Consider the following 72089-nt stretch of genomic DNA (forward strand, 5'->3'; position numbering starts at 1 on the left):
ATAAATACTAGAATTATAACAAACAAAGACAAAATAAAGGTTATTCACCTCTATAGAGATAAACAACTAAGAATTAAAAAAGACACAATTAATATTAACATTTTTCTATTAGACTTGTATTCATATCTTTTAATAATGCGATTTAAATTTTAAAATATACTTTTTTATAGTTCAAAATTCAAAATCATTTCTTAGTTCTTTTTAAAAGTTCTATACGAAATTATATGTTTGATTTCAAGGTGCTTAAGTTTTTTATATTAATAGTGATAAAGTTCTATCTCCTCTTCCTGCTAGATGAGAGTTTCCTTTTCCATGTGATGGGACTTCTAGGAGTTCTCCTAATCTTGTTAGTTGTGGTGGAGCATTTTCTATGGGAGTATGAGAGAGTTTATTGGTGGTTTATCTGCTTTCCTTGATGTTCAGACTGATTTGGTTTTTGAGTATTATGGAGTTATACATGTTATTAAGCAAACAATGGGTCTTACTAGTTTATGACTTAAATGTAATTTTGCCTTGGTTTGTGCTGTCTGCTAGGACTAATGTTCATTTGATACTTTGTAATAGTTGGAACACTTGTCTTAACTATTGGGGAAAATCAGGTTTAGGGTTTCTCGCATTTTTCATGAAAGGAATGCATGTGCTGATAAGCTTGTTAACTTAGGCTTTATTTATAGAGAGTATTTTTATTGGTATAATAGGCTTCCATCTAGTCTTTTCTTAGAGTTATTTATTAATAAGTATAAATTACTTATGTACCGTTTTTGTTAATATATGAGTTTTGATCTAGTTTCCCATATTTTTTTGTATTTCCTTTTTCTTTTTAATAATATTTTTTTCATGTGATGACAAATGATTATTATTATTATTTGATGTGTCAGTCTAACTGAGATGTCAACATTCATAGTAATATCTAACATGAAATTTTTATAAAAAAAAAATTAGCTAACCAATTTTATGGTTTCATTTAAAATATGAATCACTAAGTTAGTACTAATTTTTCATTTGACTCCTAGGTGGTCTATTTTTGCTTTTTAATCCATGCTTAATTGTCTTTTTTTATTTATTTTATTATTGTAAACGTATACTTTTAATAAAAAAAATCATTCAATTTTTTATAATTATTTTTATTGTTACTTTTTACTTGAAAAATATAAATTCTTCCCTTTTTTCTAAAAAAAATCTATATTGAATTGATTAAATTGTTACAAACTTTCTTTCAATAAAAAAAGCAACAAATTTAAAATATGTTGTCCATTAATAAAATATTTGAGCTATTCTCCTTCATTCTTAATCTTAGCTCCTATTAAATTCTTTAAATGTTTACTAAATTTTTTAAATTATTGTATACCAAGAATTCATCATGAATATATACATATATATCCAATTATTTGAATATAAAATGTAAGTATTCTGATACGTCCAATAGTTTCACATCGTTTAGGAATCAAGTCTATAGGAACAGTTTATATACATATTTTCTCCTTTAACCTACTGAGACATCTTTTAAAGATAAAATTGTAATGAAAGTTTGAGCTCCAAAATGAATAATAAAAATATTAGATGTGATGATTGACCATGTAATGTTATATTAACGAACTTGAGGTTGAAACATTGACATAGGATCAAAAACTTTTACCTTAGCCCTCGACTGACGAGCTTGTTTCGATAAGTCCAATAATAGTTTCGTAATGCTTAAAAGTTGATGTTAAGAACAATTTATACACACTTTCCTTCTTTAATCTATTGTGACTGAATTCTAAGTTTCAAAACGGATAATACATCTAAGTAGATTATTGATCCTACTAATATTATCTCAACAAATTTAAAGTTAGAACAATAAAATTGTGAGATTTTCAAATATATAAAAAAAAGTAGATTACTAAAAATGTAAAAAAAGTTATTTACTTAAAACATAAAATATTAAAAGTGCAATTGAGTTTTTTTAAAAGAAAATATATCAATCAAGTTTCATATGATTTGCCATATTAAACACATTAGGCAATCATATTTGGTCCGATGGCATTTTGAATCTAAAACTTTTCTTTATGTGCCTAAACTTTTGTTTGTAAACCAATTTAACTCTTTACTTATTATCCTCGAATTGAAGATTATAGCATCTAGGTGATGGGTAGGTTTATAGTGTACCCTTTTTCTTCTTTAAAGTATCTAAAGTAAATTCATTCATCTCATGTGACATGATATATTCATGCGCTGATATGACAAGTTTTAGATTGTTCTCATGGAACATTTTCTTAGGAAGAGTTTAATAGTAACATATGAAACACAGTTTAAATTCTTTAAATATGCTATAGTGTACCGAAATAAAAAATATAATTAAAACAAACAAAAACCACTCGAAAATATCAAGTCTTTATTTATTAATTAATTAAAGAATATCATTAGCGCAATCAAAAAATAAAAACCTAAGAAATATAATGATAATAATAATAATCTATGCATCTGTACTCTTGAAAAGTTAGTTGAAATCATTTCTATAAAACTAAGTGTATAAGTTTATCATCTTTTTAAATTAATAAACATATTTTTTAATAAATCATTTTTTAAATAGCCACTTTTAAAGTAGATGTTTCTTCTTAAAATAAATATAAAAAATTAGTCATTCTGATCCATATTATAAAAAATAATTAAAAGTAATTAAAAGTCAGTTTTATAATATTATTATTTTTTCTTATTTTTCAATGATAAATATTATTCCAAAAATTCTTTTTATATATCTTTTCATCTTATTTTATAAGAAGAAAAAATATAACAAACCTTTCTTATTCTAATCAAATAGTTACACTTTTTGAATTTCACCCATTTCTCTTTTCATCTAACCTAATAAATTCACACCTAAATCATTTAGAAATTATTGTAAGGATTTTTAGTATAGTAGGGGAAAATAATAATTATGTTATTAGAATTACAAAGAAACAGATAACAATGAAAAACAGAATTCTAAAATTGATACAGACGAGAAGGAATGAGGATGAATACATGTGTTGTTTTTATTAATAAATAATCAATGAGAAGATAATTTTAAAAGTTATTAATGATTAAGGTAAATTTGGTATAGTTATATTATTGTTTTAAAAATTCAACAACATAAATTGAATTAATTATTTTTATTAGTATGTGTTATATGTGATTACATTATAAATGTTATATACTAAGATTGGAAAAATAATTTAAATAAACATATATTAGACCAACATATAAAAAAATAAAAATGTGCCTTTTTTATTAAATAAGCATTTTCTAAAATAATAAATATCAACTAATCACCCAATATCTTTAATGTAATTAATCCTAGATAACACTCATAGAATTGCCCTTAGTTTCGATTAAAGATGCATTCTAAAAATTATTAAAAAAAAACTTTAAAATAATACAAGCTACACCCTAATATTTTTTTCTCCAATGTTTTTTTTTTCTTTTTAGCTTAAGTCTGCGTCTGATTCAATAGTCACATTACGCTTGTATATTTTTTTTCTCGAGTAATTAAGATCAAACGCACTATTAATGACCAAAATAATTTAATCTCAATCTTCCTTATAAGACTGAGTGATTGGTATCAACTATTTTTACTTCCCATGTTTTAACCTAATATGCTTTACAAATAAATCATCTAATTTTATTTATCTAATCTTCTTTAATATCTTTTCAAACAAACAATTTCTATTAATTTTTACCAGTAATACTATTTTATTTATTAGTAAAAAAAATAAAATAAATAAAAGACATTCTAGAGATGTCTCAATCCTATTACAATGAAGCAGATTATGTATATACATAACCCACAGAAAATCATAATATCATCAAAAACTTGTCTTCATACAAAATCTGACTTGTCAGTCATTAAGAAGTCCTTATTTACATAACCCCACACCTTTACAATTAAAACATTGTTATGGCTTCAATTGTCAATATTACACACAATAATAAAAAAACAAACAAAAGAGAATAAACCAAAACAGCTTCAAATTAGTTTATCATAATCCAACTAGGATGTATATTGTTGGTAATAGAAATCAAAGGCTGCAAATTACCATGTCCTAAATCCTCTATAAATCTCTTTCCCAACCATCACCACAACAAAACTCATTTTAATTATTTACAATTAAAATACATTGCGTACAACTTTATCTTAATAAACTTGGATCAACAAAACCAAACAAACCACATTAAGGTTGTTAAGCAAATGTAAAGATTCAATCGTTAATTAAAAGAAGTATTTTAGATGACAATCAAATCCAAAATTTTACTTGGGTCAAATAAAAACTTCTTTCACATTCACCCACCGAAAATCATAATACCATCAAAACCTATCTACATACAAAATCTGACCTGTCAGTCATTAAAAAGTCCTTGTTTACATCAACCCCACACCTTTACAATTTAAATATTGTCATGGCCTCAATTACCAAATATTACACAGAATCAAACCAAAAAACAAAAGAGAATAAACCGAAAATAATTTCAAATTAGTTTATCATAATCCAACTAGGATGTATATTGTTGGTAATAGAAACCAAAGGCTGCAAATTACCATGTCCTGAATCCTCTATAAATCTCTTTCTCAATCATCAACACAACAAAACTCATTTTAATCATTTACAAGTAAAATACATTGCGTACAACTTTATCTTAATAAGATTGGATCAACAAAACCAAACAAACCACATTAAGGTTGTTAGACAAATGTAAAGATTCAACTGTCAATTAAAAGAATAATTAAAAGAGGGTATTTTAGATGACAACCAAGTCCAAATTTTTACTTGGATCAAATAAAAACTTCTTCCAATTCACCCCTATTTAGAAATGACTTTATTCATATAATCTCAAATATCTCATATTATTGCAACTCATTATAGAGAACCAAGAGATGACTTCAAAACAATTGAACTAAGATTTTCCATATCTGGTATTTTAATTAAGATGAAAGATATGAAATTATTCGAATGTGGTATTTAAGATAATTATGTTATACAAATGTTCCTTTACTTACCATATTCATCCTAGTTTATATTTTACTTAATAAAACTCTCTACGCGATAATTTAACGAGTAATGTGTCCGTGTAAAAGTCGTATTTAATTCAATCACGAGAGGTATATCATGGAGAATGAAGGAGAATTAAGATTCATCCAAATAAATTTCTCCACAAATATTTATAAAAAAATTAATTAATTAAATTTTATAATCAAATTATACACTTATCATTTTAAGAAGTTAATATCACCTACATTTTTTTTGTAAAGTTAACATACATAAAATTAAACTTTAATTTATCAAAACAGAAAACAAATAAAATGTTACTTGTCTAAGTTATATAAAATATTACACTACTTAAAATCTTTCGATCAGATTATAATTTTTTTTAAATTCACAAAAATTATTATTATATAAATTATATATACAAAATTTTATAATAGTCTAAAATTATTTGATACACTTTTTATATAAATCAAAATTAATGCAATGTATATTTATAAAATATAAATTCTTTTATCATCATTACTAAATTTAACAAAATTTTGACGTAAATAATTCTGATGATATAAGATTATATAATTTAAAATTATTGATGATGTAATATTTAGTACAATTTTGATAACTTTGTTAAATTAAAATTAGACTTAGCCACCTATTTCATGACTGCAACTGATCATCGAATTTCTTTTCGTGAGAACAAGATCGTTAATGATGGAGAATTATTTATATAATTATTATTATTCCAAATATTGACGTTCCCAAATTAAATATATGTCAGAAATTTATATACTATTTTCAACAAGTTAAACATATAAGGTGTCTACTGTCTTAATGACTTCTTTTATTACTGGTTGCAATGTAATTTTATTATTTTATATATATATATATATATATATATATATATATATATATATATATATATGCTTATAGTTTGGTTTTGAAAGATTTAGAACAATCAGAACCATATATAAACAATACAAATTAAATGCACACACAATATTTTGCACCAACACTAACCAATAGAAAAAGTTATATTCCAACCATTTAAATTGTTAGGAAATTATAAGTTATGATTGAGACTTTTGCTATTTATGAAAAAATAAAGATATGGCTGCAACATAAAATTTCCATAAATCTTTGAAAATATTCTATCACAGCTACTTTGATTGCTACGTATGTTTGGTATGGCAGCAATGTGGGTCACTAGCACAAGTTAGTTGCAACAAATGATTGTCGTTGCAAAAACATCATTAATTAAAGTTATAATTGATGTTTGGAAACCTTAACCATCGCTACAACAATGTCAAAAGATAACTAACTATGCTATACATTCACTTAATATCATAACTTTCTTTGTTACAACTTTGTTGTCATAGCATCAACCATCTTTTCATTCAACATCTCACTTCTCTAATACATTTCCCTTTTTTCATATACAACTATTTATCTAAAAGAATTACTATTGTAACTTCTCACAATAATTGTTTATCCATTCTCTCAATTAATTACTAAACTTTTCTTTCTTTCTTTTGTTAATATTTTTTCTCCATATTCCTCTATCTATCGAGACTCACATGGTCGATTCAAGAATAAGTCAGTTTAAAACTTTGTTTTAAGTTCTTTTAAAAAAATAGTATTGATATACCTTTTTTTAATAACAGATTTATAAAAAAAAAATTATTAGCATTCCTAATTTAATTTTAATCAAGATTTTTTCCTTGATAAATGGGATTCTCGTCCTACTAAAGGAACATTTTTTTTTTTATTTTTAATGTTTTTTTATTTTTTTTTCTCTTAACTAAAATAAGTATCAACTTTTGCTATACCAAATTCATATATATTATTAATTTAAGTCTCATACAAATTTATTATAAACCAAAAAATATGTTGGTGTGTCGAGAATCAAACTATCACACAAATAGAAGAAAATAATTTTTTTTATCATTTTGTGATAGAAAGTAAAGTATAATTTATCATATAGTTAGATAAAAAATTAAAATGAATAAAGTTTGAAGTATTTTTAATTTAAATATTTTTATTTAGATGAAAAAATTAAAATTTAATTTTTCTGGAGTAGAGTATTTCTATTATTATTAAAAAACAAGAAATTATTTTAATAATAAAAGTATTTAATTTTTTAACATTTTAGTTGGTGATATTTTTCTTTCAATTTTAGTTAATACTATTTATCGATTAAAATTGGTTAAGTTATTTTTTAGCTAAAAATAATAAAGAATTTTATTTATTTATATCTATTGAGTTTTTTTTTATGTTAGGATTACTTTTTGACGTTATTAGTGAGAATATTTTTTTATTAACTTTTTATCGATAAAGAATTGACTATAAGTTTTTCTAATTGACTTTACAAGAAAATTGACTATTTACACACACAAAAATAACACTAGTGACGTGGATGACAAATCTTTGCAAAACATAGACAAAAAATCCCAACAAACACCAACCGGAAAAATAAATCATGAAACACCAATTGAAAAGTAAACCTAGGTGACTTTAATAAAAAAATTAAGTATTGCTTAAAAATATATTTTTGTTATTAACCAATTAATTCAGAAATAACATTGTCTTAAAAAAAATTAAGATGTTGACTATAAATAATTATAAGTCACGCCTAGGTGTTCATCTTTCAATCTTCTGCCTTTGTGAATCATTCACTACACAACCGAACACCACAACCTAGTTTTATCAAAAAATAAAGTTTTATAAAAAAACAGAATAAAAGCACTTCTTAAGGCCGAATATGCGAATTCTCCATCTCTAGACAACCTCCAATCTGGACTATTTGAACATAAATTTGAGGAATTAATTAAAACTATTTTTATATAAATATTTTTGTTATTAATTGTCACGGACTCTATTATTTCAATAATTTTATTACCATTAAACTAAAATTTAAATTAAAAACAAAAATTAAATTCTCGTATAAAAATGAAAAATACATTTAATCCTAGAATAAATGAATTTTATAAAATCAAACAAAAAAATATAAAATATTCTTTAAAAAAATATTCAGATGAATCACCTTTCTAGATGATATTAAACTTGTAGAATGGTATGCTCACGGTTCAAAGTGTTCACTATTTTTTCAACATCTTAAATATTTTCTTCAGAACAAAAGGAATAAATAAAGGAGAAGAATCTTGATTAATAAACAACAACCTACGGATGCAAAATGAATCAAAACAACTAAAGTTCTAATACCAGTTCGTATTAACACACAAAGAAAGACAAAGATATTAAGAGAAGAATATTATTTTCTATAAATGTTCTTGATCAGCACAATGATTACAAAATTCAAAGCACACATGTCCAAAGAGGAAATGACAAATCATAAAGATTACCAACAACGAATCTCACACTTGCGTTAATAAAAAACTCTTTTCTAAAAAAAACATTACACATAACGTTAAAAAAAATTAATTACTATATTATTTTATAAGTTAAAAAAATATTAAAATTTATTTATTTTTATTATAAATTAATTTAAAATTAGTACCGAGTATTAGTTATAAAAATTTTAGATTAAATTATAAATTAATCACTGATTAGTATGATCTAATATTAGATATATATGCTAATTTATAAATTAATTTATAAATTTTTATTAATAATATAAATTACTTTATATACCAATTTTTTATAAAATAGTATTTATCTTAATCAATATAGTTATTAATTATTTTTAATCTCTAAAATTAGTAATAATTTAATAAAAAAAATATTTAAATATTATAATTTTTTTTATATGTCTGTTATATGTTTATTACTTAATTTTGCACTCTAAGCTATTGTTTTTTATATAATACAAATTCTTATGGTTGATTTAATAATATTTTTACCGTAAGATTGTTTCACTAATTAATCATCTTTTAATATTATAAAATTTGTTTCTGTCTTTTATATCTTATTTTAGTATTAGAAATATTATATAAACTAATTACACATTTTATTACATGTGAATTTTGTTATAGGTTTTTTATGTTGATTTTTTTTCCTTGATTTTTGTTAATTTGTTGAATATTTTTCTACAAAACTTTACTACAAACATTATTACAAATTTCAAAATATGATTATTAAATTTTGTTTGAAAATCATAGAAAATTTTGATTTTCTTAATTGGTCTTATTTTTAGTATATGTAGAATTTTCAATACAGTCTCTTAGGTTGAGAACTTGTCTCTTAGGTTGAGAACATCAAGTGTGAGAATTAAGAATAACTCAATAATGGGTAACATCATAATATAGATTTTGAATGACTATGATATCATATTAAGATATTGAAATTTAAGCCTAATTTGAGCCTATAGAGTGAGATTTGTCTCATTTATATATATTCTAAAATTGTTTTATTTATAATTTATGTAGCACAGACACAAACACTGATACAACACGAATACAGAAATACGTATAATCTCTAAAATGTAGGACACAGGGAAACAAATCTATATATTATATCATTATGGATTATATAAATTGACAATAAATATTTATGTACACAAGTATGTTTCAAATTTTTTTGGAACATAAAGATATTTTTTGATGGCTGTTCAAAATGATTTGTTTCTTATTATTATAATCATAATAAACATTTATAAAATAAGTATGAGTTTTAAAAAAATTAATGTATTTCTTTTTTTTTTAAATTGTGTTAGAACCGTGTTAGAATTCTTAGAAATTTAACAAATATTTTTTGAATTAAACACTGCACAACCAATATTTATTGAATTAGACACTCCACGGATATGTATTTTACGAATGTCGTATAAGTGTTGTGTTCCATACATGTATCCGACACGGACACACCATTTAAAAAAAGTGTTTGAGTCTCAATTTATAGTGGGTGTATCTCCAACACATGGATGACGCTATATATCATATATTAATATATGTCATTCAACCAGTAACTCTATACTTCATTTATTCTCATTGACTCAGTATCGTAAGTATCGTAATTAAACGTTAATAAACTATAGTAAAAGATAAGAGTTTTTTCTTCTTTCAAATTAAGTGGAGTTAGTTTTGATGGTTTATGGTTTATTGGTGGTGATCTTTTGCTTATAATTAGTTTTTTCGCGCGTGGTTTGCTGTATTTAAATTGATGGATTTGTACTTTTGTAACTTTTGTTCTTATTGGTTAAGATTGATTAAATTTTAAATATAAATTTGAAATAGAATATTCATATATATGCCATATTTTGTTATATTTTTTATAACTTCATTTTAGATTTAATTAAATTTAAAATATCTCATAGATTTGAATGTTTTTAAGTAATTTTTTATTAAAAATATTTATTGTATTGAGTATTTAAATTTGTTATTTTTTAATTATCTTTGTCATTAGATTTTATTGTTAATTAAGTGTGGTTGAAATGTCAATTTTTTTTTTCATAAGTAATGCCAATGTAAAGTAACATAGGGTCACCTTAATTAATAGCAAAATCTAATGATAAAAACTTAACTAAAAAATATAAAATTTTGGATACTCAATAAAATAATTTTTTAATAAAAAATTCAATTAAAAAAATGAAATTTAATTAATTCTTTATTCTATATATATAAAATTTAAATTATATTTTTTTATCGCCTAAAAGCCAGAGTGCGTAGTATAAGTAATTGTAGTTGGGATAAATCATTTAGTGATCACGTTAATTTTCTGTACTCTTGTTTTCTTTTTCAAATTTGATTAACGTGATATTTGAGAGGGTTCTGGAACATTAATGTTGGCTTGCTATTTTTGTATATTGAGTAAATGATGGATACAAGTTAAAAGAACTTTTGAAGATTTTTTATCATAAATATAGTTTTTTCCTAGTTGGAAAACTCTTCTAATTTTGTATTCAAATAGATTCTATAATTCTACATTGTAAGTACAGTATGAAAGGAATTGCGCACTGTTTTTTGTGTGTGAAGGATATCAGAACTTAATCTTGTTTATATTTAGATTGTGTGTAAAGAACAACCTTAACTATTTCGATCACTTGTAACTATTTTTATTAGTGTAATGCACAAAATGTCATGATATAAAAAATAAATCACTGATATTGTCCTTTGCACATCTCAAAATTGAACTATAATTATAAAATTTTAGGATATATCCAAATAAATTAGCTTTATGACATGTAAATTTTCAGAACATTTAACTCAAAATTCCAATTGATGCAAGGTCTCATCATGAAATGTTCCAGCATGCAAGCAACAACCCAAAATTAAGCAAAATTGATGATAATGTGCCCTTATCCAAGTGTTGGAGAGGTGAACTCAAAAAAATTGTCCCTACATTAATACTAACTTACTATTAAGAATACTATTAAGAAGTGGACTTTAAGTTTAACTCAACCCCATAAAACCAGCTCATGGGGTTGAGGTTTGCACCCACTTATATATAACGAAATGTTTTAATCTCTAGTCGATGTGCGATCTCCAACACACCTTACTCACGTCAAGAGTGACAGCTTGTGTATGACATAACATATTATGGGTGCTAGGATAGACTAGAAATAACTCTGATATCATATTAAGAAGTGAACTTTAAATCTAACTCAATCCCATAAAATCGGCTCATAGAGTTGAGGTTTACATTCATTTATATATAATGAAATGTTAAAATGTCATAATTTCTAGTCGACGTGGAATCTTCAACAGTATGATACCATGAAAAGTATCTAACAAAAGTCTTCAAGTTGGTTCAACCTCTCATGTTATCCTATAAGTTTGAAACCTTATTTCTCATTTTCACATGCATGTGATTCAATAAACGCCTCAACTTTGCATCTAAATTTATTTATGGATAAATGACATGAAAGTTAGATTTAATGTGATGGTAGATAAGTTCAATTCAACTAAGATAGTTTGTATACAAATGTAAGCAAATTTAATATAGAATCATAAATTATATCTCAAAAACCATCAAGAACTACTGTATTCCTAAACTACATTACCTAATCAACCAACAAAAGTGTTGTTAAGGAATGAGACCAAAGAACTAAAAACATTTTCAATTGATTGAACGTAGAAAAACCTATAATCTTCACATATGGATCCGAAAAAAAAAAGATTTAGAGTAAGAGAAACATAACCTAAAAGAAATTTTGATTGGGCATAATTAATTTATTTGAAGTCATTTACGAATAGGAATTTTTTTGAGAAAAGGATAAAGGATAATTTCAAAAGATTAAAGAGAAGAAAATTTATAATAAATTATTAGAATTTTATTTATATACTTAAATATAAGTTACTTTTTTTTAAATTAACTGGAAATCAAATACTACACTATCAATTTTATTATCGATGAAAAGCATATAATACAAACTCCAAAAACTAATTAAGGTTTATATATAACACCCAAAAAGTATGTTTAAAATATAGTAGCCACTAAATCTTTATTTAGAAAATATATATGTATATTTGGCGAATTATATCTTTTATGAAAATCTATTTTTCCTTTCTTAATAACTTGTTGATACAATTTTACTCAATTGGGATCATATATTTCTCGGAGTAAATAATTATCAAGTTATTATTAGAAAAGATCTCTATTAGTTTATTAATATTTAGTGTTTAACAAATATTGCAGACATATCATATGAAATTACAAGAAAATAATTAAGTAAAAATTAATTTTAAAAACAAAATAATTAATTACTATATTAATTAAATAAGTTAAAAAAATTATTGATATCTAAAATAGTTTTTATTATTAATAAATATTATAAATTAGTATTTAATTAACTTAACTAACAATATTTTAACTACCACCAACTGCTTTAAGTTTTATAATTAGTAATTTGATACTAATTTAAAAATTATTATTTTTATTAATAATAGAAATTACTTTAAATATTAATAATTTATAAAATAGTATATAATTTAATTAATATATTAATTATTATTTTTATTTATTTTTTAATAATTTGTTAGTAATGTGATTATATGTCTCATAGTTATGAATTTCACAAACATAGTTGAATGATGTGATATTTTTTAAGGTGAATTTGATGAGATAATTTTGTTGAACTAACATATAAATGTGAAACAGCTATTATTTCCACAAAATTAGAGTCAAAATACGTAATTGGTGGATGTCATACTAGTGAGCAAATAGTGTCTTATCTTTTTGAAACGTATTTGGCCATTTTCACTGTTGTGTACATGAATTTTGTGGAGTGTGAACACAATTAAAAGATAAAGATTTGGGAGAAGTACACGTTAAGGTGTACCCAGGCGCAGAGGATCACGGACATATCATTTTCTTTTTGGAGGACATTGACCAAAACCCCAGTCAAACGCAGACGCTGCTTTGCAATTCATGATCTGATGACACGTGGCACTCCTTATGTCATTCTCCCGTGCCTGTGACTCTGCCTGTGCTGTGCCTATTCAACAAGTCCTATTAAAGATGATTCATGTGCTTTAACTACTTAAAGCTGCTACACAAAAGGTCATTTTTGAACTTTCACTACCTAATAATATTATCTTCAATTTAAATAACATTACTTAATTAATTAAATCATTGTCATTATCACTAATCATTGTAACTAAATTCAAATCCTTAATTATTATTCTTGCACTTCACCCACTTCTACTCGATCAAAAATCATTCATGTATTTTATCACTTAAAACGGACATAGAATTTAGGAAAATACTTTAAAAATGTGAAAGTTAAACTTAATATTAATAAATATCAAATGAAAATATTTCACATAGCCATGTGCAGTTTAGTTTATTGCACTTTGAGTGATTTAAACCTTATATATTTGATTTCTTACCTGAGCCACTTTATTAAAATTGAAAGTAGATAAAAATGAAATAAAAAAAAAGAGAATTGTCTGACAGAGTGATTACATGTGATCTTAAAGTGAAAGGCTGAATAAGTTAAAATAGTAAAATGAATAAAGAGGTTAGAATGAGGAGGTACAGGAACACGTTAAGGTGCAGAGCAGAAGGGAAATATGTCCGTACGTTTTGGTATGTTGTGGAGTGTTGTGTTGTGTTGTGTGTGTGTGTTGTGTTTATGATTTGGGTGAGGGTGGGAAGCGAAGCTAGTGAGAGAGTGGGGCAACAACAATGGTGCTTGGTGGGTGGTGCAGCAGCTGCGTACGTTGTTGTGATCAGAAGACATAAAGCAAAGGGAAAAAGGAAGAAGGGCCATCCATGAAGATTGAAATGTCTCCTCCTCAATTTTTGTGTTTCTGTTGATTTCATATTTCATTTGTACCCAATGTCACCTACTCCACCTACTCTTAACTTACCTTATTTTCTTTCTCCTCTTCATATTTCTAATGCTTTCATTGAATTCAGATATAAGAAGAATTTGTATGAGAGAGAAAAAAAAAACTCAAACTAAGATCATTTGTATTAAAGGGATGATAATGAAAAATAAATAGAAAAATTATGAAAGTTTGAGTAATGTAATGGATGTTATTTAAAATTTAATTGATAATTTCTTTTTACAATTTTATCTTTGTGGTTAAAATTAATTTAAAATAAAATATCATTACTTATTTGTAGATGAAATTATGTGGGATTAAAACATCATTTTCACTAATATTAGTGAACTCAATTAAAACAAATACGAATTATTTAATATTGTGCATACTTGCAAAATTGTTGAAAATATTTTTTTATAAAATTAAATAAAATTAGTTGTGAAATATTTAAGTGAAATTGTAAATTTTGTAAAACTTAATAAAATAAATTGAAATTTATGTCAAAATCCAGTGTCTGATTAATATTTAACATAGAAGTGTACAATACAATATGATGAAAAAATAAAGTTAAATTACAATAATTAGACAAGGAAAAAACAACAATCATAATAACAACAATCATTTGAAAGAGTTCTAGAACTCATCGAATCTTGTTGGAGCAGGTAAATTCTTTAATGAACCCTCTCAAAATCTTTGTTGACTAACATTGATGTTCAAAGTATTTAATCCTTGTTGCAACTCTTGAATACCACCCAAAATTTGTGAAAGCATTTGAGCATCTTGAGAGAGTAAGGGTTCATATGCAATGTCTTTAACATGGTCGTCGGGTATTAATGGGTCTTGGTCATCTTGTTCATCATCCCTTGCCATGTAGGTAGACACCATTGACTAGAAATATATTCAACTTGTTCAAGGTTTTTTGACCGAAATAGTGTGACCACCCTAGTTCCACGAATGCATCATGGATAAGTCCACATCATAGTGAGCCATGATCCGTGTTATCAGAATGTCGTATGGAAGAAGCATGTTGTTATCCATGCATTTGATCATGTGTTGCATGTTGTAATGAAACCAATTAATCAATACATTATTTTTCAATCCATAATATTAAAATGTCTTCATACAATAATTTAGGAAAATTGTTGGCTCGTGGACTCAATATGTGCACGAACACATATTGTAGTAATTTGTCATTAATATTCAAACTACCTACATTTTTTACATTTCAACCGTGCATCATTGGTTTAAACATGAAACTCAATGTTATATCACGATTAGTTGAACTCCTCGAGGATGTTTAAACATGACAATTTTTTACCTTGTTACTTTAAATTAGCCAAAGTTAATAGATTTGAATGTGTGATTTTAATCTTCTTATTATTAACCTTAGTATAAGGTATGTGATCTTCAAGTTCGAATAAAATACTTTAATTAGATCCTCAAAGTATGGATCTTTCAGCATGAGAAATTGTTCCAAACCTTTGAAAGTGTGAATGATGGTAAAAGTAAAGCCTTAATTGTGAATAGAATGAGAAATTCATGATCTTAGGTGTCAAAACTATCTTCGTGTAAAACTCCTTCCTATACTCAATCGTCTAATTATGCTTGTTGAAAAAACGTGTTTGATTGAAGACGTTTTCAATACATGAGAGATTTCTAGCAGGAACTCCATTAGCAATTGTCAGAGCTTTTCCTTTACATTTGTTTGACACTTCTTTATCTTTGAGTTGATGAAAATGAAGTTATTGCTACAAAACTTAAGAATATGAATACATTCGTCAATGCACATTTCATAATATTACATAACGACATTATAAATAAGGTAGTAAGTATATAAATAAGAATATTTAATAATATAAAATAAAACATATCACATTCATGTTTGAGTACATGTGACATGGTGATGTCATAATATTACATAGCCAAAAAGTGAAAGAAAATATAACATTCTCAAAACATGGTACAAATGAAGATTTCAACTATTGTCACTCATAATATTTGTAACTTATTTAGACGACAATGTGGAGGCATGCCTAGAAGATGCTTTGCATAGGACATGTTAATGCACAGGAAGTCATAACATTATTCCATAATTTGCTCATCATGTATGTTCATGTCAACTAACATGTCCTAAATGTCGGTTTCCAAGTATTGGAATGTTGAGTTACAACTCATAAGGCTAACCTATTTATTAAGAAGTTCATTTCATCATTCAATTACCAAAACTTGTCATTTAGAGAATTGCACTAGTCATTTAGATGTCATAGCAATTCATTTAGATGTGACCTATCTTTTAGCAATGGAAGACAATTTTTCACTTAAGGCATTTCCTGTCCCAATTACATCAACAAACACATCCACCTCAGTCGTAAGCTTGTCAAAGTGCACACATCCTTGACATCAACCATCGGGATTTTTATTTTTGAACTCCGTGATGATGACATACCTCTAGAAAGTTTGAAGCTCTACCAGATTCATTCACGAGTTTTTAATGGAGTTTTCAAACACTAAACCACAGTGGTCAAAAGATTTTCCACCTTGTTTTGGAATCTCTACATGCATGACCACTATGTTAACCTCGAATCTCCATGCATAGTGTAAAAGTGAAGGATACTTTGATCTTTTTCATGCACGTGCAATTGACTTTCTCTCTATTCCTTTATACAAGAGTAAGAGTAATGCATTCTCTTGACCTCTTTCTCGTACATCCACTTTCTCACTTTCTCATTAATCAACAAATACAAATACTTGTCCATCCTTCAAATTCATTCGTGTGAAGAGTTCTCATATTTTGTCATTGAGCTGAAAAGAATAATGGATATAAGAATTAAACTAAAAAAATAAATTTGTTTTTAAAAACATTAAATTTACTTGTACTAATATTTTATGATGTAATTTTTTTGAAATTCTATCTAATATAAAAACTTGTTTGAGTTCGTATTTTAAAAATTAATTTTCAAATAATTTTTTAAAATTTTCAAAGAAATATTTATGATATACTCATATACTAACATGTATTTATTTTCAAACTGATAACTGAGCAATAGACAAATACTGGATTTTTTATAAACATTTTTTTAATTTATTTATATGTTACTTTAAAGAGATTATTTGAACAAAGAAAAAAAAAAGAAATTCAGTAACCTAAAACAGTTAAACCTTTAATTATGTTGGGAGCAAGCATAAACTAAATACATAAATACATAGACCTAATAAGTGTCCATAAAATATTTAAAAGTTTGTGCCTGGTTTAGTTAAGGAATGGAAATGATTTTGAGGAAATAAAAACTGGTTGGTATTATTCATAAAAGTGGAGAAATTTCACACAGAGAAGAGGTACCAGCACAGCCGCAGCCTTTGTCAATAATCTAATGACGGAAATTCTGTGGATTTGGAATAATTCTTCACATATTCTTTATCACACTTAGAAAAAAATCAGTCAAAATTGGACTAAGTTATTAGGATACACATTATCCAATCATTTTGGAATAAATAATGTATCATTTATATAATTGAGTGTTAAACAATTTTTTAGTTGTAAGAGATTGGATTGTTTTCCTTTTCGTTCTTTTTTACTTTAATTTTATTATTTTAGTTTCTATATTTCTTTTTTTTTTCTTTGATTCTTGTGTCCCTACACAGCAATACCATGATTAGTATAAATTAGAAAATAGGGTTCAGATTTCTCAATTAATAAAGATTAAAATAAAAGAAACTCAATTAAAAGAAAAACTTACATAAAAAAAGTTTAAAATTTTATAGGAATTGAAACAAAGATTAAGGACTAAAATTAAATATATCAGACATTTATTTATTTCATTTCTGGTGACAATTAACAAAAGAAAATCTCAATCTCTCTTTTCTCAGCCATACACCCCACCAATCAGGGGATATACTTAAGACTTATTCTCAGAATTAAAAGCCAAAAACGTGGGCATAAAGGTATGAAGTTGAATATTTTGGTCAACATATATTATGCTAATATTACTACTCCAATTTTACAAATTATATAAGAGAAAGGTTGATAATTCTGTATTAAATTATAATTGAAAAAACAATATTTTTTTTATTAAAGGGTATGTTAACCTCTCATTAAGAAATTAAACAATATTAAACTATAACTGAAAAAATAAATTAGTTTTTGTTAAAATATGAACCCATATAAAAAAATAGAATAATTTTTACAGTTATAAAGTGATGCTTTATACTGTACAATTATTGTACAATTGTGAAAATAATATTTTACAATAAATAAATACAGTTGTAAAAGAAGAAACCTTATGCAGAGAGAATTTGTTTTGATCTCAGAAGATCTCTCACAAGCATCCAGAAACAATAGTTTCATGTGACGGAATGGTCCAAAATGGTGCAATGTGCAAAAAGGCTGTCACCCTACGTCTACCAAATATAACTGCACATTTGAATTCAATTCTTTTATCACTCATTGGACCCACCTCTTGATTAGTACTATTGGTAAATCCCATTGCCCCAATCTTCACATTCTATAACCCAAACACTCTTTTTTAAATTCAGTCGTAGTTGCTTACTTGGGAGCATGTCTATGCCAAAAATCAACCCAGATATAAAGTAGTTCCCACATTTCATGCTTACAAATTCAATACCTTGTACCACTTTTCGTCTACTATTCTTTTGGCCTTGCTTACCTTATCCCAATCTTATTACTTCACTTTAATGATTCACTTAATCATATCTACTTCGATAACGGCAAGATCATAATTGGCTTCTATTGTGGATGATGTAGAATATATGCATTTTTTACATAAGGTTAGTCAGATGTTGAAACCATGCTTAAGATCTTAATCAAGTTAAAGCGTGACTAAGAATTAGAGTATAATATATAATAAGTTGGGTGATCAATGAGTAGTGTCTTATTCGGCCTCCTACTTGATTTTTAACATAAACTTTTCTCTGTTGAAGTCACAACTTCTTTGGCCCACCAAGCCTGCTTCCCCATGTGATCCTCCAAAGGATCTATGACTAATCTTCTTTTCCTTTCTTTTTCCATTAATCATATGTAATTATGATTCATCAATTTACTTACATGCTGCAGGCCCTGCCTACGATCTTCCCTCTTCTTACTCTTCTCTTCAGATGCTTCTCACCCCCTTTCACTTTATTGCATTCATGCTTTCTCTGTCACTTCCTTTCATCCATTAGTGCCATAAATTCTCCTTCTGCCTGCTTTCTACTATTCTATAACCTTGCCAATCATTTCAAATTTCTCACTTCACTTTTTAAAATAATTTCTAGTGGTAGCTGGTGATGTAATACATTCAGTCACCACTTTGTAAGTCACTGTTCTCAGATACTACATGGCACTGCATCCTTAATGAGTGATGATTACTTTTGGAAACTTTCAAATTTCTAAAATTATAGTTTTCTTTCACGGTTTTGTTTTTGACAGTGATCCTGTTTGAAATAATGTCAGGTATTAAACGTTTTACATATTTAAAACACTGGTTTGGTTTATTAAGTTATACTAGATTCGAGTTTCTTGTTGATAGACTGTGAAGACTAAAATTAATGTTTTTTTTTCTTGGAAATCTAAATCCAAGTTTACCATGGTTTTTAGAACTAAAAAAATCCGCAAACACTTCTTTACGTGAAATTTAATTGATAAATACATGTGTCGCAAAGAAAGTTGTGGAGAAGAGATGAAAAGCTTGGATAAATATAGCATCATATCATTATGTCACCCAGGTAAAAAACAGTACGAGGGCAATTTTCAATTGTGGGATTTTCACTTTGTCAACTGTTCAACCATTTTCATTCATACAATGATTGTCCAAGACATCATCCACATTCCACAGCGTAGGTGTAGATATAGACTAATTATTCGAAAATCAAACCAACCTGGAAAGCACAACACCATATTCACCTATAGATTTTCTTTTGTCCAAATACACAAGATTTTACTGTATACACATATTCTTTTACACGGTTTGAATCTTCATTTTCCAGAAGCCTGGTGAAAAAATTGCTTTTATAAGTTTTCAATTCCGAACCTTTGGATTTGCGCCAAGGAACCTTATTCTCTGGACAGCTAGTCTAAAATTAGGAGCGTCTACACTGTTAATACTAATATTTTTATTGTAAGTTTGTTTAGTATTACTACAGATGGATTTCTGATTGTGACGTATACCAAATTAGCAACTATTTTTCCTTAACCGTGCTAAAAGAATTCCATGGGGCTCGAGACGTGGTGACAAGTAATAGATGCTACCGATTGTGTCACAAGGCATTGTCTCGTATTGAGAGAGACCAACACCCCAACTCGGCTAAACGTCTTTTTTTGTCCATGATTCGCGTAAATGTTAACTAAGCCACGTTTGGCGGAAGAATGCAGCTTTGGTGCTTATTGGGTACTGGCAGATCCAGTTTTCAAAAGGAGAACAAAGAAAAGGCTACAAGTTCTCACTAGCCTTTCACCAATGACCAAGAGACGAAAAATGCGACTGCTAGCTTCTCTCACATGGCCTTTTTCCTTCCCTTTGAGAATGACTCAACCTCCAATGATTCCACATTGTGATGGAGACATGGGAGTTGAATGGACATGCTTCATGCTTTATGGCCTTAACTCTCATATCGCCAAGGCATTTTGTAGAAAGTAAGGAAGCTTGTCCATATGTTGCGGATGGTGTGGTGTCTTTCGTTCACTTGCAGAAATACAAGCAAATAATGCCACCGATCCCGAAAAAGAAAGACCAAGTACAACTCAACCATTGAACATGCCACTATAAAGGTTTTTCTTCAAACAAGGCCACCAACCACCCCACCAAAAAAACATGCTGAATATGATGGATAATGGACCATTGTGGATCACTAGCACAACGCTACTCTTTGTGGAATAAATGCAAATTCTCAACTATGACGACAAGTACTATCTTGTTACATGATACCAGTATGTGAGAAATATACGCCAATATAAATGGGTAAACATTACTGTATAAAGCCAGTGGGAAAAAAGTACTGCATGTTTTTATAAGGAAAACAGATTTGGCATTATGGCGAATGAGTCCAATTTCAAAAAGCGACCGATTTTTGAAAGACAGACAGTCAACACATCTGATTAAGCATCTAATTCGAACACACTTTATTTGGAAGCAAAGGCGATTATTGAGCACAAGTATGAATCATAGAAACGGTTTTTCTTTTTCTTATTCAAATCATTTCATAGCTGGCGACGAAGGACCACCATACTCCTTACAAATGATTGACTAAAGCAATCATGAACTAGGTCCTATCAAGAGAAAAAAATAAGTTACTATTTTGGTTGCAACTGCATGATTTTTTTACGTGCCATGATGTATAGAAGATCTAGTTTGACCGGACAAGGAAAGCGCATCACAAGTTTGACGGAAAATCATAAATGGGGTACAAAAGCTCTGAGGCTCTAAAGACAACATATATTAAACAAATATGGTTTATGGAAAACTCTTAGCTCTAAAGACAAAAACCTTCGTAATAATATATACAGAGTGCAAAAGTGCGGTAGAGTTGTAGCCTCTTGTGAAATGTGTCAAGGAATCTTGTTCAGTCGAGTTTCCTTCTGACTAGTCCTTTGAAAAAGTCAAAGCTGTAACACAGTAGGAAATCATTTTGAATTTCAATTGATAATAAGATCAGGTCATGCAATCACGTAATTTCAAACGTCCATTTCATTAATAAATGTGTCCGGTGAAATTTATCACTGTTTTTGATAACTATGCGTGCTTCAAATTTCAAAAGTTCCTAGGCCTAAACTGTTGATTTTTTTTTCTCCAGAAGCATTTTGGTCATAACTAAATCATGCAGATGGCAGAAAAAGGTATTTTGTTCCATTACCTATTACCATCAGGGTGGAGCTCACACATTTGATTGTCATCACCGACAGCCAATAAATATCCCGAAGATGTCAAACCCTACGCATAAATTAATAGAAAAATTACTTTACAGCAATAATGACAACCGAGTTAAACCATCAATATTACCACTGAAAATGGTTCACAGAAACTATCCATTTATTTTCACAGAACAAATTTTACATCAAGTGTTCTCTATGAACGGTTGGTCAGGAGGGAATAGTTTTCATCTGCCAAACCTGAATAGTTACCACATGCTCGATCACTTTGTCCCCATTCTTTTCTTGTACAACAACTCTCTGTCCACTGCACACAACATTTTTGAATATATAAATAACTGCACACCCATAAATACAACAATATGTTTAAAAGCATAAACAAAATGATGAATACAACAATATGTTTAAACTTCATTTCAGCTGCTAACTAAAATGAATAAATGAATTTAGTTGTTAGTTTTCTCTAAAGCATAAACTTTAACACAAACACCGGACTCAAGATTGATAAAGATATTTCAACACAATTAAAGTAAACAAATATAAGACACCAAGACATATATAATCTAAAAATGATAATCAAGATTTGTATGCTATATTAAACATCCTACGATAATTGCCTTCACAAAAACATAGCGAGATACATTATTATTTTATATTTTATAATACACTCTATGTCGACTTTTCTGATTTTCTTTTTCAAAAAAATATAAATATTTTATTTTTTTCTGATACTAATGTTCTCGAAGTTTCCATCCTGAAGTATGCGTTGGCTGATGCGTTCAAGCTGATAGAAAATAATATAAGTGGACCCTGGGAGAATCAAACACATGTCATATTAGTGTTAGGGAAGTGCTGATGCAGTGCCTTGTGTCTCAAACAAGAAGAGTGTTTCTGCTTCAAGATCGGCATTATGACAAAACGTTAGGAATTCAGATTCACTCCTTCATGATTAACATTGCTACAAAGTATCAAGGGTAAAAGGAAGTACTACTTAAGTTTATGATGGTGATTAATTGCTAGTTCTAGTGATTTGAATTTCAAAGTGAAAAGATAAGAATAAAATGATGATAAAGAGGGCAAATGAAGACATTTTATTTTCTCTTTTTTTGGTGGGGGGGACAGGTAGAAAATAAGAATTGAAGACCAAAAATGATGAAAAGCAGGAAATAGCATGAATGCAGAGGTCCCTCATAGTTCTATTGTGTAAAAAATAGTACTCTTGGACAAAGAATCATCAGAACTTCTATTTAAAGCTAAGGTACAGTGGAGTCAATGGAACTCTTCCATATATATATTAATGATAAGAACTTTCGACAAATTATGCAGCCACACACGATGGAAACTACTAATTCACTGAATGCTAGGTTAGTCACTAAACTTTCTAGAAAAAATAGTCTCCAGAGTAACAATGATTCTCTGATTTTACCAAGGCATAGAAACAGGGAATTCAATCACCTAGTTCTTAGCATATTTTGCAACCCTAATCATGATCCCTAACTTGTCCTTCAACTTTATCCATGCTAACAGGCATCACATTATTTGTGCCTTATAATTCAAGGCATTACCAAAAAAAAAAAAGATTCAAAGGCAATTACAAGAAAACCAACCAATTCTCTTAAGTCTTGCAATGAATCCTTGCCAATAAAATAAAATAAATAAAACTACAGGTGAGAATTTTAAAACTAAGTCACCTGTGCAACCATGTCTTAATATAGAGCTCCTCTAGGGTCTGAAATCCTGCATTTAACAAGATTTGTGAAGCTGAAAATTACCTAACTAGTAATCAACATATTCGGTAATGTAGAATAATGGGTGCTTAAAATACAGTAAGTTGAGGAAAACTCTAAAGTCAGGAAACAAAGTAATTGCATTATTTTAACTCAAAAAAACACTGTTTTGGATGTTTATTTTATGTTAAATTTTTTAATAAATGCTTATTTTTTCTTCCGTAGATGTATGTGAGACTATATTGGTCATCCATATATCGGAAACATTAAATTGATCCTTCAATTAAAAGTGCCATTAGTTTTGACAACAGATCTTCACTGATAATGTTTTCTGAGTGTCTATCTCCCTTTTCATAGACATTCCTCGGAGACAGTCACATGAAAATCTAGGATGGAAGGATCCACTCCCACTAGTTTTGTTCTTCTAGGAACCAATTTGATGTCACTTCAATAACGAATGTGATGGCATAAGTTACATTGAATTTGATGCATTTGTAAATGAACAACAAACTTGAGGAAACTGTAGGATCATGTCAGGCCTCACTCTCTAAGTCGTGAGTACAATCCATTAAAAGAAACAGTAAATCTTCAAAAAGGGAAAAAAAATATCCAGACAAAAGAAAAATAGAGGCTCATGGAGTTTTGCACTTGCAATTGTAAACCAGCAAATCATTTTCAATTATATACATAACTGTTGCATCCTATTCCCTATAGTTATATTACTCTTCTCTCTCTTGCCTGTTTCTCTGCTTTCCCAAAATATAAATTTCCATAATTTTCTTCCCTTCATATTATATGTAGCTTGATTAATTTAGATATAAAAAGGATAGGCTTACAAGTATCTTCCATTGTGATTGGTACACAAGGGTGAGAAGCATAATTCAAGAAGTTGATTCAGATTGGTTAAAAGATTTTATTAATCCATGGGTTTTCCAGAGAAAGAGCACGATAGAGGAATGAACACAGGTACAAGATGTTTACACAACCAGAATTGAGGTATGATGTCAGAATTTAGATATGAAACCTATCAAACAAATTACTTAACTAGTACAGTACCTTGATTCACAAATAAACCATAAAATTCCTCAAATTTGTTAAAAAAGGCGGCTAGAATATCTTCTCTTTGAAATTGGTAACCTCCTGTAGACAACTCTCTTAGAACTGTATTTAAGGATGTTGTTGGCTTCTCATTGTTGACATTCAAGCCTATTCCTGTGAAAGCATGAGATTTGTTATGATCATCCTCATGAGCATAAACTTGAAAATCATTTTATTCTTACCAAAATGACATTAAGGAAAGTCAAATTCTCCACAGAAAACAGATAGACAAATTCAACTATTTAAGTACACAGAACAGAAGTGCAATCAGTCGATACTGAATGGCATTACTACTCAAGAATAATTTATTACCTGCACTAACGTTGAACTTCTTTGATTTATATGTCGAGGTGCAAAGAATGCCTCCAACTTTAGAGCCATTTAAGTAAAGATCATTTGGCCACTTGATTTTAGCATCTATGCTTGGTAACCCCTGGAATGGAAAGCGTTGGAATAAAACATACTTAAGGGCCCACAATGCCAAAACAATTGGAGAACATATTAACATTGTGACAAATCATGCATGTTGATTTGGAATACTGCCAAACACAAAGTAAACAACAGCATTCTTACTGCTGTTATTCTCGGAATCACATAAAGCAACAACAGGCATCAGTCTCCCCAAAAGAATTACAATTTTAAGTTTATTTAGTCAATAACATCTGCACATTTGTTTGTGTAAACAGAAAATAAATCTACTTAAATTTGTTAACCTTGCTACAATTTTCCCTAATCAAATTCACTGGCAAGCTAGGTGTCAAGTCAGTTCTTCAAAACAAAGCACTTACGTTTTTGTAACAGATATCCTTGACTGCCTCTGTGATAGCCAGGGAAACCACATACTGAACTAAAGGAACGACTCGTCCATCCTCCATTTGCAAAGTAAAAGAAAACATAAGGCAACCCGATGGAGATTCCCAGACATTCTTAGACCGACCTGAGAATTTAAGTGCTCAGGGCAGCTTGGACTTTAACTAAAATGGAAGTTGAAAAGGACAGATAATCACACACAACAACACTAAATGTTGTATAAATGTCAAACCTCGTCCCTTGGTCTGAACATCAGCGACACAAACTGTACCAATGGGAAGCTCACAAAAGTTTCTGAACAAACTAAGAGTGTCAGATTTAGGAAAATAAGATCTTATAAATGAATATGGATAATTAGAAAATGCGAAAAAAATGACAAAACATTATTTTAGGCACAACAAAGTCATTTTTTCTGCTTCCAGTGCATACTCTAAAACACTGAACAAAAGGCTAAAAGTGCAAAACATACTGTGAAACGATATCATGTGTTGAAGTTAACTGAGGGGACCAGATGAGAAGCCTGCCAAATTGTTTGGTTGAAAGAGAATCCATAAAGGAGGGAATTTGAAAAGACCCTTGCATAAGAGCTTTATCCAGCTGCGAATGCAAAACGAGGGAGTATTCTCCATTCTCGGGGAGCTTGAGAGTGTTATTGGTTTTTATAGCTTTGGCAGTTTCATTCTCTGCCAATGATTTTCCATACAAAACCAGCAAACTGCATTCCAAAGCTGATTAAAAAGAGAGGAACAACTATTTCACTTTCATTATTCACGCTTTACTCGATGCAATTGTTGAGTGACAAATGAATTAGTTAACTGATAATATTAAGCCTTAAACTTAAACTACCTAAACCCTTAAAGACCGAACCTGAAGACGCCATCGACGAAGATGTAGAAAGGCGGTGGTTGTAGAGCCTTCTCGCGGTGGCTGATAGCAACGTTGTTGTCCACGAAGGGTTACGCAACAGCATCAACGTTTCTTCTGACTTCAAAAAGCGTTACCGCAAGTCGGAAAAAACAAGGTGGTTCCACTTCTGTGACCGGTTACTATTACATGGTTTTAATTTTTGCATTTCAGTCCTCAAAACTTAGGAAAATTGCAAGAATCCAACATATCGCATTTCTGACCTTTTGAAATGGTAAAAAGTAGGCTGTTACGAGCAATAATTTCCTCGATTATTGGATAAAATTCGTCAGATTATTCTGAATTTTATAAATACTTCTAGCTTTCTTAAGAATAATTTTTACATATAATAATGAAATAAAAAAAGAAATATATTTTAAACTAAACATAATTTCTTAAATGCTAATGTAAAGACATTAATATATATATATATAATTAGGATTTTATAAATTTTTACATACGAAATAGAGTAAGTAGCCATTATAATTCTTAAAAAGTTATTCAATAACTTTCAAGTTTCAACTTTCCATCCCTAAACTTTTTCTCTTTATATTTTGCACAGGAAAATAAAAAAATAAAAACAAGAACATTGTTTGATTTTTCAATTATATATCTTACAAAGCACACACTATTTCTCTAGTTTATAAAATACACACAGAAAAAGGTCTATTTATTTTATCAATATCTAGATTTAACTATTTTAGTTCAACATATTATGACTTTTTTTTAAAACAATATCCGCATATTATCTTAATAAATTAGTGAAAGATAAAAGATAATAATAGTTAATATCACATTTTTTTACATTTTCAAAAGAGTTTTATTCATGAGGTAAAAAAAATATTAATTTTTTGCATAAGAAGTTATTTATCACATTCGCAAGGGTGGAGTGAAAGTAATAATTGTAGTCATGATAGTTTCTTTACAAAACCCTCGTCAAATTTGATTTACATGGCATAGTAAATTTAATCATATGATGTGTTAGAGGTGCAAGTTTATCTATTCTTTAAAATAAATCAAAACTTTAGAATTTTTCTTTTTTCATGACTTGATACAACGAGATGTTATCACTTCTTACTTATATCTTCCATATGTTATGCTATAAATCATCGTGTAAAATTAGAGAGATTAACAAACTATTACAATATTTAAGAGATCTCCTTTTATCCATATTTTTTTATTTATGGTGTTTTTAAAACAATTATTACTGTTTTTTACTGTGAATGAGTTTGACAATTAATTATGTTTGAAGGGTTAATATTCAACAATTTATATTTATATATTAAAATGGGTTTTCTTGATACATAAAAATAACATGGACAAGTGTTTTCACTACAAATAACTAGTTCAAAAAGTCATCAAAACAAAGTTTAACTTTGTGATTGAGAAAGTCCTAGCCCACTTAGAAAATTGGAAATGGAAGATTTTAAATAAGGATTAAGTATGTTTCTAGTCCCTGATTTTTTTTTTGCAAAATTAGATTTCGCCTATCACCAAAATTGTAAAGTAATTGTTTCATTGTACTTTGAAAAGTTATGAAAGATAATCAGACGACGTTAACGACTTTGTCATGTGACAAATGGAGTTATACGTAAGTGAAAGGTCTAACTTTGATTATTTTTTTTTATATTAATATGAAATTTTAAGGACTAAAAACATACTTAATTTTATTTTTTTTTACATAAAATAAAATATTTCTTTTTTTATAAACAATGTTTAAAATATTTTATAATTATGAGAGCTAAAAATACATAAAATAACTATTATAGAAAAAATTTCTCAACATCATAAACACACAAATTCATCCGTCAATCTCTTGCCACCCCAATATTTCAGGGATCAAAAACATATTTAATCATTTAAATAATGTATGTTGTATTTGCCTTATAAACTCATTTATGGTCTACATACTATGTAACCATGCAACCATTTTTATTTTCAAATGGTGTTTACCAATATATAATTTAAGTAGTGTATACATCGTAGTTTAAGAATGTGACTAATAAAAATTATAATTTGGTAAGATGAGAAGAAGTAATAAAACCAAAGTATATTGGTGGATTGAGTTTTAAAGATGTCTAAGCGATAAATATATTTCATTAACAAACTAACATGAGATTTCTTTCAATCGAAGTCATGAGTTCAAGTCCTAATATATGCGCGATCATATTTTTAAGGCAAAAGTGAATAAATGTGATTCATAAAGATGAAAAAATAAACATAGGTGATAGACTTATTAAAAAAATGGTTTCAAAATCAAACTGGGTATGGGCCAATCCATTTTTTTTACACAAATTGACTTGGTGCAAGTGAAATTTGTTACGAGTGTTGAAGATGGTTGCTGCCCCTTCAAGATTGTGTTTGATGAAGACTTCTATGTACTTTTCATTTGTATTTTGCTTTGCTTTAAGTGTGTCTTAGGTAGTGCTTAGAGGTTGTCTAAGAGTGGGTTTTTTGCTGAGTAACTCACCTCATAACCACTGGCCATGTGATAAGAACAAGCATAAGTTTTCTTAAACTGTTTTTCACATGTTTTACAAAAAACATGTTTACTGCATAAAAATAAATCTGTTCTTTCCTAAATAAACAGATTCATTTTTACACTGATGTCTTGGCTAAGTCTTGGGAAAATTAGATTTTGTGCATCATGTATTTTGACTAAGTCTTCTATCTTTCAAAACGACTGTGTTTCAAACAGTTAAACTTTTATGTTTTCGTTTTGAAAAATAAATCTATTCATCTGTAAATGAATAGATTATTTTTGTCTCTAGTGCCATGTCAAGCTTAAACGAATTTCATTCTTATCTCAACACCAGAATGGTTGACTAAGTCTCCTCACTTAACAAATTCTCTAACTGCTTTTTGAAAATAAATCTGTTCATTTTATTTTCAATCTGTTCATTTTATAATAGCTTTAACTGTTTTTTTCAAAAAATCTGTTATAAGTTGGTTTTCTATAAAAATGAAAACTTGTTTCTGAGTTTAAACATCGTTCATACATTTGCAAAAACAAGTTTTGACAGCAGAGAACTAAGAGTTTACAAAGGATTAAAATTTGTTCTTCAAAGATTTCAAAAATCACAAAGTGTTTGTTCTTGGTTTGGTTCCAAAAGCTTGGTGTGAGGTGCAGCTATTGTTCTAGCAATCTTGCCTACTGGTTTAAGGCAGATCTTTGTATCCTCAATCAGGTGTAGTCGTTTCACTTCTCATTTCTTGTAATAGTTTGGTTGAACACTCTTCTTGATAGGTTTTCTTGAAGAGTGGGTGTGTGCTGAAATAGGTTTTTTTCAGCAAGAGTACCTAAGTTCTTGTAGGTTTCAAGAATAGTGAGAATTGTACTTGGTTATACTGTGTTTTAGTGATTTCCACCTGGTTTTGGTGAAGACTGGATGTAGCTCAGTTGAGTGAACCAGTATAACTGCTTGTGTTCATTCTCTCTGCAATTTCGTTTCTGCATAATTGATAAAACAGCAAAGAAATAAATCCGTTCAATTGAAAATAAATCTGTTCTTTCTGGGCACTGTGCATACTGTTCTTAATTTCTGGAAAATTGTCTGGTTTCAATAAGAACACTGATAAAGGCTAATAAAACAGGTTGAGTGTGATAGATTGTCTCACTAATTGTCAAGCCCTTAATTGAACCTAAATCACATTAATTGGAATTAAGGTTTGTTGTTTTTGTGTTTCACTGTTTTTCAATCTAATATCTGTGTGTGTGCATCTGGAAAATCTATCTGCATAATCTTGTGATTAACCTTGTTGTATAAACGCTTTTCAAACAAAAACAATGCTGAAATAAATCTGTTCATTTTCACATAAATCGATTTATTTTCTGTAAAACTGTGTTAAACACTGTTTCTGTGAGAAAGTTTTAAAATGTCAATTCACCCCCCCTCTTGATACGAGGGGAGCCATCCTCGTATTAGAAACCCTAAATCAGAAATTCGAAATCACCAATTTGAATAACCTAAACCCTAATTCAGTATTCACTAAAGTAATGTAAGCATCATTCACGTAACTTACACGTGTCTGCCACATAAGCACCACTTAACGCCGTTTGGTGATATTTAAAAGAAAGGATCATTTTGAATACATTTTAAAAAACTTAGGGACCAAATTGAATTTTTTAAAAACCACGGTACCAAATTGACTATTGACTATAAATATAGGGACGAAAATGGTAATTAAACCTTTAAAATATTCATAATTGAATTTTTTTTAATTCAATCATACTGATCTAAGCTTATATTTGTAAAAAAAAATTGAAAAAGAAAAATCACATGCATGATCCACATGATTCATGGTCATTCTTTTTTTCTTATCCGCAATTGGCATGATAAACAAAATTTTGTTTTCGTTTTGAACTTGGAGCAGGGAGACGAATATGATTTTTGTAAATAGTTTCAGAATAAGGACTACTTAGCAATTTTAGAAACTTAACAAAGGCTACCCGCGGAACGAGTTGAAGGTGAATGACCCGAACCCACTAAAACCAAAAGGGAGAGGGAAATTAAAAGCGCAGAGGTACCGTCCTTCAACATAGCAATGGAGGATTTGCAAAGTGCTCTAAAAGATTGTGGCTTATCAGTTTCCACCGTCCCAGAAAAGGGTCGCTCTCTCTTCGCTACAAGGGATTTCTATCCAGGTCTCTCACTCTAGTTTAAACTTTTTTTCTCGCTTCATTCGGTACTTGTTTGTAACTTGAATGAGTTTGGAGAATGATGAACACAATGATGAACACACAACTAATCAATGTTAAATGCGTCTTTTATGTTGCAGGGGATGTGATCATAGGCCAAGAGCCTTACGTTTGTGTTCCAAACAACTCCCCACTTTCCACCCCCAAAAGGTGTGATGGATGTTTGACGACATCTAATGTCCTTAGAAGATGCTCACGTTGCCACGTTGCATACTATTGCAGAACCGCATGTCAGGTCTTGTCTTCTTCATCACCTATTCCCCTTTTATCGATAGATTCAGTTCCTACAAAGTTTGAGTGTAAATATAGCTAATGGGTTTTATATATTTATTTGCTCTATCAGTGTAACCTTTGTCGTGGTTTTTAACGTTGTTCAGAGGTCAGAGTGGAAGCTGCATCGTCTTGAGTGTGAGGTCCTCTCAAGGCTTGACAAGGACAAGAGAAAATCTGTCACACCATCCATACGGCTGATGGTGAGACTTTATCTGCGGAGGAAGTTGCAAGATGATAAGGTATATAAAAAGTTAATATTTGAGTAATGTATTGGTGCAAGAAAGTCAGAGCTGCTTCTTACATTATGAAATTGAAATCTTACCTCATTTTCTTGTTGTATGGAATATGTCTGGGAAGTCAATACAAATATTTATTAATGCAAGATTATAAATATGAAGTCTTTTAACCGAGCTAAATGACTTTGTATTATTCATGTAGTCAGCCTCTCCTGATGGGATCAGGCTTATGTCCTGGTTGTTGTTACCAAAATGCAAATCTTACCGTTTTCAGTCAATTGACAAGCTTTATCCATATTTGAAAGTGGGAAGGAATTGTCAATAAATTCTGAGAGATCAGTTTTGCAAAACCTATTTTCTTTTGATCTTTCCAAAGACCATTGAATTTTCTGGAAATATGTTTGATGCTCTTGTATTCTCCCTGGAAATGGAGGCTCAAGTTATTGACTATATTATCGATTTAGCAATCACAGTAGCTAATGTTACAATACCAGAATATTAACATGGAGGAAGTTAGTTCAAATATGGCTGGAGCTTACTTCATTCGATACCAAACAGAGTAATTATGGACTGTTCTTCTTTATACAAAATATTGGTAGAATGTTAATATTCTTCACTGACTGTTCTGTTGGATACTTACCTTCCTCGTTTCTTTCATAATTTTTATATACAGTTGCACTCACATTTGACTTTTTAAACTTGCCTTCGTTGACTTATCCTTAAAATTCCTTTTTGTGGCAATGAAATGTTTCTTCTGTTTATTCAGAAAGATTTTTTCAACCAGTGATCAAGGTTGAGCTGCTATAAGAGAAATTTGTTATTTGTTTAATTGCTAGGTCATCTCAAGTACTGCCATGGACAACTACAACTTAGTGGAGGCATTAGTGGCTCGTATCCTTTTTATTACTAGTTTTACTGAAAGTGTATTGAAATGAATTTAGATTTTTCTCCATTTTCTTACTTTTCCATGATGATTGTTCTTTTTAACATTCACTTCCATGAAGACATGTCTGATATCACAGAAGAGCAGCTGGTGCTTTACGCACAGATGGCGAATCTTGTATATTACATATTACAATGGCCAGAAATCAATATAAAAGAGATTGCAGAAAATTTTTCTAAGGTCTTCTGATGCTCCTATACCTAAATCATTTGATATAACTATTAAAAATTGTTCTCATTTGATATAACTCTTATGTTCATGGGGATTTAGACTTATTTGTTTTAGATATAGGATCCTGTTTATGTGGATTCGACTCTGATGATGCCATTCTAAGCTCAGATCCTTTTAATCCTGCAGTTTGCATGTAATGCTCATACTATTTGTGACAGTGAGTTAAGACCTGTGGGAACAGGATTGTATCCCGTAATTTCCATTATCAATCATAGGTAACCACTTAGTCTATCCACCCCAATATATGTATATATTATCCTATTTATTTGGTTGTGTTCTAATCTTGGATTTGCCATATAGTTGTTTGCCCAATTCTGTGTTGGTTTTTGAGGGAAGGTCAGCATTGGTACGTGCTGTTGAACATATACCCATAGGTACTGAGGTAAGTATTTTATTTTTAAATTTTAAGTCAATTATAATTTGCAATATTTAGTTCATTGGTTTGTAGAGCAAGAAATGGAAATTTTAGTATTATTTAAATAAACTTAAAAAAGATTGGGCAGAATATTGGGATTTTAACCATTTTGTTTCACAAGTCCTGTCTTGTAGCCTTTTATGTATTTCTATATGCTTAGCTTCATATATTTTCTGTATGTCTCATCTCATTGTTCTCTAAGTCATGTTCACTTTTTACTGGATTTTTTTTTGGATAACTAAATTTAGACTGTAGAGGATGTAAATGGAAGCCAAACTATTGGAGGCACCACTGGTATTTCTACTAATCCATTGAAAATTTAAGATATGTGGCTTTTCTATGTTAATTAATGCCAAAAAGCAAAACTCATGCAGCCGTTTTGTTGAGGAAAAGTAGACACCTAGGTAATTTAGCATTTCAAGATTTCCATGTAAGTGTGGTATGAATAAGATGGTTTGAAAGATACAAAACGAATTGGTACATTTAATTAAGAAGTGGATGTTTTTATTAATAAATGATAGATTCAAATGGTTAATTATGATTTAGAGGGTGTAAAACCAATTTTGGTTGATTCAACCTACATGAGTAAAGTCAAAATTGTCGTCAAACTTTAAATACCACTTTTGACCCCAAATCCCAATTCTATTGTTGAATCACCTTTGGCCTGTTTGAACATTAGACAACTTTGCCTTGACACTGCTTCCTGTTTTAATTTGTTACATTTACCACTATTTATCCTGTACAGAACTGACTGCTACTTAACTTTGTAGTTCATAATTGTTTCCAAAGTGATGCAGCTGTTTCCTATTTACTTCTCAATTCTGTTGTGACTTTTTGTTTTTATCTTAGAAACTTTTTGGTTGGGCAGATATCATCTCATATCCACTAGATGATGAGTGTCAATTTAAAATTATTTGAAGATGTAGCGTAATATCTTCATTCTTTTCCAGATCATGTTCAATACAATTTTCTGTATGTTTAAAGGTACTGATAAGTTATATAGAGACTGCTGGAAGCACAATGACTCGACAGAAGGCTCTCAAAGAACAGTACCTATTCACTTGTACATGTCCCCGCTGTTCTAAATTGGTACTTGCTATATAACTTAATCTGGGATATAGTTTTTTTAGGCTTTCATGACTTATTATATTTCCATAAAATTTATATGCTTTCATTAGCTAATTCAGTCACGTTAGTTTTGAAGGGTCAGAATGATGATACACAAGAAAGTGCAATTTTAGAAGGATATAGATGCAAAAGTGATAAATGTGGTGGTTTCTTGCTTCACACAACTGGTAGGTGACCTATGGCTGTAATAAATGTTCAAGTAGCTGGAGGGGAATGTTATAATGTTTTATACTGGCTATTGTTTTTGAAGTCTGATGGTACATTGTTGATCCTCCCCTTTATGAACAAGACTGAGATCACAGATAGACAACCTGCATGGTGCTTTTATGTCTTTCTTATCAATGACCTTGTTTTGTTTTTTACCCGCTAAAATTGAAGATGGGAAAGGATTTCAATGCCAAGGTTGTCAACTAGTTATGGGCAAGGAGGAGGTAAAGGAAACTATAACTGAAATTGAATTGCTATCTGAAGAAGCAGCTTCTAAGTCTTCTTTCTCTTGCGGTATTCTTTAATGCTTCTATCAAAATATATATAATTGCAGTAGCTATTGCCTAAAATTTTCTCCTTTTGTATTCGAATCTTCTTTTCTTTCTCTCCCTTGTGATGATGACCTTGATCCATGTGCACGTAAAAAGGATTCATAGTTAATGTCTGTGAAGTCTAATCCTTGACTATATTTAGGTTATCAAGAAGTTATTTCCATATATAAAAAGATTGAGAAACTGCAAACAGAACTATATCATCCTTTCTCAGTTAGTTTGATGCAAACTCGTGAGAAGATTTTGAAGGTGAGCTCCTCCTTGTTCCTTTATTAATTTTTCTTGCTCGATGATATCAATTATCAATCAAGCTCAACCTTACCATACATGCTTTAATTAGCACAATTCTTATGGAGATTTGTTCAGTAAATGCAGATCTTATTTGTGACTTTTCAGTACAAACAAATTCTCATGCTCGTGTGGTCACTAAATTATATTACATACTAGTTAATTAATATGGATTGATATGATTTATATTGTGTTTTGGATGATCTTGCAAATAGTATACAACAGGTCTTTATGACAAAAGGAGCCTGCCTCCTTCATGTGTATCCAAAGTTTGCATAACTGATCTACTTGTTTCTTTTTATTAGTAATTATTAATTAAAACTATGCCTGTCTTCTGCTATTTTTTTTTTTATCTTTGCATAAGGAGCATGTTTCCACAAGTCCATTGAAGCAATACTTTATGTTTGAACTTCGGATAATAGATCTAAAAATTAGATAGCTTTTCGTTTGCAGTCATTAATGGAGCTGGAACACTGGACAGAAGCTTTAGCATATTGCAAATTGACCATTCCATTCTATGAAAGTATGTTATATTGAACTTGGTGGATTCATAGTAAATGACATAATAATGAGATTCTATAGCACTGATTTTTTCAGTAGTTTCTGTTGTTTTGAAAGTTATATATGTTGCTCTTCAATTTTTTGTTTCCATTTTATTTTTTTGCATTTATTCCTTGTTGAATGAAAAGGAAAAGAATATTCTTACTTTTTGTTAACAATAGTGACACAAGGTACTCTGGAAGCAAAGCAGATAAAATCAAGGTTGTAATTTTAGGTGTTAACTAAATACCCTAGAACATTTCAATTCCAGTCATCAAGGTTGTACACATTGTGATGAAATTTACACTGATAGGGACAATAATAATGGGGCTAGACAAAATATTCACTTTGCTTAGACTGCTAAAACTTAACATTCATGTTCTCTTTGAAGAAAAGTTCATAATATATTGCTAATAGTTATATCCATTTCCTGGTCAATTACTTTACTGCAGAAGTGTATCCATCTATTCACCCTCTGCTTGGCTTGCAGTATTATACTTGTGGAAAACTAGAATGGTAAGCATCTTTATATCTGTTTAACTAAGGGTTTTTGTTAAATTCTTTTCCTTAGTGCAACCATTTATGGGGACATAAAAATCATGTTTTCTTGTGTAAATAACATAGAAATGTCTCTATATATGCATCACATGTTAGTTTTGTCAAAATTGATACTTAGGTCGGGGATCAAAAGATTGTAACACAAATCGTAAGGCTCTTCTAAAAATGTAAAACTATACTTAAACATATACATATGCATACAAAAAGATAAGGAAAATAACCTCCGAATCACATCAAAGAATTGAAAAGTGAAAATTTATGAGCTTATGAACACAACACAGCCCATAATTGCCACATAATATAGAACATAAGGTTTTTGTGAGAAATATAAGTTCATAACAAAGCACTATAAAGTCTAATTCTTTGAAACACTAGAAAATAATTCAAGTGTCCAACTCTTCTAGACGGCTAGTCTGCTATACCCTGCATTTGACCCCAGTCAGGATGGTCATTTAAAGTAACTAAATTATAAAATAGTACAAAAAGACATTTATACAATTTTGTTTTAACAAAATATTTTTTCGAGAATTATAATTTTCATTTCTTTATTACTTTTAAGTAATAATTTCTTTAAAGGTGAAATATTTTATTAAAAGTTAAAAGTTGTGAATAAGTGTAATTAAAGAGTCTAAGAGTAGCATAAAAATTAAGAAAAAAAGAAAAGAAATGTAGGTAAGGATAAAGAAAGGTATAAGCTAAAAAGGAAAAGAAATGTATTGTTGATGTTGTTGTTTGAGCTTTGAAATAGGTATTTGGGAGAGATAGAGGAAGGTGTTAAATCACTGACGAAGGCGGTGGATATACTACGGATTACTCATGGCACAAATACACCTTTCATGAAGGATCTCTTGATGAAGTTGGAAGAAGCCCGTGCTGAAGCCTCTTACAAATTCTCCTCCGTAGACAGCTAGAATAACAACTTGCTGCTGCTGCTGCTGTTTGTACAAGCTACTCATTGAAACCGAATCTGTTAGAGACATGGTTGGCTTGCTTTCTCATATTCTCGGGAGCCGTAACACATTTCAATATTAACATTCAGCAGAAGGAAAATTTTGCACTGTTTACCTTTTAATGGAATGTTAAATTTATGTGTGTTTGTGTTGAGATGGGGGGGAGTTTGCTGCTCCTTTTGTGTGTTGCAGTTTATTTTTATCATTTGGAGAATCATATCGAATCTTCCACTCCCCCTTTCCCCCCATGTGCATTCCCCTATAGCACCAAGAAATGTTTTTAAACATGAAAAGATGTGGACTGTTTTTTTTTTAAATCTTGATGCATAATTTGCTTATTTGAAGACTTTTGTTAATTGATTCACTGCCGCACATTTTAACCCACTCTGAATTATAATATATAGTGGGCTGGTAAAGGTGAATGATAACAGTGATAGCGTGAGTTCTGTAATATGAGAAGGCAGTGATAGGACTGTTTCTTCCTGCACCTCCATAGGTTCTACATAACGTGAAAATACCTTTTTATTCTTGTGCTATTTTCATAGATTAATTTTTGAATTATGTAATCTGAAAATACATTTGAAAAAAAGACTTCTGGAATATGTAATCCAGAAACTAAAAGACTTTTGGATTTTGAAAAAAAAATAATTCAGATTATGTAATTCGAAATATTATAGATGGGTATTTTTACAAATATAAAAATTTATGGAGGTGAGAAAATAATACATGGAGGTAGAGGAAGAAACAGTCCTATCACTGCGTGTAAGAAAAAGCAATTTTAGTAAAAAAAATAGTTTTATTAATTTTGTTTGAACTTCAAAAATAAGTAAAGTAATTAGGCATGTATTTGATGTGTATTTATTAAAACAAAATTAATGTTAACATGTAATTAATTTTTAAAGGAATTTATCTTTTACTTTTTATTTTGTAAATTTAAGATTGTTAGTAGTTTAAGGTTAACTGAATATTAATATGTTAATTTTTTCTTTAAATGAAAAATATAATAATTATTAAAGACCAAACAACTGTTCAATTAATTACTAAAAAGTTCAATCAAAACTAATAAAATCAAAATTGTAGAACTAAAACTATTAATTTTTCTTTTTATCATATTAAATATAAAGTATATCAATATTTATTTTACAGATTATTTACCCATTTTATTTTCCTATTTTCACAGAGGTAATCTTTGGCCTGTCACCTCAACTTTTAACAGCTTTTCTAACTAACAGGTAAAAGGCAATAAAAAAAGTTAAGAGACAAGAAAAGAAGCATCAAGATTATTAAAATATTGATATTTAAGCCCATTTCCTGTTAGCAGCAACAACAAATTGGGAAGGTGGTGGGAAAAATAAGATGTTTATTCCCTTTCGAAAAACCCTATTAACCTTCCATATTTTAAAAATCCAATTCGACAAGTTCCATTTATTGATTTTTTTTCCAACTTCACTTGTAGCACCAATAAATGTTTTTAACAAAAATCTATACTCAATTCATTAATTTGGTGCTTCTGTAACATTTCACAAAATTTATACAAGACTTGTCCTAAATTCACTTGCTACACACTTTAACCCACTGAATAATAGGAAATACATACTAAGCAACCTAGAAGACTGCATTTACTAAAATTACATCAGCGAATGACTCTTCACACCTGGCACTTTGGGACGGAAGATACGAGGAAAGAGAGAAAACAATAAATGAGGTGAATGATGTTAAAAATATACGAGATGGGGGTGTAAGGTGAGAAGAAAAATAGAGTATAGGAAATCTGGGATTGGAGAAAATATAACGAAAGGACCAAAAGATTTGAACACCCCACTGACCGTCTCACTAGCTTCTCTCATCACCTACTTGCTTCCAGTATTTCTCAAACGTTCATGCAGCTGAATACATAGATCTGACATTTGGGACAGCAGTTTTAGTTGTTGATCTCGTGAATTTAGTGAGTGAGTTGTTTTATCGACTGGATCGCTAAGAAGCTGTTGGAGCTGACTACACAGTTGAGATACCTCTGGGTCATATGTACAAGTTTCAGAAATATGTTGTAACAATTCACAACTATTATTATCCTGGGGCAATGATGGATGAGATGGTACAGGAGGAACAAGAAAAGGATGTTGGAGTAGCTGAGGTATTCTCCACCTTTGATTGCGATCCCATGTTAGACACCTCTCCATAAGATCCAAAAGCCATGGATTTGAAACTGGTTCATACGTAATTTCATGATTTGGATCTGTTATCACTTTGAATTTGGCCCAAAATGTCTTGTAATCTGAAAAAGGTGTTCTCCCATATACCATTTGATAAAGGATGCAGCCCAGGGACCAGATATCTGATGACCGGCCACACTTTATGATGTTTCCATTTGCATCAGTCTCATTACACATAAATGCCTCTGGAGACATGTAACTTAGTGTACCCACCTACAAGAATTTAACACAGTATAAGTACAAATTTAATATTTATAGTTAGTTTGACATCTTAAAATTGGGATAAAAGTTAAAAAAAAATCCTATACTATGTTTTACATAACTTATATTCAATAATGCACATCATTTAACAATACAAGGCAGACCTGCATCTCAATATCTACAAGTGGATCAAAAGTAGAGAAAGAGGTGGAAATAAGCATCACCTGTGAATCCCGTTGGATGTTGGTTGTGTCATTCATTATTGCTTTGGCTATACCAAAATCAATTAGTTTTAGGGAACCTTTGACAAGAAGGAAGTTAGCTGGCTTTAAGTCTGAGTGCACAATACGTTCCTCATGAATAGTGTTGACAGCTAGAAGAATTTGCTGCGAAAGGTGTCAAAAGAATAACCTAAGCTAATTTACATGGACAGATATAAAAATAAGAAACCTAAGCTCATAATCATATAATGGCGAGAACAGGTAACAAGTTTGAAAGAACATAATTTCAAATCAGATTATCAATAGTGCTCGGAAAGAGAAATAGAGAGCAACTTCTTCAAATGTTACGTAAAATCTGAGGAATTGATTGAACATCCAGAACACATAGAAGCAGATATGGATATATGTATGTTAATTACAGTCTTTTTAGGTAATAAGCACCAGAAATTTTAATGATTGATCAATGAGAACAAAAGTAGCTATACAGCACATGCAATTTCCAGAATTAATATAATATTTACAAGGATACAAAGTAGATTTTTAAACCTGCCAATAAAATCGAAGCCAGTTCTCATCTATGGTCTGGTGGCTTCCATCCAGTTCCTTCCACTTCTGAGACAACATGTGAGCCAAATCAATTTCTCCATATTCAAGTACCATGTATATACATCCATCATCCTTGACCCGGCCATCTTTATTACTGAAGGAGCCTTTCATAACTTCCTCAAGCAATGCCTTGTCTGTCACCTAATCACAAAATTGACTGTAAGTAAACTACACTAGAACTTAAGTAAATAAAACATTTTCCATACACTACAAACACAAAAATAAACTCAAGAAAAACTTTTTGTCTGTATATAACCCAAGAGCACCAAAAATGAAGAGTATACATACAGAAGTGATGACATAATTTATTCTCATCCTCGGACATTGACGAGAATCCTCGGACATTGACGAGAGATATGAAGCAGAAATAGATAAAAGCTAGAGTAACACAAAGTATCCCAACAGAAAAATGTCATTGACGAATAGTACCTCATAATCTATGAGCTGTATGATGTTATCTTTTCCCTTTAGCCTATTCAGATACTCAATCTCTTGACAAAACCCAAATGCAGTAGCATAATCACGACCCTTGAGCTTGATCTTTTTAAGGGCATATATCCTACAGTCCGATGAAATCACTTTGTGTACCTCACTGCTTCCACCACTACCTATCTTGCCAAGACGTTGATAAAGCTTTCCATTAACTTTGAAAAACAAATCAGGATCATAAGTCCTTTTACGGGCAGATGATGCACCTTTACTACTTGCAATTTTCTCTCGTTTTTCTACCTTAGAAGACTCCAACTTCGCATCTGAAGATGTGGTTGTGGAAGGTAGAGCCAACGGTTGTATAGTGGCAACATCCACAGCCTCTTTCCCTTTACCATCATCCCAAGTATATTTAGAATCTCCAGATTCTTTCAACACACTCCCTTGTTGCTCCTTAGATCGATTGCTCTTCTTAGACGCCAACTCTGCATCAGCAATACTAGGACCAGAAGCTTGGACTTCAGCTTCTGCCCCCCGATCCACCAACATTCTGTTGGTTTCCTTTTGGAAAACATTAACTGATTTCACAAGCCCTTCAGTAACAGGACGAGGGTTAGCATTAACCTCCCCAAAAGGCTCAGCAGTCACATTTGAGCCACCTTCTAGATGCGAGTGAGAATAGCGTGTTGTTGAATTTAGCATAGGTGCCGAAGTTGAATGAACTGACGTGGTTGTAGCACATGAAGGTCCCAAAACCGAAGACTGCGTAGCTGGCTGACTCAAAAAACTACTGAATTGCTGCAAATGATCCTGAGTAACCACACTTCTCTTTGGCAACGCCGAACTCACTCCACTATCACATCTCAAACTCGCGTCGAAGCCAGCCTTCTGAACATCCTCCTTCCGGTTGCATCCAAGCAATGATGACGATGCTTCAATTTGGTTGCCTTCAACCCACTCCATTTCTGCGAATCCAAGCGAACCCATGTGAGACGATAAATTCTCCAACTCAGTGGTAGCCTTAGCATCTGTAAAAAATAAATATCGCAGGAAATAACAGTGACGGGTTCAAACTACACGAGGAGCATAATATAATAAAACTTTACCCTGAGCAGTAGAATTCGTGTGAACTGAAAACTGAACTTTCTTCTGAGCATCTAGATTTTGGGAAGGGACGACGGTGTTGAGTGAGACCTTGGAAGAAGCTTGTTCTTGAGATTTAGTGGGGTCGGAAGGCGTGTTTGACAGCTTTCGTTGTGGAAGCAGCGTGCGCCTTGGCCTTATGCTATTGGACTGCATTGAACCTGAAAAGGAGAAACCCTAGAAATGAGATTTGAAATGAACTGAATGACTGAGAGAAGAGTAAAGGGGATTACCGACCGATGGGACGGTGTCGTTTCAAGGCGGCTTGAACGTGGCGGAGGAAGTCCGCGGAGGAGGAATCCGGGTTAGGCTTCCCATCCATGGAGCAGTCTCCACCGCATTTCTATTCGCTTCTCACTTCATTTCCCAAACAACACCCATCAAATTGAAATTCAATTTTTCCTTTCGCGCTCCTCCTCCTCCTCCCTGGGCCCAATCAGCCCAACGCTCCTTTGGGCTTATCACCCACCAGACAAAATTGGACCCGCTCAAAGCCCTGTCTCTAGTGGGTTGGGCTTGAACTTTAATATTAGGCTTAGTGGACAGTGGTCTCTACGAACTTAGGTAAATTCTTCCCGTATCTCCATAGTTTCTTTTGACTCTTATATTTTTAAAAATATCAAAATTGTCAATTTGGAATGAATTTTGTATTTTTAATTTTACAATCTGAAATACAAAATTTTACATTTTGAATTATAGAATTTGGAATACAAAATTGTATTATGAATTGTAAAATTCAAAAGGTATTTTCGAATCCAAAAAATACCTCTAAATTCTATAATTCAAAAAGGATAAATTAGATTTTTTAAAAAAAGTATAGAGGTGTAGGAAGAAAACTTATGAACGAAACCATGTATGTTGTTGGTGCATGGGCATCAATTAAGAAAGTAGTTCGGATACATCTTAGGGTTGAATTGTTGCTTTACATCTTGTATGTGATTTGAAGCATGACTTTAAAATCACATATATTATTTTTATTACGTATATCACGAATAGTCAATTTTTTTACGTGAAGTTTGACTCAATAAAACATTGTCTAAAGGTTCTCAGACTATTTATTCGTGTTAGATTGTTTGGAGTTTTATATGATTTTTCTCTCATACTTGGTAGATCGTTTCAATAGAGTATTTATTCTCTTAGTGTCTACTAAGACTTGAAATATCTAATAAAATCGTCTAAGTGACTTTCCAATTCAGTAAAGAGAAGCATTGTTCATGTGTCTTCCTTGTTAGTTTAAGTGTGTTTCACGTGACTCGGTTGTAACAATATTGATGTATAAATAAGACATTTGTATTATTAGAAGGTAACACTTTGATTTGTACTTGAGTGAGAGTTTGTTGTAAAAGAGAATTTTCTCGTATATGTAAATTGCAATTCGTTAATACTTCAATCGAATCACATTAATTTCTCTGTGTGATTTTTTCTTAATCTTCTTCTTATTGTTTACCTTTTATTGTCTATATTTGTGGATTTCTCTATTATTGAATTTTGTTTGTGGTAGACGTTTTGTAGTGAGTTTGATTGAGTTAATTCCTTACAAGTTGGTGTAGTGAACGAATAATCAATCATCCTGACTTCCATAGAGTATGAGGTTGAGAAATTTACTATTATGAATTATTACAAATTATGACAGTTGAAGATGCATGCTTTTTTGGTTTAACAAGGTCTCCTCAAAGCTTTGGAAGGTGAATTTAAGCTTGATGTATCCATGGCGCATTGTCTTAGCTTTTTTATGTTCATTATTTAAGACGCATGATCACTTAAAAAAAAACTTATTGTATGGAAGGGAGAATCTCTCTTAAGGAGTTTCAGGTTGTTTTGAGCTCTAAGGATCTGAATGACAAGTTTAGTGTTAAAGCATTGGTGTTAGAGATAACCTTGTAACAAGGGGTAAATTGTCTACCAATGATAACAGAGGAGGTAGAAGGAGGCCAAAGTCGAGTATGTCAAATTATGGAAATACATCGTCCATTAGATGTTACCAATGTAAGAAGGCAGGTTACACTAAAAGGATCTATCTAGAGAGGAGAAATAAGGTTAAGAACCTTGATAGATCGTTTGGGTCTAGTAAATGGTATAATGGAGCATCTATGTTTAGTGAAGCAACTCTAATGGAAGACGGGTATGAATCATCAAAGGTCTTTGTGGTGTCAAGCAATAGTAATGATTGTGGATGAATAATGGACTTGGGATGTTCTTTTCACATCACACCAAATCATTTATGGTTCCAATACTTTACAAAACTTGAAAGAGGTCTAGTTTTCCTTAGTGATAACAAGCCTACAAGATAACTAAAGTTTGAACCATCAGGTTGCGTTTGCATGATGGAACTGAAAGATTTCTTGAAGAAGTTAGGTTTGTATCTAACTTGAAACACGATTTGATATCCCTTGGTGAGTTTGAGAACAAGGGATATGTGTTTAAAGAAGAGAGGGGAATGTTAAATGTTGAGGAGATCCATGGTAGTAATGAAGGGTATGAGGAAGAATGGCTTGTATGCCTTAGAAGGTGTTGTAGTGTGTCACCTAGCTTATATTGTTGAATGGGTCGTCTTATCCAAACTAAGATATGACATAAAAGGTTAGATCATGTAAGCGAAAAAAACCTAGTTGGGTTGAAGAGGCCAAGCTTATTTGGTAGTGAAAAAATTGAACAGTTGACATTATGTGAACATTGTGTCTAGAGAAAAGCCTATAGAATTCGTTTTAACGTAGGACGATAGAGAATGAAAGCAACCCTTTATTATGTTCATGATGACCTATGGGGACCTTCTTCAACTTGATGACTCTAGTGTTAGATACTCTATGTCATTAGTTGATGATTACTCAAGGAAATTATGGATCTATCCTTAGAAGACCAAGGATGAAACCTTTGATGGTTTCAAGAGATGGAGGCTTATAGTGGAGAACCAAATCGGTTAGACGATGAAGAGGTTCAAAATTGATAATGGTCTTGAATTTCATTAAAAAATTGTTCAACACATTTTATAAAGGAGAATGACATTACAAAACACCAAACAATAGTAGGAACTCCTCAACATAATGACCTAAATGAAGGTTCAACAAAAGTATTATGGAAAGAGTGAGATGTAGGTTGTTGAGTGTTAGAGTTCCAAAGGTGTTTTGGGCTGAAGTTGATGCTATTATTGCCTATATAATCAGTACATGTATCTCAATAACATTGAAGATGAAGAGAAATCTGGTTAGGACATTTCTCCAACCTTGAAAATTTGAGAAATCTTTAGCTATGTTGCCTATGCTCACATGATGCAAGGAAAATTGGTTGCACATGTTGTTAAGTGAATGTTTTTTGTTATCCAAAGGTTGTAAAAAATATTTGGTGTTTTGAGCCAGGATCCAAGGAGTGTATCATTAGTCATGACATCGTATTTAATGAAACTGAATTGACTTATAATCCAAGAGTTTCAAAAATCATCTTTGATGAAACTGAAATGACTTATAATCCAAGAGTTTCAAAATGGGAACCTAAGAGTAACAATAATGGTGAAAAAGGCTAACATTGAGGTGGAGTATGACACAAAAGAATCACCTAGTTTCCCACAAGATGGTGTGTTAGACAATATGGTAGATGCATACAAGAAACTTCTCATGAAGACAGATGGTCTGATGGTTACATGTTTGCCAAATATAAAACAAGGAGAATGATAAAGTAGTTGTTGGTGAGGTGTTAAAAGGTGAACATTTTAGTGTATCATGTGTACTAACAAATAAGGAGAGGACTCAATGGTTAGATTTGAATGATTTCATCTAAACAACATGTGAATTCTTGTCAGTAGATCTGTGGATTCTAGGTTGATCAGTTGTAAATGAATTTTCAAATGTAAAAATGGTAATCTAGAAATTGGTCAACAAAAAATCAAGGTGAGATTGGTGGATAAAGGCTTTACTAAAAGGGAAAGAGTTGATTATAATGATGTGTTTTCTTTTGCAGTAAAGTACATATCCATTTAGATGTTGCTAGCCATGGTTGTTGAGCTTAACTTTGAGGTATAACAAATGGATGTTAAGACTAGGTTCCTATACGAAGACTTAGAGGAGAACACCTACATGAAACAATTAGAAGGATTTGAGGTAGGAAACTAGGACGATTATGTTTGTAATTTAAACAGATTTTTGTATGGTATGAAAAAGCTCAAAGGAAATGGAATAAATTATTTGATTAGTTCATTCCAAGCATCGACTTCGAACATAGCAAATATGACACTTGCATCTACTTCAAGTTTCTAGTAGAAGGTTAATTTATTTTATTGTTGTTGTATATATATGATATTCTAATAGCAAACAATAGTAAACTTGAGGTGCATAAGGTTAAAACTGAGTTGAACAACGAGTTTGAGATGAAGGACTTTGGAGTTGCTAGGAATATTTTTTGGATAGATGATGTGATTTGAAGCGTTTGTATTTATCTTAGGAGATCTATCTCAGAAAAATTCTTGATAAATTTGGGAATGACAAATTTAAAACTTGTATTCACACATCTTGATTTCCACTATAAGATGAATGATGGGGGGACAACGTTATATGGACGGTCTTCCATAAGCAAATATAATTGGTTCTTTTATGTACACTATGGTTTGCACTCGACTAGATTTAGTCTATGTTGTTAGCGTTGTTAGCAAGTTCATGTCAAATCCTGGGTGAGCTCATCGACAAGCTCTTAAGTGAATTCTTATTTACTTGAAGGGATCGCTTGAAAGAGTGCTAGTTTATGGTGCAGTTAGACGGTCTGCCGGAGATGCTCTCGTAAAAGATTTTATTGACTCGGATTTTGATGGGTGTTTGGACACCAAAATGTCTCTCACATGCTATGTGTTTCACTGCTTATAATACTGCTATTAGTTGAAAGGACAATCTACAAAAGGTAGTGACTGTAGCAACCACTGAAGTAGAGTACATAGTCATAACAAAAGGAAGCCTTTTGGTCAAAGGGTCTCACTAAGGAGGTAAAAGTGCAAGACTATATTGTTATAGTCTATTGTGATAGTAACAACGCGGTAAAGTTGTCCAAGAACCAAGTCTACCATGAAAAAACTAAACATATTGATGTTAAGTTGCATTTCATAAGAAAGGAGATTGCACGAGGATCTATGAAGGTGATGAAAGTCTCAACAAATCACAATCCCTCTGATATGATTATGGAGGTTCTGCTATACAGTAAGTTCTTTCATTGTTTGGATTTAATCCAACTTATTGGTGATTAAGTTTGTAGTGGGCTTAGTGGTACGTAGTGACTTTCACTCATAATTTTTGTGTTGAACCAAGGTGGAGAATTGTGAAGATTAACTTAGTAAAATATTGTATGAATGTTTATAGACTGTTTACTTGTATTAGACCGTTCATACATTCATATATTATTTCTATCATATTTGGTAGATTGTATTAGTAGAACATCTAGTCTTTTAAAGTAACTTTCCAATTCATTAATAAGAAACATTGTTCATATATTTTTCTCCTTAATCTAAACGTATTTCACATGAATAAGTTATAACAATATTAATATATAAATAGGATTTTTATATTATCAGCAACTAACATTTTTAAGTTGAACTTATTGAGAATTTATTGTGAGAAAAAAATATGAAAGTTATAATATATTTAACAAATTCTCACATAAATTGAAATTCATTAACACTTCAATGGAATATGTTACTCTTAATTTTAATCTTACTATTTACCTTCTATAGTCTATACCTACGATTTTTTTTATTATTGAAATTTGTCAGTATGGTAGACCCTTTCTAGATCGAGATAATTCATATCATTGCGACCAAATCTTCCATGATCAGTTTTAAATAAAACCATTCAGATAAAGTATACAACTAATAAATCTCTCTTCTCACATTCGTATTTCTTAGAATAATTTTTTAGAATTTGTAATACTAATTACTGTCACTGTTTCGTTCAATATATAATTCTTCTTAGTGTGCTCTCACTTCGATGCTTCACACCATACTTTTTGTCTATCCATGGAGCCTCTTATACTTTAAATGACATAAATATATATTTATTAATTCTTCTGAGAATAGAAGCAGAGTGACACCCTTGCATGGAAACCGAAGAGAATCTCTCGAGTTTCACCAACATTTACTTCCCATGGAATCGCGCACTGAAACATTTACCAATTTGTTTTGACAACTTTGTAGGGCAACCTGATTTGAAGCGAAAAGAATCAGAGTTTAAAAAAGATACACAACTACTAGATTGCTTGGATTTGGAGCCATTTTTCACTCAAAATCTAAACTTTTGCACCATTATAGCTCAAAATTGGTTGCGCTAAATTTCCCTTGAGCAACAACATTAACAATAATGAAGACAATATAACCTAGTATTATGGCAATATCATATCACGGTCAATAGGTTATAAAGTATAGAATAACAAATGTTTACTTCAAAAACGTTTTATTGGTACATGGAAAACTACATTAATTGTTGGAGTAATGTATGCGTTAAGATAATCTTATTTAGTTTTCGTATTTAATTTTTTCATTATATTACTTCACTTCAACCTATTTAAAACATGCATATCTTTTTAACTAATTATCTCAAATTTGACATAAATGGTTACTAAATACTATAACCTGTGAAGTTCGGATACTGTGAAAAAGGCGTCGTCGGTATTTTCGATACACCGCAGACACGACACACGGCGGAAGCGTGTCCGACACGGTGTTGGACGCTTTTTATTGGGTCGGAAACGACCCTCTTTCTGGATACACTGGACGTTTCCCTCCTTGGACCCGCCAGAAAAACTTGAAAAAAAAAATGTCGTTAAGTGTTTTAAATACCTCTTCTCTTCCACACTAAATCTCAAATAAAATCTAAACAAAATCTCAAACAAAATATTAAAATTTTCAAAAAGTAAAAGTTAAACATTATGTTTTTTTTTGTTTTTTTTCATATAACAAAATATATTACTACATTTTAATTTATATATAATCGTGTTTCGTGTCCTATAATTTTCAATTTAGTCGTATCTCCGTGTCATATTCGTGTTTTGGCTTGTTAGACTATAACATTCTCTATATTTGTTAAAAAATACAGTAAGAATAATTTTCATTTTACAAATATGACTATGAATTTATGTTACGCAATCATACATAATTATAAAATTAATCAGTAATCACATAATTAGTTATTTTAGTAAAGTAATGTAATTTTTTTCCATTATTCAAATAGATGATAGCAGTTTAGTATCCTCCATGTTAGTCTTAGAATATTTTACTTAACAAAACATAATTTTTTGTATAAAACAAAATCAAACATGAAGCAATCTTTAAACTTAAGCTCTGAAATTTGAAGTTTGAACCACTGAGTGGCCCCATCAATGAAATACCCTACTATATAGTTTTGCTATATCTGGTGATTCGATTGTCTGTGGAGAGGACAATAACAATCAAATCGCTGCTTCCCACAGATTTATGATCTGTCTGTTTTTCAAGGTCCTTTTATTGTCCTTCTCTGTTCATCACATCAAATTTCGTGCTCACCATTGGAAAAGTTATGGCATACAACATTCTTACTCCACCACACATCTTAACCATTAATTTCTCCTTACCCTTTTCTAATTCTTTAGCCAATGGATGTGATGTTTTGCTCCTGTAGGCTACAGAAGCACACAACAAATGTTTTTTTTACCTTTGTGAGCTTTTTCACTTTCTCTGATGACCAAAGACCTTTTTAAATTAAACATTTTTTTGTACTACCATGTCTTGGCCTTCTCCATTCAGTTTTTAGTTTTTCTGTTTAAAAAATGTTAGTGCACTTTAACTGACACACCCATCTCATGTGTTAATTTAAAATTTGAAACACACTTGGTGCCTCGTATTTGTAATCTGTAATTTATGTTCTTACGCAAGACCTAAGTTACACATGAGAAAGTTGTTATCTTAATGTCTTTCTAAAAGAAGCAAAAATTAAATTATGTATGTAACATATGCTAAACTGTGCTGTCAAAACGGACCAGAGAATTGAACTGGTATCTTATTCCGTTAGTGTATATATTTAAAATGAAGCACTCTTAATTATAAATATTTTCAAATTTCTAACCCCAACTATTTTTTTCAATGTCTTTACAAATTAAAAGAATTACTAATTTTAGATATTGAATTACTCAATTATAATTAATAATTCAAACTTAATTTACAAGTACTCATAATTTAAATTGTAGTGTTATTGGATATTTTTCCAATTCAAACAATACAATACAATATAAAATTATAATTATATTCACATATATATATATATATATCATTACAAGAAAATAATTAAATAATAATCAAATTTAGAAATAAAAAATAATTAGTCACTATATTGACTAAATTAGATAGAAATTAAAATATTATTGATATCTAAAGTGGATTCTATTATTAATAAAAATTTATAAAATGATTTTTAAATTGCATCTAAATTAGATAACAAGGTTTTAGCCACTTTAAATTCTAAATTAGTCTCTAAAAGACTAATAGAGACTAATTTAGAATATAAAGTAGTTAGTAACTTAAACCTTGGTTGGTAATGGTTAGATATCAATTTATAAACTACTTTGTAAAAAAAAATTTAATAATAGAAACTACTTTAGATACCAATAATTTTTTTAGTTTATAAAATGATTTCTAATTTAGTCAATATAGTAACTAATTATTTTGGTATCTAAAATTAGTTTCTATTTAATGATTTTCTTGTAGTGTATATTGCAAAAAATAAAATAAATATAAGAAGAAATAGTTGAATTGTGTTTTAAAAACTTTTTTGTAAGTATTGTATGATATTAAATAGTTAGATGATAAGTTTAATATTAGTAAAATGAATCGACAAAGATTTTCACAAACTTATCTCGACAGACTTCACCTTAATTTAGTTGCTGGAAAATAACAAAGTAATGTACAAAAACAGGGATAAAAAAAGATTTATGCATTATTTTTATACTTGTTTATCTGATATTGCATACTACATCAATTTCTTGACCAATCATTTAAGTTTCACAAGACAGACAATTGTGACAAAGTACAAATCGAGTAATCTTTCGGATCACAACCATCTTGGCTCACCTCGTTTAAGGTTTCTTTCAACAAGCCACCTTTAACTTAAGACAAATAAAATGTCTTTGTGATCAACAAATCACTGGCTTTTCCAACTAAAGAGAGTTTACTTTTTCTGATAATTATATTGGTAATATTTTTCTCTTAGTTTGCTATGCAAACACAAATAATGTTCTTCTAGTAAGCTTTTTGTGACACATAATATGTTAACAATGTTTCAATACTTTGCAACGAGTACTCTCAACTTCTTATTGAAAGGTAATTTTATATAGGCACAAGAAGAAAGTAGTTGTTACAATCCCTTTTTTGTCCGGTTGTTGAGTAACTTTAACTCTTTTGTTCGTCTTCCTTGCCTTTGATGAGATTTTGATTAAAAGATGCATTAATGCAAAATTAAATGTTCTTCTTCTTCGTTTTCTTTGTGCCATATTAGCTTGATGTACTTATCTTTTTTTGGACATAGTACCTTTAATTGAATATATGTAAAGTGCAGTACAAACTAGATAGTTTTTTTCAGTGTTGGCGCTAGGGAGTTGATGAGGCAAAGTAACTTTTAGCTCTTCTTCTAAGAGATAATTTCTTGTGACTCAATGGATCTTCTTGGTTAAGAAGGGACTAGACATTTTTTGCAATCATAGAATAAGCGTATCGATATTTGTGAACTACGAGGATAACTTAAATCTATGCGCACGCATATAAATGTCTTATCAGGCGTAAAATAAGACTGCACAATATTATATTGTTTATTAGACGAAACATTTGTGTCATTAGATGATTATATTTGAATAGAGTATTCATTTTACAGAATGTACATAATCATATTTTATATTTTATTTTAAGCACTTAATAAAAAAATAATAGATGTTGGACTTTTATTCATAGAACATATATTTTATTTTAATAATAAAGGGTTGAGAGATAAGTCTCTTTTTATATGTTGTGTTCACAAATTATAAAAATGTCAACCATCCTACTAAATTCAAAGTGGTTTAATATACGCACACCTTTTACCATTTTATTTGTAAATCACAATATAACGGAATAGTAAAATATTTCAAAGTTGATTGCTAAAGTTTTCGAATTTCGATTTAAGAATTTCTTAGTAGAAAAAAAATTATTTTAACATAAATTTTACAAACATATTTTTTGAAATTGGAAAAGTTATAAATAGTAATGTTATTTGTAAAGCTGTATTTAATTTTAAAATATATTTGTAAAGCTCATTAAAATAGTGATGTTATTAGAACTGTTATGAAATTTTCATATTCAAACTATAAGTATGTTTTTGCGCCAAGACGCCTTTTGCCATACAATACGAGTTATAAGTATGTTTATACATAGCCAAGTTCTAGTTGGAATGGTACAATTAGGGTTAAAAAGAATAACTTTTTTCAAAGTTTTTGGGGAAATTACTGATTTTTATGTTAATTAAAGTAAGCGGCTTTATTCCATAGCATATGGGGTTGCATGATTTTGAGGCAGAAAGGGAATCAAATGAGCAGCTTTTCCCTATATAAGAGGTGCCATTATGGGGTAATTAGTGGAATACCTTGCAAATGGTGCAATGCGTTTAGCCCGAAAAAGTCCACCTTCTTGGGCATCAAGTAACGACAAAACCTAATTAATTATCAACTCTCTCCCCATAAACTTGTGCTGGGTTCGGGTACAGAAGGAACAGTTGCTACTCTTGAATGCATTTTCTAGCTGTGATGCGTAAATGACTTTTGTCCTATTCACTGATATTAATCAGTTATCTACTAGTTGATCTGTTGAGATATGGTCTGTGTCAGCGGTTATGGGAGATTGATTTAGCCAGGGTTTGTGTCTCAGACACTAAACTAACATTTTCCGAGGACAAAATCTTCACTCAATTATATTCCAATCATGTTGTGAAAGGGTTTCAGAAAGCTCATAAACCATGAGAGTTTCAACTTCCAAATACCGATGTGTTCAAGAATTGTGTTAGAACTCCAATTACTCCTACTCACAAATGACTGACGGAAAGAAATGTATAGGTTAGAAAACTGGCAAGTGACAACCTAGTGTTTGCACCCACTTCAATGATACATTGCATTATTTTCTTAATTTTAGCAACCGCATGATCTACTTCCTATTGAAACATGATGTTCTGCTGGATAAAATAATGGAATGGAATATAAGCCTTTTGCTGAGTACCTCCACCAAACAACAGAAAAATGGAAATGAACATGCAATTCTGCCAATGTTATTTTAAGTTTTCTGGGGGGTTTAGTTTTCAGGGGGGACCATTATATCATCAAATAATACAAATGTAAATTTCCTAGAATTTTCATCTGATGAATGGTTTGTGTTTCATATCTTTTTGCACTCATGACTGGAGCCAAGTCATGAGTACTCTCAGCAGGGACATTGGAAGCTGATAGCCCAAAAGGAAACAGAAATGTGGTCCATTTGCTTCAGAAGTATAGATAGGTTAATTAAACTGAATTTTTGGTGGCAGCAATTTAAAGTGTCCATTAAAGACTAAGCTATATATGATTTACATTAAGCATGAAATCCAAGTACTTTAGTCCCCGTGGGAATTAGGCAGTAAAGATGGTGAGTTATGATATTCACAAAATGTTTTCATACAGAAGACAGACACAACATAAAAAGGCGGGGGGACCCGTTGGCCAATAAACCCTTTACTTTCCCACTATTTAGATAAAAAATGACTCTTCAATCTAGAAAAATCAACGGTGAGAGATGCTCACCATAAAGTCATATATCTCCCCACGGGAAGAGCCATAGGTTCCTCAAAGCTTTCCACCTTAAGAGCCCACTTAACACTTCCATGTTCCAACTCCTAAATGACTCAAATTCAGAATCCTGTTCTACTTCCAACCCTGTTCTAAAAGCCATCATTTGGTATAAGCTGAACAAACTTCCATCCTTTCTACAATGAGCAAACCCAAAACCCAAAGAAAACCAACCATTGCCAAACATGTCAGCCAAGACCAAAACCAAGAGCTACAGAAAACAGAAAAACAACCTTCATGGGTGGTAAGAGGCCTATTGGCTTGTAGGAATGTCCAAATCCAGCAACAGCACCAGCAGCAGAAGGAAGCAAAACCACCTCCAGAAGCGAAAGAGCATCAACATAGGAAAAAACAGGAACAGAGAAAGCTGCAAGAGGAACGAGTCCCGGAAGATAACAGCAAGAAGTGCAAGAAGATGAAGTGCTCAGGTTCGCTTTGTAACAACACCAAAATCACGGCAAAGCCTGACACATCAACCCCGGATATCCACAAGAAAAGGTTGTTTCTAAATGGATGCAACAGCAACGATGCTTCCAGCAGATCCATGAAAGCTCCTCTTACTGAACACAATGGAACCGTCTCAGCCTCTTCTTCTTCATTGTCAGCATCTTCCACTTCTTCTGGCGCTGGCTCTTTCAGGGGAATGCCATTCAGGAGACTTTCCGGCTGTTATGAGTGTAGAATGGTAGTAGATCCAGTTCTAGGCTTCACTAAAGACCCTTCTCTCAGGAGTAGCATTTGTTCTTGCCCCGACTGTGGCGAGATCATGAAAGCTGAAAGCTTGGAGCATCACCAGGCAGTCAAACATGCAGGTATCGTATAATGTGCTGTACTTTAAGTTTCATTAGAAGAAAATAAGCTTTTCCCTTCATTTTATTGAAATTTTCAGTGTGTTTGGTCTCACATGTATACGAATTTTAGAAGCTAAAAGGTATAGTTTCTACATTGTAATTCAAAAACGGATATTCATAAGTTAATTTTAATTTAGTTTGCTTTATTTCCTTGTTTTCTTTAAGAGAAATTAATCCAGACATCTCTGATATGATGTGTGCTTATTTATATAAACATCATAATTGACACGTTGATGTGTTTGTCACTTTATCATCTATGATTTTAATGATGACACCAATGTACCATGACTTAACTACATGTTTTACCATCTTCTTTTTCTTCCCGTTACCAATTTCAGTTTCTGAACTGGGTCCAGAAGACACCAGCAAGAACATAGTTGAGATCATATTCCACTCCAGCTGGCTGAAGAAGCAATCTCCAGTGTGCAAAATAGACCGCATCCTCAAGGTCCACAACACCCAGAAAACCATTACCAGATTCGAAGAGTACAGAGACTCCATAAAAGCTAAGGCCACGAAACTCCCGAAGAAGCACCCACGTTGCATAGCAGATGGCAACGAGCTACTGAGGTTTCATTGCACCTCCTTCGCGTGTTCTCTAGGCCTAAACGGGTCCTCCAACTTGTGCAACTCGATACCACAGTGCAACGTTTGCAGCATAATCAAGCACGGGTTCAAGGTTACCGGAGGAACCGGTATCTTGACAACGGCAACGAGTGGGAAGGCTCACGACAAGGCGTGTGTGGATGAGATTGAGGAGAAGAGGGCAATGCTGGTTTGTCGGGTGATAGCAGGAAGGGTGAAGAAGAATGCAGAAGGCGGCATGGAGGAGTATGATTCAGTTGCAGGGGCTGTTGGAGCCTATTCCAATTTGGATGAGTTGGTTGTGTTCAACCCAAGAGCTATTTTGCCTTGCTTTGTTGTAATCTACAGTGGCTTTTGATGATCATAACTTCCTTTCATATATCACTTCCTTTGTTTTGTTAGTTTTTTTCAAGTTCTAGCATCATCTAGTTGATTATTTTGTTGATGCTTTGGGGGGAGTAAGATCATTTTTGTATGTGTTGGTTGGTATCACTGACTCTCCAATCCATGCCAGATTTAATCAACGACTGTATATTACTATAACAATTATATATTAACCGCATAATAAGCCTTCATTGTCTCTACATTTAGCTAACGTAAGACTTTTGTCTCATTTATTGTTTTTATATTTCACAAGACTGTTAAACAAGTGACTTTCCTTTATCCATTCAATGCATACACAGACAGAACCTATCAATCTTACACGCGCCATCAACTTTGCTTTACTTATCAGATTAATAATTTGATTCCATCAAAACTACTTTTTTTCTGAAACACTCAAATGGGAAATCTAAGTAGAAAGATATCCTACTTAAATTTAAATTTTTGTTTGTTTCTTCTACACGTTTTAAACTATTTTTCCCATGATTATATTTTTGTTAAATGTTTCTTGAGCATAATAGTAGATACTGATAAGTGAGAAAAAATCTCACTGTTTCTGTTTTTCAGTTTTTAACTTGGATGAGAAATTGATTTTTTTTTTAATAATCTCCTCATAGGATGAGGGGAGGTCAACGGTCTTCTATAGCCTCAACTCTCAATTTCTCCAACGATAATATAACAAACGGTCTGAAAATTGAAAAGAAAAAAAAAGACTTGAGACAATATGCTTGAAAGTCCCGAATTATTCTTGCGAACTTTACATAAAACGGTATCAGCATTCGTTATCTTTATATTTTTTTGTGAACTTTACGTAAAGGTAAGCAAGTAGAAAACATTTTATAATCAACCCGTTACTGCAAAAAGTTTACTCACATCTACGACTCTCATGTCTCATCTGTGACTTGTTTGGATGGGAGAGTACATTTGACAAAGAGAAAAATATAGATTTGATGTGAAAAAAAAGAGGGAAATGTGATCTTGTTTTGGATAAGAGAGAAACTAGAAATTAAAGGATAAGTTTATAAAAGTTGGTCTATAATTAATAAAATATTTTTTAATTAAAGAAATTTTAAATTTATATTTTTTTAAAATTAATTTAAAATTAAATATGATTAATTATTTGCAAAAAAAAATCATGTGTTATTAAAATATTATTCATATTATAAATGATTAGTAAACTCACTTAAAAAAATTCAATTATGTAACATTGTATATATGCATAAAAAAATTATATATATATTTTCGTAAAACAAAATAAAAATAAAAATATTATTATTAACTTTTTAATTTATGTTTATCTATTATTATTATTTATGAATTTTTTATTTTTAATATTATTATTATGTTATAGTAAATTATTATAATATAATCGATTATGTTATATAACATTATCAATTATATAAATGTTATAATTTTTATAATATAATCAGTTATTTTACATAGGTACAGAAATAAATTAAGGATAAATTTAATTTTTTAATATTTATTAGGTATATCTTTTCGACTTTATGTAGGGAACCATTTTTTTTATTATTCTTTCATAGATAAGCTACACATTAACAAAAACAAACGCACTTGTCTCTAACTTTTCTATCAGTTAAATAGTCTCACCGTATTCAAACTGTGAAAGCTCATAAACCCTTTTAGAGCAGAAAATAATGGTCAGGGTCAAAGGCCAGGTCTCTACTAAGAGAAAACAGGTCAATGCAACAATGAACACACTCCAGAGACAAAGGCACTTTAACAATAAAAATAACATAAAAACTTCGGCACTTGTTCTAATCGCTTCTTATTGGAACCACGTTTGTTTTGGCTTATTGTTTAATTGAAGTACTTGTTTTATCTTTTAAGTTGAATTCTATAACACTTCTTAATTCTTATAATAGCTTGATATACGAATAAACTTTTTGAAGTGAGTTATTATAGTATTGTTATTGAAGTTAATGGAGTGAAGTCCTTCACACAGACAAAGGCATGTAAGGAACATTATAAGGAATAAGACGAGGAGTAGAAACTCCCATGCCATAAAGTCCTCACACACGGTTTAATAAGGGTATCTCACGGTCGGGCGTGTGATCTAGATTTGTGTTTTTTATTACAGATGTAGATTTCAGCGGTGTAGTGCGTTTCCATGGAATCCGGAACAAGTTGACTCCTGTTTTGTACTCATTGTATTATGATTAAGATCGCATTGGCCTTTGTTACTCAAATTTAAGCAACTCGGCGTGGGCTTAACAATCACCTCTCCACCAATGTCAAGATAATTGTGAATATTATAACACAAATCACTAAAAACTGTTTTGTATGGCGCACTAAGCTTTGACAATTATCACAGGCTACGTTATGATGTACCTACATGGTCCATGTAACGCTTGTAGCTAAAGAAGTCTGATTCAGTTTGGTTTACTCACTATTGCAGAGTGACCAGTGACAACTCAGCTCTTCTTGATAGCAAACAAATATGGCGCGAAAAGTGTGGGCAGGAAAGCATTTTAGCGTGGTGTTTCGCGGTAATTTTTGCAGTGTTCCCTGGTTATTGGAAACTGTGAAGGAATCAACTTGACATGCCTGGTCAAGATCGAAACAAAAATAAAAGCTAGTAGTAGGAAGTCAGAAAAAAGTAAGAGTCGGGAGACAAAAGTGGATGAAATGATTGAGAAAGAAATAAACATGGCACGAGAATAAATTCCATAGTAGACTTCAAATATTAAAATCCATGTAAGCACTGTCACAATGTCACTGCCACTAGCATGCACTAGAGACTTTGCTCAGCAATGACTCGGCCTTATGCAGGAAGCTTACAGTGAGTGATGATGAGGAGGTGGGGTTCACCATTTTAATCTTCTCTTCTTCTAATGGGACCTACCCATGTCCCCAGTGTTAGCTAGTGGTAATGATGGGTCAGGTTCATATGGTTTGGACTGTACTCCTGCAGTTGTTGACTGGATTCCCAAGAACATTGCTCTACTAATTTAGGTGCCCCATCCTCTGTTCAAACTTGCAACTCATACCAAGCAGCCTCAACTCATCACGGAGGCTTGGAAAGACAAAATTGGTCCATGACATAGTTCCAATCAGGGCCAAGCCTAATACATAAAATGGAAACATGAATGACCTTCAAGTACAAAAAATGCAGTTAATGTAAAAATAGTAGTAAGAAAATTTGCGGCTTTAAAATTGTTACAAATCAAACCATTGAGCAGTATTTTATTTTTGCTTCCCTCGGACCAGGTAGTTAGAATCCGCTATCCCTCTGATCAAATAATCCAAAAAGTGGTAGACGTAGCTTGAGAGGTTCTTGTCCACCTCCAACATATTATCGCTGCTGCTTAGTGGTGTCTCAATCTGTTCTCACTCAGGCAATACGACAGAACGAGAAAAGCCAAAAAACAAATGAGAAAGTGATGATGTTAGTCCCCAGTGGCAGTTCCAAATTACAGAACGATTCATTTAAGATAAGTCAACTCCCAGCCAAATATATCTTCAACTTACTGTTCGGAGAGACAACCTAAAAACTTAAAAATTGTCATTAAATCCAGGGAATTATTGTACAGCATACTACATTTCTTTTTATCTATCTACTTTAGAAGATATTCCATATATTAAAAATTGTAATAAATTTTCCCGTTTATCTTATTTTTAACTTACTAATTGAAAAGAACAAGGAGTACACCTAAACCAGAGAGTCATGCCAAGCCATTTTCTTTGATAATCATTAATTCACTGTCATTATCACTCTTTTTTTGTCTTTATTATAATCATAATCTTAAATCTTGCTTAGAATTATTGAAGAGAAAATGAATTATTACACTCAAATTACAAATAAAATGAAAAATGTTTGCAACACACTATTAATCTATTCTATTAAAAAAGGGTCTCGTTTATAAATTAAATTGACTTTGTAGATAATTAACTAGTAATAAATCGGCAATCCATTCTCTAAATTCAACCCTCAGTAATAATATAGGCCAATCTTATCGTATACTGCACATGTCAAGCTCCTAAACCGTGCTAAAAGATAAGCTGAGACCTGAATCCTGATGATTTTGCAGAATTGATATAGCAAAAAGAAATTCAGAAAAGGTTTGTTTAATTGCAATTTTAGTGTAAAAATGTTATGTAAATTTTAAAACTACATAAAAAATGTAAGCGGTTGATCAAACATCTGTTTTTAACCAAATTTGAGTTCCTTAAATGAGTGCTTATTAGCAAATGTAAGCGGTTGATCAAATTAGTATATGGTATACAAAGTTAATCATGTTGTAGTTAATATAAAACTGAAATCAATTAATTAAAACTAAACATGATTAAAATTATAACGTATTAATGCTATTGAAAGTACACTTTGCATTTACCTTTTTAGTTTGTACCTTTGCTGGGGAAGGCAAACATTGAATGTGTGAAACCTCATGGCAATAGCAAGTATGCAAAAGCTTATCGGATTGAACTGCTGCATACGTTATACTTAATTTGATTCTTTGTTGTAGTATTTCTAGTATCTTCCATCCAAATGTCCTTTAAAATTTGACACTAACGTGCTTTTACCTTGTAACTGAACTGACAGTCACCATAACATACGACTCTTTCACCATACAAATTCCGGTCAAGTAACATTCCTTATAATTTAGAACAATCATTGAGTTGTCCGGAAATATATTACAAGGAATTAAGCTAGCTGAACCAAGCCGTTCACAACATAACCAGCTATCTCAGCTAAAGATCTCGATCCAGCTTTTTCCAGCTCCTTTTATACCTACTTTTTTGACAGCTTCTCGTACTTTGCTTACATTATCCCACATTCCAAGTGATGCATAAACATTTGACAGCATTATATACACAGAAGCATCTTCAGGTGAGGTAGCAAGAAGATGCTCAGCAACAATATTTGCAAGATGTCGATTCTTGTAATTTCCACAAGCACCAAGCAAGGAACACCATATGGTTTTGTCGGGCTTATATGGCATGTCATTAATCAAGTTTATTGCTTCTTTAAAACGTCCTGCTTGAGCAAATATATCAACCATACAATTGTAATGTTCAGGGCATGGTGTCAATCCATGCTTTGTTTCAGTAGACTTAAATATAGTCCATGCCTCTTCTACTAGGCCTGCATGTCTACATGCAGACAGAACACCTATAATGGTGAGCTCATTTGGCTTTGTACCTGACTCAATCATCTTATGCAGAAGATTAATTGCCTTGTCTTCTCTTCCATTTTGTGCACATCCCACAATAATACCAGTCCAACTCAAGGTATCTACTTCCGAAAGACAATTAAACAAAGCTAAGGCATCCTCAATCTCACCACATTTTGCATACATATCAGTAAGAGCAGTTGTAATAACTCGCTCTGATTCATATCCCTTCTTAAGACAAAAAGAATGAATTTGTTTGCCAGTTGGAAGCGATGCCAAACTTGAAGAAACTTTCAGAACAATTGAAAGGACAAAATGATCAATCTCAAGATCCAAATGAACCATATCCATGAAGAGGGAAAAAGCTAGTGTAGCTAGACCAAATCTAGCACAACCAACAATCAAACTAGACCAAGCCACAACATCTTTATATGGCAACCTTTCAAACAATTTCAATGCATTGTTAATATTGCCCTGTTTCACATATAGATCAATGAAAATGCTTCCAATAACATAGTCTAACTCATAGCCACCAGTGATGACCAATCCATGCACTTGAGATGCCAACCTCAAGTTTTCAAACTCGATGCAGACCTTTAAAGCAACACTAAAGGTATAGGGATCAAACTGTGCACCAGAATGATGCATATGAGCAATCATACTGAGAGCTTTCCACCAATCTCCATTGGCAACAAACCCTGAAAGCATGGAATTCCATACTGCCAAGCTTTCTGCAAGAGGAGATTTGTTATCAAATATATTCATTGCATCATTCAATAGCTTGCAATTCGAATACATATCAATCAATGCTGATATGCAATAAAAGCTACACTCAAACCCTGACTTGATAATGCAACAATGAATCTGTCTCCCCGCGGTTAACTTGCCAAGTAGACTACACGCTTTGAGGGCACATGGGAATGTGAATGCATCAAGTTTAAGGCCCTTCATATGCATCATAGAAACAAATTGCAATGCCTGGAAGCTAGAAGTATCTGCAAGACCAGCAATGATGCTGTTCCAAGACACAAGGTCTGGTTCTGGCATTTGATCAAACAGATCCAACGCATCCTTCATCAAACCCTGTTTGGCATGCCCTAGAATGAGAGTGTTCCATGAAGTAGAATTTTTACACGGCATGTCATAGAAAACTCGATTTGCATCACCCAACCTTCTACATTTGACGTACATGTCCATGAGGGCATTCATCAGAACAGTGTCATACTCTAACCTAGCCTGATATACACGTCGGTGAACCAACTTGCCCAATTCAACATCACCAGCGACTCCACATGCCTTGAGAACCGCTGAGTACAAGAACTGATTGGGTTGCACTGTTTTAGATTCCAGCATGTGGTTGTAGAGTGTGAGAGCATCTTGGGGTCTCCCGGAATTGGTGAATGCAGAGACCATCGTTGTGTAAGAAATTATGTTCCTGTGAGGCATATCGTCGAAAAGGGTTCGTGCATCGTCGAATTGGGAGCATTTTGCATAGACAGAGATAATGTTATTTAGGAGAAAAACGTGACTGAAAAGACCAAGTTTTATTATATGGGAATGAAGTGATTTAGCATGTTTGATAGCTTGAAACCGCCCACAACAGCGTAAAGCTAACTGGATTTGGTTCAAATCCATTGCTAACCCATTGTGCATCGAATTGCCAGTTTTCGCTATTTTGAAACTATTTTTTTTAACAGCTAAGGATTTTGTGAAGAATGGTAGAATAATTCCCAGATTGAAAATAGTGTGAATATCAACATATTTTGCTCAAATGTTGGATTCTAAGGAGTGATCAAACGTTTTTGCGCGTGTTGTATAGTTTGCACTATTAAAGACTAATATTTTCGGGATTGACAGTCTCGTTTTCTTCTCCTAATAAAAAAAAAACTAAGAAGGTGGCTCGTATTCTTGTATTGCTCATACTAATCTTTCTTTCTTATGGTTTAAATAAGTTACTGGTATTGCTTTGAATTAAAAATATTACAAATTGACCAGTATAAAAATAAACATTAGACAAAAAAAAGTATTGTCTAAATTTTATTTATCCCACTTTTTACTTCGCTAAATAATTAAATCATACACACTTACTAAATATAATTAATTATTATTATTATTATTTTTAATATTTCCTCCAAACAATTCTTTTCAATTAATTCTTTTTTATAATTTTTTTTCCCAAAAAATTTCTATTCATGTTATTTAACTTAATAAATCAAAAGGAAAAAAAGAAGTAAAAAACGACTCAGAATTCGATTCCCCCATAACAGAATTCCAATTGGTTTTCGGTACCACCAAATTAATCCAATGTCAGAATTTGCCTCCCAAAAATCAAATTCTGACTTAAGACCAAAAGAATGCTACATGTGTAAGTGTTATGTATAGTGTGCCATACGGAAAAAAAAACATGTCAAAAAAAAAATTCTAAAATTTGACGATTAGCAGCACATGTACGAAAGAAAACGACAATTCCTCCCAGTCCCCCTTCCTCTGCATTCTGGTAAGAGGTACATATAGACATAAGTCTATGTTAATTTTTCTAACTCAGGGTACCATGATTCCTTTGCACTCACTTTCACTTGGTATAGCTTCATCATACAATATGAATAGCCAGTAAAGGAAATTTCATAGACCCTGGATTGCAAAGCGTGGCTATTCAACAGTGGTACAACAACAACTGAGTTTAAAAAGGTAATGTATTTAATAACCACATTTCACTAGTGCATGCCCCACATCAAATAATAAAAAATATCTTCAACTTCAATATATTTTGAAGATAATCTCCTCATCATCAGTAGTCTTAAATTTAGTAACATGCTTTCCTTAATATAGATTTATTTATGAAACAGGTATCTGAAAAGCAACACAATCAGCGAGAGACACGCACTGCCTCAAAATCGATGGTATTGCACGATACGGACATCATTTATCTCAATTTTGACATCTTTGCTAAGCTTTCATCGGGGAAAGGGTGGCGCTTGGAAGTTGTCTAAAGGTAATGGGCGGACCAAAACTGACAGAACTATAATTTCCCCAAAATTTATATTTTTACATAAAAAAGAAAAGACTTCATGATACCTTTAATCTCAATATTATGAAATCAGTAACAACGGCTTTTATTGATAATTATGAAGCTACAACAGTCAGACACCCCCGTTACATTAGGCACCAACCCTATCACGCGGAATCAGGCGCAATTCTGAACCATGCTTAAGGAAGACATTGCCTGAATAAATCAATATATAAGCAAGTCAATGAAACATACCAAACTACCATAAACCTATATATAATATAATTTTATTCAATGTTTTGTTATTGGTGTAACCTTTCTATAGGAACCCATGATTGCAACTACAAAAAAATGCGAATTAAGAAATCTCAACACAACCATTTCATGTATATAATTAAATTTAATCATAATAATACCATCACCAGAGTGATTGCAAAAAGTACTTTATTTTTTTAAGGACTTTTACATAAATAGAAATTGACACTGACAAAAACTACTTTTTAATTAAAAGTAATTTCTCTGTTTTTTCAACTTCCCGCTTTTTAAATAAGTTTATCCAAATATGTTAAAGATCATAAGTGATTATTTTATTTAAAAAACATTTTTTCTATAAAAAAGTTTTAACAAACAGACCCATTGTTTTATTTGTCCTTGTACAGTAACTTCTTAAGAAGAAAATTGTAGAGGTAAAACAGTATTTGTAGGAAAATATGAAGATTCTTCAAAAACAGTGGAAAGTTAAAGACAGATGATAAAGCATTGCGTTACCTGCGCTCTGCTGGGGATTTATGCCGACACCATCTGCATGCATTCGAAGTAAGGAATATGAGTGGCAAATTTAAGATGAATATTACTAGAACAAGATAGGCTAACAAAGTGAAAGGTTTACAGCAAACAAAAATACTCTTAAATTCGTAGTTCTTCATTCATTTGATTAATGCAACAAGTTAGTTAGAAAAATCCTCCTTAATGAACAGTATTACACTTTTAGTAATGCAACAACAAATGCCAAAACAGTCCCAACATATGATGGGCTCACCAAGTCAATTCAAATAACTAATTTGTCAACAAGCCCAATTAAACCTCAATCAATTGAACTTTTTAGCTTTTGAAGATTCAAAGATCAAATATCTTGTCAATATGTAGCCACAGTGAATCACGTTAAATTTGAATATGTTTACCTCCAACTTAACCAGTAGAGAATATAATAAAACCTAAAGACTACACTATTCAATCAATTCTAATTCAAATAAACAGCAAAAAAAATAAAATAAAGGGGTTATTAATTAAATTCCAACCCCAAAAGTTAAAATATTACGTAGATTACAAAATTACCCAGTAAGATCACAAATTTCAAAGGGTCTATTAGTTACAAAATGCCCTAATAACTTTAATAAGTCTAAAGGAAAGAATGGGAAACAACTTCAAATATGTGCCAAACTATAAGCCAGACACCACTTAGCCTGCGAAGGAGACAACCCTCGAGTGAAGAAAAAGGTACGAAATGAGGCCAATATTTTGGAGCTGAGATGTAGAAAGTTTTCATTAATCTAATAACCATAGCATTTTCAGCTGCATTCAAAAGGCGGTCTCATTCAGTAAATACATCATTGTCTTCAAAGTGGCAACCATTGTTGATTTAGTATCTAAAACTTTGCATGTATGCAATAATTTATTTCTCAACTTTGTCAACTTAAAGACAAATGAGTCTTCTTTAATGAAGTTGACCGAGTTTGAGGATTAAATTTGTCATAAAATAAACAGAATCGGGGATTACATTATTATTATATAATAAAAATTCAAGGTTCAAATCAACACGAATTACCATTTTCCAGATTAAAATTGTATATTTAGTTAGGTTTGTATACAGTACAAGTTGTCTCCAAATCTATAAATTTCATAACAAATCAGTTCTTCCCTCATGCAGTCGACCAAATTAGAGGACTGTATTTGCCATAACATTGGTAGATTAGGGAACAAAGTTACACACACAAAAATTTCCAAGGGCTAAATGAACATGGGTTGCATTGTTTAAAGACAAAATTGTGTTTTGTATCGTATAAATTGTTCTCTCTTTTTTACTTTGTTTCATATATATTTTTTAATACAAATCAACTGAAAAGAAAAAATTAAGTACATAGAATGTGCAAACACTTACAAAATAATCACCAAAATAAACAGTACTTTTCTTAATAAAAAAACAGGTGCAAGTGTGGCAAAGTTTTTTAATTCCCCAAAGGCTGAAAAAGCTATAAGGAAGGAAAAACAATTAGCGAAAGGCATCTACCATGTATTCAAATTTTCACACCCACACAACCATAACACGATTTTCAATTTACATGAAACCCTAAATATCCTAAAACTAGAAACATCGATATCACTGACTAATCCAAAAAAAAAAATCGATCTGACTCAAGATAATTAATTACCGTTGGTGATGATAGCGCTGGTCTGGGGCGGGACTTTGAATTCTTCCGCGGCGAATTTGAGAACTGCGGTAAAAGGTGCAGCCTCTGGAACACTAAACCTGAAAGAAACAAAGAAAATCGAGATTAGGGAAAAAAGAAATTTAGGGAAAATGTTGAGAATTGAGAATTGAATGAGACATATAGATATATACACTTTGAAGGGTAGCTTTGGATCGGAGGTCAGTGTGACTTTGAAGGAAACCTTTCCACCACCGGCCATTTTCCCACTTCCGACGATCTCCTAAATTCCCCTGTACCAACAACACGCTCCTGCACCCTTTTGATATTCTTCAGCGTACTTCTCACGCACTTGTCGTTTCCCTTAAAACGACGTACTAAGGCTGAACGGTGAAGGGAGCCGTATTCTTAAAAAAAAACCTTTTTTAATATTTTTTTTACAATTATTACATTTTCAATTACTCCTTTTCATATAGTTCGTTAAATTTGTAGGGGAATTTTTTTTTTTTTTACATTTTATGAATATTTTTAGAAAATAAATTTAAATTTGCATGAGTAATTTTATTTTCAATAAAGATAGCTTGCAAATACAATTTCTTTTGTTTTTCTTTATAATCAAATTGTCCTTTTTTTCTTAAATTAACAAATTTTGTAACAATTAATGATCATTATTTATTTTAATATTTACATATTTTAAATATTTTTCTATTTGTGGGACATAAATATTATCAATGGTATTGTTTTTGAATGAGATTAGAATCAAGAGAACGATTGAACCATTTCTCGTTCGGTTGGTCTGATGCTACTCTCGCTCTTTCACTCTTCCTTCCCTTAAATTTCGGACTCGAATTGTACCTGCAAAAGGCACTCCAACAATCAAGTTAGACTTTAATACTCGACACTCAGCATTTAATATTATATGATTGCGTACCTGATCCTTTGAGATCTGTTATAAATATTGTGGACCCTTTGTCGTCAATGGACCTACTAAAAGAAGATTAAAAAATGTTGGATCATTAATCATTTTTGTTGTTCATCTTGTCGATCAATCTGAACCGAAAACCATATTAGAGTCTCGATCGTGCAGACTCTACGTAAATAAATATTAAAAATCTCAATACATTTTACCATATATAAATTTATAAGTAATTATAATGTACTTTTCAATTTAACGTTTAAAATCATTTTCCAACTTTATACTGTGATTATAATTTACTTTTCAATATAACATTTAAAATAATTTTCCAACTTTATACAGAGATTATAATGTACTTTTCAATTATATGTTTTTGTATTAATATATCCATTCCACGAAATATTTAAAAGCTAATAACTGTAATGTATAGATATTTATAAAAAGAATGAAAGAAAATGCTTAATTTATATATTCTTGTATTTGTATATTTAAAACATCTAATCGGTAGAAAAACATTTCAGTAGCAATTTGCAAATACCTATCCATTTGCCATTACGTATATTATTAATTGTTGATACAAAAAAAAGTAGCTTATTGAGTAAAACTAAATAAAAAAAATTAATAGAATAATTAATTGAAATGATAATTTGATTTATGAGTTATAAAATTGAGGAAAGTGTATAGTTATGAAAAAGGTACATATACAAATTATATTACTGTTGAAAACATAGATACAAAATGATTATACTGTTATGGACTAAGTTAAGGGCCCAAACCCAATTAGCTAGGGCGCCATGTGGTAAGTTCGGATATATTTACGGCTGCTTCTTCCTGCACCTAGTATAGTATGTTCTTGCAGCACCCCAATAAATATTTTAATTCCAAAAAAAAATGTTCTTTTGTAAGTTAAAAAGTAAAAAGTTTTGGTTGTGGAGGCATTGCGGAACTCTTAGGCTTTGTTTGGATTAGGGAGTGGAAATGAGGGAGTGGATTTGAGATGATTTGAAGAGAAAGTGTAAAGAAAGTTAGGGTGTTTGGATTAAGGTAAAGAGAGGAGAAAGTGTAGGGAAAGTTTATAAAAGTTTGTGAGTGATGTGATGGATGTGATTGAAATTGTATTTTTTTTAATTGATAAAAATGTAACTTTACACATTTGCCCTTATATTTAAAAATTGATAAAAAAATTATTTTGATTGATTATTTGTGAATTACATTTTTTTTTAAATTAAAAATATTTTTTTGACAATTGAAACATTATTTTCGATACCGTGTTCGAGCTAACTTCGGAAAATTATAAATTATATAAATTTTTTTGATCATATTTATGATTGATAAACATTATTGAGAACAAAGTTGTAATTGTGAATTATTTATTTTTCAATTATAGTTGTATGCAATTAAAAGATTATTTCCGGTATGGAACAAATTATTTCTGATAATGTGTTGGATGTATAATTCGATAAAGGATTATTTTTTTAAGAAATAAATATTAATGTGTATTAATGCAGTATGTTAGTTTATTAAAGCAAAATTCATTGATAAATTTTGTGCATAATAATAATGATTCAGAAAATCATATGAATGATACAATGAAATATGTTTCATTCAAAATAGTCATGGAAGTCCTTAATTTGTTTAGGGATTCGTGTCATAAATAAGATTACAGATTCGAAAAGAAAAACACATGCATAATAAAATACAACCAAATTTTTACGTAGTTTAGGGATTTGTAGTCATTATCTTGACCAGCTTTCTCATTCTTCGCTCAAGAGGCAGGCCAAAGAGTTGTTTTACTGCATTAGGATAACCACACAAGAAGTCGTAACAATTATCCAACAAATCTTCATCTTGTATGTTCATCTCCACTAACATTTCCCAGATATCAGATTCAGAGTACTGGAAAGTCGATGTACGACGAAGTGTGCGCGTGTGTTCACGAAATATGGAGTTTCGTTCTTCTTCTGCAACAACATGGCGTCTGTTATATTGCAGATTTTCTTCCGTAGCATTAGCCACTCGTTGTGATGACAAAGCGACAACCTCAGATGAAATGGCTTGTCGCTCAGCAATATGACATAACCTATCTGACTGATCACTACCCCTCCCAAGGATATCAGTTAATCCTTCAAACCTTGTGTTAAGCCTTTCCAGTTGCAGATCAATGACGTCTACCATAGGGGCTTTTCTTTTTGAGCCTCTAGAAGAAGAAGTACCACCTGATGGCTGAGATGACTGAGGTGGCACCAATGGGGGTGTCAAATTAGGGCTAGGGCTGTATGAATCAACATTAGGATCAACTGAGCGAGGAGTTTCACATTGAGTAGCATCCAATCCTGGCTCCTCTGGGATGTCCTCCATATTGTGATCATTAAGATCTACATTAAAATGATGAGACTGAGTTCGACTTGAGGACTGCAATGCTGTTCTTCCACCGTGGCCAGTAGCACGATCAAGCCCCCATAAGTCTTCCATCAACTTGTAGTGCCTGATGGGATTAACACGCCATTTTGCGGCCGATGGCTTTGCCTGTTCATTAATGAAAAGAAATACACTCATAATCATAATTAGTGGTTAATGTATGCGATAAGTGAACATCAAGTTGAATACGTTACCTTTATCAACGAATCCCACACTTCATCCTCGGCCTCGAAAATTTTCGTGCTTGGATTCCAAGCAAAACCACTCAGTCCACTAAATAGATCATGGATCTCACGCCATTTGTCCTTAAGGCTTTTCTACCTGTTCTTCCCATTATTTTTTGTAATCCCTACCAATCCAGTCTGATGTAAGGATTTAACAATGTTTGTGTAACCCTGCGTCGTCCAACTACCATCAATGCGGTTACCCATAGATGCCTCATCGATCATGGCATTCAACAATCGGAAATCTATGTCGGTAGTCCATTTTTTGTGTTCACGGACAGCTGCAGATGACTCTGAAGCAATACCCTTCCCGTGATCCATGATAAAACCTAATAAAAAAGGTTAAACTTTTGCAATAACATAAATAGTTTCATACGTAAATATTAATAAAGGTGGAATGTCAACATTAAACCATGAAATTGTTCTTACAACAATATAAATATAAGTTCACGGATGTTACATAAAATTAATTATTACAATAATCTGTCCACATTTCATTCGCTATAGTATCCCTAATTTGTGACCCGAGCCTGTAGTCATCCTCACGAGTTTGCGAGTGTGACACATCTATATCTCCTTGCATTAACTCACGATCAACTTCTTCCAACAAAGAGTCATCATTATCCACCCCGCGAAGAAAGTTATGAAGAATACAACATGCTAAAACAATATCGGTCATAGTGTCCACAGAGTAATGAGGCTCTGTTCCGCTAGCGATAATTGGAAATCGCTTTTTGAGGACACCAAATGTTCTTTCGATAACATTTCTTAGTGAGGAATGACGATGATTAAATAACTCACGGGCATTTTGTGGACCTCTTCGGGAATACTCTTTTAGATGGTATCAAACTCCGCAATATGGAGTTATAACTTGGGTTTTGAGCATAAAACCTGCATCTCCAAGGTAGTATTTGCCTACAACCATCCATTAATAATTGTTAATTATAAGTGATGTGACCAAATGAATATTTATTGCACTTGAAAACACACTCAACTAACCTTCCGGAATGACCAATGGATCCTCTCGTACAAACGCATCCTTCAATATCCTGGAATCAGAGGCTGTTCCTTCCCACCCGGCAAGAACATATGTGAATTTCATGTCAAAATCACAAGCAGCAAATACGTTTTGCGTTGGCCAGTCTTTTCTTCCACGAAAACGAGGAGCATCAACTCGGGAGACTTTAACACGGACGTGAGTGCCGTCGATGGCACCCAAACAATCCTAATACACAACAACTTCACATTTATAAATAACTTGCATTGCATACAACATGAATTAAATATTTAACTATTGTTTCTCATATTCATACCTTAAAGTATGGGAAAAATCGATTGTTGTTTAAGATATGAGGTTCAACCTCAGTCCCAGCTGGTTGAATTAAGAACTCTCCATGCAACATCAATATTGCCTTCAAAACATTATGAAAGTGACGAGACACTGTTTCCCCGGACTGAAAGAAGAACGAAACACTTTGATTCTTGACGTTATGACCAATGATGTGTAAAAATTTAGCCACTTGTTCTTCAACTGTAGATCGAAATGCATCTTTAACCATATCCGTTCCTCTTATTCGTTGACATAAATTACTAAATGCTTCCGGACTCATGCGAATAATGTCACGACATCTTTCAGTATGGACCAAGTACGACATCAATTCTTGTCGACGACGCTCTTTTTGTGGATAAACTCCGGTATAGGATTATTTGTCTCGGTTAACACACGCAATACGTTCAATCCATATCCAATCATGCAAAGAATTGTCATTGCTGCTACTTGTGTCCGCAAATTGATTTGCTCTTGTATTTGTGAAACTAGTGTGAAATCAACACCAACTACATCGGGATTCATGTCATTCGTGCTAGACATCTCGACATTTTCGAAATACATAGACCAATGGTTATCGTTATCCATGGTCACAAATCCTTGACAATCATATAAGTTTAACTATTAGGTCTAAAGAACCACATTTTAGATAAATAATAATACTCAATTTTGTTTTACTTTTAAAAAAAATTAAAATATTATATATAAACTCTGTAAAGTATTATAGTTATAGTTGTATTACAAATTCAAAATA

The 72089-nt window shown here is 31.2% G+C and overlaps 6 protein-coding genes across 12 annotated transcripts; 2 read left to right on the forward strand and 4 right to left on the reverse strand.

Moving 5' to 3' along the window:
- Positions 1-21368: 21368 nt before the first annotated feature.
- LOC137821516 (biotin--protein ligase 2-like) lies at positions 21369-26737 on the reverse strand. 4 transcript variants are annotated; one of them, XM_068626144.1, is made up of 10 exons: positions 26582-26737; positions 26184-26442; positions 25947-26008; positions 25693-25841; positions 25217-25337; positions 24863-25018; positions 23771-23816; positions 22320-22386; positions 22064-22140; positions 21369-21815 (listed from the first exon to the last, which is right to left on the reverse strand). In XM_068626144.1, exons 1-10 carry the CDS (start codon positions 26682-26684, stop codon positions 21773-21775), a joined length of 1083 nt encoding a protein of 360 aa, XP_068482245.1. In that variant the 5' UTR covers positions 26685-26737; the 3' UTR covers positions 21369-21772. The 4 variants fall into 4 exon arrangements, 2 of the variants coding, with proteins under 2 accessions (XP_068482245.1, XP_068482244.1); XM_068626143.1 differs by having other exon boundaries at positions 26561-26717; XR_011082822.1 differs by lacking the exon at positions 23771-23816.
- A 4355-nt stretch (positions 26738-31092) lies between these two features.
- Positions 31093-37734, forward strand: LOC137821486 (histone-lysine N-methyltransferase ASHR1). The gene is made up of 14 exons (XM_068626097.1): positions 31093-31262; positions 31397-31551; positions 31694-31828; positions 32662-32716; positions 32830-32948; positions 33126-33214; positions 33300-33381; positions 34399-34503; positions 34619-34709; positions 34921-35043; positions 35224-35330; positions 35823-35892; positions 36362-36425; positions 37216-37734. The coding sequence occupies exons 1-14, from the start codon at positions 31163-31165 to the stop codon at positions 37376-37378; spliced, it is 1458 nt and encodes a 485-aa protein (XP_068482198.1). The 5' UTR covers positions 31093-31162; the 3' UTR covers positions 37379-37734.
- Positions 37735-38885: 1151 nt separating this feature from the next.
- On the reverse strand, positions 38886-42720 carry LOC137821158 (serine/threonine-protein kinase MPS1). Of its 4 annotated transcripts, none has more exons than XM_068625621.1 (6): positions 42468-42720; positions 42194-42391; positions 41088-42115; positions 40599-40799; positions 40056-40217; positions 38886-39843 (listed from the first exon to the last, which is right to left on the reverse strand). In XM_068625621.1, exons 1-6 carry the CDS (start codon positions 42550-42552, stop codon positions 39268-39270), a joined length of 2250 nt encoding a protein of 749 aa, XP_068481722.1. In that variant the 5' UTR covers positions 42553-42720; the 3' UTR covers positions 38886-39267. The 4 variants fall into 4 exon arrangements, with proteins under 4 accessions (XP_068481722.1, XP_068481723.1, XP_068481725.1 ...); XM_068625622.1 differs by having other exon boundaries at positions 41088-42052; positions 42468-42624; XM_068625624.1 differs by having other exon boundaries at positions 42464-42602.
- Positions 42721-53897: 11177 nt separating this feature from the next.
- On the forward strand, positions 53898-56085 carry LOC137821947 (uncharacterized). Its single transcript, XM_068626765.1, has 2 exons — positions 53898-54877; positions 55255-56085. Exons 1-2 carry the CDS (start codon positions 54208-54210, stop codon positions 55857-55859), a joined length of 1275 nt encoding a protein of 424 aa, XP_068482866.1. The 5' UTR covers positions 53898-54207; the 3' UTR covers positions 55860-56085.
- Positions 56086-58514: 2429 nt separating this feature from the next.
- Positions 58515-62925, reverse strand: LOC137822560 (pentatricopeptide repeat-containing protein At4g08210). Its single transcript, XM_068627465.1, has 3 exons — positions 60238-62925; positions 59076-59227; positions 58515-58968 (listed from the first exon to the last, which is right to left on the reverse strand). Exon 1 carries the CDS (start codon positions 62668-62670, stop codon positions 60592-60594), a length of 2079 nt encoding a protein of 692 aa, XP_068483566.1. The 5' UTR covers positions 62671-62925; the 3' UTR covers positions 58515-58968; positions 59076-59227; positions 60238-60591.
- Positions 62926-64106: 1181 nt separating this feature from the next.
- LOC137820076 (ubiquitin-fold modifier 1) lies at positions 64107-66847 on the reverse strand. The gene is made up of 4 exons (XM_068623860.1): positions 66645-66847; positions 66454-66551; positions 64793-64825; positions 64107-64240 (listed from the first exon to the last, which is right to left on the reverse strand). The coding sequence occupies exons 1-4, from the start codon at positions 66710-66712 to the stop codon at positions 64176-64178; spliced, it is 264 nt and encodes an 87-aa protein (XP_068479961.1). The 5' UTR covers positions 66713-66847; the 3' UTR covers positions 64107-64175.
- Positions 66848-72089: the final 5242 nt, after the last annotated feature.

This window comes from Phaseolus vulgaris, chromosome 9, assembly GCF_000499845.2.
Source record: "Phaseolus vulgaris cultivar G19833 chromosome 9, P. vulgaris v2.0, whole genome shotgun sequence".
Classification (NCBI taxonomy): Eukaryota; Viridiplantae; Streptophyta; class Magnoliopsida; order Fabales; family Fabaceae; genus Phaseolus; species Phaseolus vulgaris.

What these genes read in the sequence shown, in the direction of transcription:
- LOC137821516 (XM_068626143.1), bottom strand. Translation starts at nt 26,684, where the DNA reads ATGCTGTTGCGTAACCCTTCGTGGACAACAACGTTGCTATCAGCCACC. An exon ending in ACACATGATATCGTTTCACA is followed by an intron (nt 26,009 to 26,183) that starts GTATGTTTTGCA and finishes TAGTTTGTTCAG; the next exon opens with AAACTTTTGTGAGCTTCCCA. An exon ending in AGGATATCTGTTACAAAAAC is followed by an intron (nt 25,338 to 25,692) that starts GTAAGTGCTTTG and finishes TTTCCATTCCAG; the next exon opens with GGGTTACCAAGCATAGATGC.
- LOC137821486 (XM_068626097.1), top strand. Translation starts at nt 31,163, where the DNA reads ATGGAGGATTTGCAAAGTGCTCTAAAAGATTGTGGCTTATCAGTTTCC. An exon ending in GGAAGTTGCAAGATGATAAG is followed by an intron (nt 31,829 to 32,661) that starts GTATATAAAAAG and finishes TTTAATTGCTAG; the next exon opens with GTCATCTCAAGTACTGCCAT. An exon ending in CTCGTGAGAAGATTTTGAAG is followed by an intron (nt 35,331 to 35,822) that starts GTGAGCTCCTCC and finishes TTTCGTTTGCAG; the next exon opens with TCATTAATGGAGCTGGAACA.
- LOC137821158 (XM_068625621.1), bottom strand. Translation starts at nt 42,552, where the DNA reads ATGGATGGGAAGCCTAACCCGGATTCCTCCTCCGCGGACTTCCTCCGC. An exon ending in GGCTTCGATTTTATTGGCAG is followed by an intron (nt 40,218 to 40,598) that starts GTTTAAAAATCT and finishes CACCTTTCGCAG; the next exon opens with CAAATTCTTCTAGCTGTCAA. An exon ending in ACATCCAACGGGATTCACAG is followed by an intron (nt 39,844 to 40,055) that starts GTGATGCTTATT and finishes AAATTCTTGTAG; the next exon opens with GTGGGTACACTAAGTTACAT.
- LOC137821947 (XM_068626765.1), top strand. Translation starts at nt 54,208, where the DNA reads ATGAGCAAACCCAAAACCCAAAGAAAACCAACCATTGCCAAACATGTC. An exon ending in CCAGGCAGTCAAACATGCAG is followed by an intron (nt 54,878 to 55,254) that starts GTATCGTATAAT and finishes TACCAATTTCAG; the next exon opens with TTTCTGAACTGGGTCCAGAA.
- LOC137822560 (XM_068627465.1), bottom strand. Translation starts at nt 62,670, where the DNA reads ATGCACAATGGGTTAGCAATGGATTTGAACCAAATCCAGTTAGCTTTA.
- LOC137820076 (XM_068623860.1), bottom strand. Translation starts at nt 66,712, where the DNA reads ATGGCCGGTGGTGGAAAGGTTTCCTTCAAAGTCACACTGACCTCCGAT. An exon ending in CCAAAGCTACCCTTCAAAGT is followed by an intron (nt 66,552 to 66,644) that starts GTATATATCTAT and finishes TGTTTCTTTCAG; the next exon opens with GTTTAGTGTTCCAGAGGCTG. An exon ending in CAGCGCTATCATCACCAACG is followed by an intron (nt 64,826 to 66,453) that starts GTAATTAATTAT and finishes GAATGCATGCAG; the next exon opens with ATGGTGTCGGCATAAATCCC.